Below are 72,089 nucleotides of genomic sequence, written 5' to 3'. Positions count from 1 at the left end.
AACCCCTCAGGGGGCAACCAGAGTGGGCTGGTTTGATGGGTTGTATCATCTCAACCTGATTGACACCTGAGACCCCGTGAGTGAGGATAAAAGTAGGGTCTGGGGAACGCCCCTCAGACACACCAGGAGAAATGCTAGTGAGCATCAGAACCCCCACGAGACAGGGTGGGAGACCGGAAACCGACCTAAGGGTCGGTAAATTTTAACTCACAGTGTTTTTGTAGTGAGACCGGTGGGGGTTTGTGTGTGTGTCCGCCCTTGCCTGGGTGACGAGTCCGCCACAGAAGAACGGTCTAGCTAAAGGACGGAGGGGTCATACGTGAATGGCCACAGCAACAATGCACCGACGGATCAAAATCGTAAAGGAAAGTTGGCAAGTCAATAGCTGTTACTGTTCACTCTCTCTCTCTCTTCAACAATTGAAACACCATAACCAACAACTACCGCAGTCTGCATGAACTGAACTGAACTTTATATTTCCATCTGACAATTCATTATCCCCTAGACAACAATAGAGCTTATTTCTTATTGATTATTATTATACCCGCACTTTTAGGTTTAGTATTGATGGCGTATATTATCTGTATATTTGCATTGATATTATTTTTGTGTAATTTTACTCATAAATACTGTTGAAAATAGTATCACCAGACTCCAACGGACACTTCTATCTTTGCTGGTAAGACACCCAGTTACGGGGTTCGTAACAACTTGGGGGCTTGTCCGGGATTTGATACCAAATTGGAGGGCCAGTGAATCAGGCTTAAGTCCAGACTTTGATCTGGTTGCGTGGGTAACCAGACGGGAAACCAGCAAAGATGGACGTAGATGAATTTACACAAAACCTGACTTTGAAGGCACTAGAGGAGGCCACAAAGACGGACTTGGTAAATATTGCGAAAGGACTAACTCTCACAGAGGTGAGGTTGTCAATGAAAAAGTGGGAGATGCGGGGGGCCATAACAGTATTATATTAAGAAGGATGTGTTTTCGGCTGAGGCATTGGAACATATCCCTGAAAAGGTACCAGCTATTGGGACGGCTCAGTTAGAGTTGGAAAAATTGAGGCTGGACGCCAAACAGAAGAAAAGGGAGTATGAGCTCCAGCTAAAGGAGTTAGAGGTGAAAAGGGAGAAGGAAAGAGCTGAAAAGCAGAGGGAGCATGAACGTAGGTTACAACAGCTGGAAGCAGAGGAAAAGGAGAAGGAAAGAGTTGAAAAGGAGAAGGAGAAACAGAGGCAGCATGAGCTGGATATGGAGAAGTTAAAGCAAGAGAGAAGGGTCCAAGGGGCAGACCAAGAGGAGAGGTTTAATGTTAGTAGGAAGTTTAGGTTAGTACCTCCATTCGAGGAGATGGATGTTGATAGTTATTTGTTGCATTTTGAAAAGGTGGCAGTGAAGCAGAAGTGGCCCGGAGATCAGTGGGTGGCGTTGTTACAAAGTGTGTTAAAAGGGAAGGCACAACGGGCATATGTGGCATTGTCTGTGGAGGAGTATGAGAATTATGAGGAAGTAAAACAGGCTATCCTTCGGACCTATCAGTTAATACCTGAGGCATATAGACAGAAGTTCAGAGATTTAAAGAAAGTGTGGAATCAGACGTATGCAGAGTTTGCCTATGAGAAGGGTGTGCTCTTGGATCGTTGGTATGCGGCAGAAAGGGTGGAGGAGGATTTTGATCGTTTCAGGGAGTTAATTCTGATTGAGGAATTTAAAGGTTGTGTTTCAGATGATATCCGGATGTATTTGAATGAGAAGCCGAATAAGTCTATATCAGAACTTGCCAGGTTCGCAGATAAATATGCCCTAACCCACAAGACAAAATTTTCCTTGAATAAGAGTTACCAGAAAGACCGTAGGAACAATAGAGAAAGCCCGCCGGCTAAGGTAGAAATTAAGCTGGGAGCTAGTGGTAAAGGTAAGGAGGAAGAAAGGCAGGTTGACAGGAGGGTTCCTGGCTTGACCTGTTTTAATTGTGGAAAGGTTGGTCATATTGCATCTAAGTGTTTTGCTCCGAGGAAGGAGACAGGAAAAGGGAAAGCAGCAGTCCCTACAGGGTGTATTGTGTTGATCAGTAAATCAACGAGAAACCCCAGGTAGATAGAATACGAGAGGGGCGTGAGAAATTTATTTCAGAAGGGACCGTGTCTGTGAAAGAGGGAGAAACACCAGTTCCAGTGCGGATCTGGAGAGATACTGGAGCTGAGCAGTCATTGATTCTCAGTAAGGTACAAGATTTTGGCACTGAGACTGGAGAGGTAGCTTTGAGAGGCATAGGAAAAGGTACAGTAGCTGTGCCTTTGCATAGGATCATTATAAATTGTGAGCTGGTATCTGGACCAGCTGAAATAGGGGTGCGATCAGAATTCCCGAGAGCTGGCGTGGACGTCCTTCTTGGTAATGATTTAGCAGGTGGTGAGGTTTGGTCAGCAATGAAGCTGACGAGCCAGCCTGTAAGTGTTGAAGACCCACCCCTAGATTCCAAGATCTATCCCGCATGCGCGATCACTCGCAGCATGTCGAGAAAGGCAGCTGAGAAAGAGACCAGTTTAAATCAGTCCAGTGTCGATTTGACTGAGACGTTTTTATTGACCCTGTACCAAGAGGGGTTAGGGGATGGTAAAACGGAGAATAGGGAGGTGAAAGAGAGTAAAGGAGAGGAGGTAGACCTACCCTTGGCCAGGAGGAAATTTATAGAGGCACGGAGTAAAAATGAGAAACAGATAAGGCTGTTAGAAGGTCCAGGGTTGGACATGGATGATCTGTCTGGCTTGACAGAACTGTTTGAAGAAGTTGAAAATTTTAAATGTGTTCCCGATAATGAAATAAGGGTAGTTCTAGATGAAAAGGATGCCGTTACCTTGAAGGAGTCTGCTGGGTTAGCAGATTAGGTTGTTTCAGCCCGCAGGGTTAAGTTTACTCCGGAAGGGAGTTGCCCAGAGAGTAACTGGGAGGATCAGGGGAACTTAGAATTTGAAAAGGGGACGGGTACTGAAAGCCTGGAAGAGGCAGATGTCCCGTCTGACTGTGTTCAAGATGTGGATGCAGATGGTACTGAACCTAGTAATGAAACTCAGGAAAAGTCTGAGGTATCTGATTTAGTTGAAAAGGAATGCAGTTCTAGTTCAGATGGACTTGGTTCAGTGAAGAGAGGGTTAACCTTGGTACCAGTGGGAAATGAGAATTCCCAGTAGTTTGTGTTAGAATGTGTGTTAAAAGTTAGTGAGGAGGAGGCTGGTGATGTGAATATTATTATTGAAGGAGAAGGGAAAAGTGTAGTTCCTAAATTGAATAAAGAAAATTTAAAGTCTGGATTGGTGTCAGAAGCAGTAACCAGGCTGAAGGAACAATGGCTTGTTAACAAGGTGCCTATGAATCAATTACAGTTTGTTTTGGAACTTAAAGGTAAACACCTTGCAGATGTTAAACTGAAAACTAATAGAATGAAAGGTCCTGAAGATAAAACTAATGAATTGCTTAAAAATAAAGAATTGTGTGGGAGTTCAGCAGATGGGCTAAGTTTGGAAGACATTGTTGATAAAATAACTCCTATAAGAGAAGTATGCAAAAGCCTATTCCACACTACTGAGCAAGCTAACCATGTGAGACTTAAGTGGAAAAGAGGCGAAGGTTGACAAAATGCCACTTTAAATAACAGGATCTGGTTTTAAGGGATTTCGACGAAGCATGTAAATAATAAAGACAACCCCATGGAAGATTGACTGTTGAGTTTAAAAGTAAAATAAAGACTAGTATTTGCATAAACTTTTGTAATGTACTACAGAATAATCACACACGTATTGGTTCACATTTTGTAATACATACTTAAGATCACAACTCTTTAGTTTTGTTTTTGCTGAAGAAAAGGAATAAAAATAGGTGGTTATTAAATTGGAGTCTGATGCTACAGGAATTTATTAAGGTACAAGATATTAAGATATTTAAGGAAGTGACAATGTAATCGCTAAATGTTTAGATGCTAATTTGAATGTATATCTGTATTACTCTGTGGTTAAAAACTCTTTTGTATTGTGTTAGATTCTGTAATTCTGTAAGACTCTGTATTAGTTAATTTTCCCCTTTGGTGAAAATTCTTAGAAAGATGGTGGTGTTACGAATGATGAACAACTCTGATGGGCAGAATGGTACAGAATCGCCAATGCCCACCCCCCCCCCCCCACCTTCTGGAGAATCACAAATCGCTACTATTCCAACGTTGTTATCAAGGGAGATGAGAGAGACACAGGAAAGCTGCCAAGACAGTTGTTATTGATAACAGCTCATACAAATTAATGAGAGAGAGGCACAGCTAAGGTGGAATGTCTCCAGCTAACAAAAGAGAACGGAACCATTGATTACTGCTATTGTCTTTTGGAGAAGGTTTGTGTACTTGGTACTGCTCTATTCATTGAAACCCCTCAGGGGGCAACCAGAGTGGGCTGGTTTGATGGGTTGTATCATCTCAACCTGATTGACACCTGAGACCCCGTGAGTGAGGATAAAAGTAGGGTCTGGGGAACGCCCCTCAGACACACCAGGAGAAATGCTAGTGAGCATCAGAACCCCCACGAGACAGGGTGGGAGACCGGAAACCGACCTAAGGGTCGGTAAATTTTAACTCACAGTGTTTTTGTAGTGAGACCGGTGGGGGTTTGTGTGTGTGTCCGCCCTTGCCTGGGTGACGAGTCCACCACAGAAGAACGGTCTAGCTAAAGGACGGAGGGGTCATACGTGAATGGCCACAGCAACAATGCACCGACGGATCAAAATCGTAAAGGAAAGTTGGCAAGTCAATAGCTGTTACTGTTCACTCTCTCTCTCTCTTCAACAATTGAAACACCATAACCAACAACTACCGCAGTCTGCATGAACTGAACTGAACTTTATATTTCCATCTGACAATTCATTATCCCCTAGACAACAATAGAGCTTATTTCTTATTGATTATTATTATACCCGCACTTTTAGGTTTAGTATTGATGGCGTATATTATCTGTATATTTGCATTGATATTATTTTTGTGTAATTTTACTCATAAATACTGTTGAAAATAGTATCACCAGACTCCAACGGACACTTCTATCTTTGCTGGTAAGACACCCAGTTACGGGGTTCGTAACAACTTGGGGGCTTGTCCGGGATTTGATACCAAATTGGAGGGCCAGTGAATCAGGCTTAAGTCCAGACTTTGATCTGGTTGCGTGGGTAACCAGACGGGAAACCAGCAAAGATGGACGTAGATGAATTTACACAAAACCTGACTTTGAAGGCACTAGAGGAGGCCACAAAGACGGACTTGGTAAATATTGCGAAAGGACTAACTCTCACAGAGGTGAGGTTGTCAATGAAAAAGTGGGAGATGCGGGGGGCCATAACAGTATTATATTAAGAAGGATGTGTTTTCGGCTGAGGCATTGGAACATATCCCTGAAAAGGTACCAGCTATTGGGACGGCTCAGTTAGAGTTGGAAAAATTGAGGCTGGACGCCAAACAGAAGAAAAGGGAGTATGAGCTCCAGCTAAAGGAGTTAGAGGTGAAAAGGGAGAAGGAAAGAGCTGAAAAGCAGAGGGAGCATGAACGTAGGTTACAACAGCTGGAAGCAGAGGAAAAGGAGAAGGAAAGAGTTGAAAAGGAGAAGGAGAAACAGAGGCAGCATGAGCTGGATATGGAGAAGTTAAAGCAAGAGAGAAGGGTCCAAGGGGCAGACCAAGAGGAGAGGTTTAATGTTAGTAGGAAGTTTAGGTTAGTACCTCCATTCGAGGAGATGGATGTTGATAGTTATTTGTTGCATTTTGAAAAGGTGGCAGTGAAGCAGAAGTGGCCCGGAGATCAGTGGGTGGCGTTGTTACAAAGTGTGTTAAAAGGGAAGGCACAACGGGCATATGTGGCATTGTCTGTGGAGGAGTATGAGAATTATGAGGAAGTAAAACAGGCTATCCTTCGGACCTATCAGTTAATACCTGAGGCATATAGACAGAAGTTCAGAGATTTAAAGAAAGTGTGGAATCAGACGTATGCAGAGTTTGCCTATGAGAAGGGTGTGCTCTTGGATCGTTGGTATGCGGCAGAAAGGGTGGAGGAGGATTTTGATTGTTTCAGGGAGTTAATTCTGATTGAGGAATTTAAAGGTTGTGTTTCAGATGATATCCGGATGTATTTGAATGAGAAGCCGAATAAGTCTATATCAGAACTTGCCAGGTTCGCAGATAAATATGCCCTAACCCACAAGACAAAATTTTCCTTGAATAAGAGTTACCAGAAAGACCGTAGGAACAATAGAGAAAGCCCGCCGGCTAAGGTAGAAATTAAGCTGGGAGCTAGTGGTAAAGGTAAGGAGGAAGAAAGGCAGGTTGACAGGAGGGTTCCTGGCTTGACCTGTTTTAATTGTGGAAAGGTTGGTCATATTGCATCTAAGTGTTTTGCTCCGAGGAAGGAGACAGGAAAAGGGAAAGCAGCAGTCCCTACAGGGTGTATTGTGTTGATCAGTAAATCAACGAGAAACCCCAGGTAGATAGAATACGAGAGGGGCGTGAGAAATTTATTTCAGAAGGGACCGTGTCTGTGAAAGAGGGAGAAACACCAGTTCCAGTGCGGATCTGGAGAGATACTGGAGCTGAGCAGTCATTGATTCTCAGTAAGGTACAAGATTTTGGCACTGAGACTGGAGAGGTAGCTTTGAGAGGCATAGGAAAAGGTACAGTAGCTGTGCCTTTGCATAGGATCATTATAAATTGTGAGCTGGTATCTGGACCAGCTGAAATAGGGGTGCGATCAGAATTCCCGAGAGCTGGCGTGGACGTCCTTCTTGGTAATGATTTAGCAGGTGGTGAGGTTTGGTCAGCAATGAAGCTGACGAGCCAGCCTGTAAGTGTTGAAGACCCACCCCTAGATTCCAAGATCTATCCCGCATGCGCGATCACTCGCAGCATGTCGAGAAAGGCAGCTGAGAAAGAGACCAGTTTAAATCAGTCCAGTGTCGATTTGACTGAGACGTTTTTATTGACCCTGTACCAAGAGGGGTTAGGGGATGGTAAAACGGAGAATAGGGAGGTGAAAGAGAGTAAAGGAGAGGAGGTAGACCTACCCTTGGCCAGGAGGAAATTTATAGAGGCACGGAGTAAAAATGAGAAACAGATAAGGCTGTTAGAAGGTCCAGGGTTGGACATGGATGATCTGTCTGGCTTGACAGAACTGTTTGAAGAAGTTGAAAATTTTAAATGTGTTCCCGATAATGAAATAAGGGTAGTTCTAGATGAAAAGGATGCCGTTACCTTGAAGGAGTCTGCTGGGTTAGCAGATTAGGTTGTTTCAGCCCGCAGGGTTAAGTTTACTCCGGAAGGGAGTTGCCCAGAGAGTAACTGGGAGGATCAGGGGAACTTAGAATTTGAAAAGGGGACGGGTACTGAAAGCCTGGAAGAGGCAGATGTCCCGTCTGACTGTGTTCAAGATGTGGATGCAGATGGTACTGAACCTAGTAATGAAACTCAGGAAAAGTCTGAGGTATCTGATTTAGTTGAAAAGGAATGCAGTTCTAGTTCAGATGGACTTGGTTCAGTGAAGAGAGGGTTAACCTTGGTACCAGTGGGAAATGAGAATTCCCAGTAGTTTGTGTTAGAATGTGTGTTAAAAGTTAGTGAGGAGGAGGCTGGTGATGTGAATATTATTATTGAAGGAGAAGGGAAAAGTGTAGTTCCTAAATTGAATAAAGAAAATTTAAAGTCTGGATTGGTGTCAGAAGCAGTAACCAGGCTGAAGGAACAATGGCTTGTTAACAAGGTGCCTATGAATCAATTACAGTTTGTTTTGGAACTTAAAGGTAAACACCTTGCAGATGTTAAACTGAAAACTAATAGAATGAAAGGTCCTGAAGATAAAACTAATGAATTGCTTAAAAATAAAGAATTGTGTGGGAGTTCAGCAGATGGGCTAAGTTTGGAAGACATTGTTGATAAAATAACTCCTATAAGAGAAGTATGCAAAAGCCTATTCCACACTACTGAGCAAGCTAACCATGTGAGACTTAAGTGGAAAAGAGGCGAAGGTTGACAAAATGCCACCTTAAATAACAGGATCTGGTTTTAAGGGATTTCGACGAAGCATGTAAATAATAAAGACAACCCCATGGAAGATTGACTGTTGAGTTTAAAAGTAAAATAAAGACTAGTATTTGCATAAACTTTTGTAATGTACTACAGAATAATCACACACGTATTGGTTCACATTTTGTAATACATACTTAAGATCACAACTCTTTAGTTTTGTTTTTGCTGAAGAAAAGGAATAAAAATAGGTGGTTATTAAATTGGAGTCTGATGCTACAGGAATTTATTAAGGTACAAGATATTAAGATATTTAAGGAAGTGACAATGTAATCGCTAAATGTTTAGATGCTAATTTGAATGTATATCTGTATTACTCTGTGGTTAAAAACTCTTTTGTATTGTGTTAGATTCTGTAATTCTGTAAGACTCTGTATTAGTTAATTTTCCCCTTTGGTGAAAATTCTTAGAAAGATGGTGGTGTTACGAATGATGAACAACTCTGATGGGCAGAATGGTACAGAATCGCCAATGCCCACCCCCCCCCCCCCCCCACCTTCTGGAGAATCACAAATCGCTACTATTCCAACGTTGTTATCAAGGGAGATGAGAGAGACACAGGAAAGCTGCCAAGACAGTTGTTATTGATAACAGCTCATACAAATTAAAGAGAGAGAGGCACAGCTAAGGTGGAATGTCTCCAGCTAACAAAAGAGAACGGAACCATTGATTACTGCTATTGTCTTTTGGAGAAGGTTTGTGTACTTGGTACTGCTCTATTCATTGAAACCCCTCAGGGGGCAACCAGAGTGGGCTGGTTTGATGGGTTGTATCATCTCAACCTGATTGACACCTGAGACCCCGTGAGTGAGGATAAAAGTAGGGTCTGGGGAACGCCCCTCAGACACACCAGGAGAAATGCTAGTGAGCATCAGAACCCCCACGAGACAGGGTGGGAGACCGGAAACCGAACGAAGGGTCGGTAAATTTTAACTCACAGTGTTTTTGTAGTGAGACCGGTGGGGGTTTGTGTGTGTGTCCGCCCTTGCCTGGGTGACGAGTCCGCCACAGAAGAACGGTCTAGCTAAAGGACGGAGGGGTCATACGTGAATGGCCACAGCAACAATGCACCGACGGATCAAAATCGTAAAGGAAAGTTGGCAAGTCAATAGCTGTTACTGTTCACTCTCTCTCTCTCTCTCTCTCTCTCCAACAATTGCAACACCATAACCAACAACTACCGCAGTCTGCATGAACTGAACTGAACTTTATATTTCCATCTGACAATTCATTATCCCCTAGACAACAATAGAGCTTATTTCTTATTGATTATTATTATACCCGCACTTTTAGGTTTAGTATTGATGGCGTATATTATCTGTATATTTGCATTGATATTATTTTTGTGTATTTTTACTCATAAATACTGTTGAAAATAGTATCACCAGACTCCAACGGACACTTCTATCTTTGCTGGTAAGTCACCCAGTTACGGGGTTCATAACAAAACAAAAACATTGCTACAGAAATTAGAGTAGGGGGTATGTTAGCAAAGTTTGCAAATGCTACAAAAATTGATTGATTGACAATGAAAAAGCAAATGTTAGAATGAAGAAGGATATGAGTAGTTGGGTTAGCTGTACCGAAAAGTAGCAAGTTGAACTTAACCCACAGAAATGTAAACTGATACATTTGGGGAGGGATAATTATACAAGGGAATACAAAATATGAGAATGAACAAAGTTATCTAGGAGCATATATTCACGGATTCTTAAACATAGCCGAACAGTTTGAAGGTGTAGAATATCGGAGTAGGGAATTTATGCTGGAACTTTGCATGACATTTCAACCTAAGTAACACATATAATTCTCATCAGCACATGACACAAAGTTGTGATTAGACTGGGAAGGCTGCCGAGGAGATTTAGAAAGATGTTGCCAAATCTGGAGAATTGTAACTGTGAAAGCATTGGATGAGTTGGTGTGATATTTTTTTTTGGAATCAGGGATGCTAAGAGGACATTAAACTGAAAATAGGCCATAGAACAGTTCAACATCGTCCAGGTCCTCTGGTCCACAACGCGCGTAAAATTGCAAGGAGTAAACTTGGAATAAGTGATAGACTCGTTCTAGAAGGTGGAAAGTTAAAGATCACAGGAGATGGCTGTAAAGCAGATAGTAGATGGACTCGAAGGGAATGGTGTCAGGGACAGGAATTTACTGCTTGAAAATGTGATATCTCAATTTTTAAAAAACTTCTTCACAAAATAGAAATAACAAAAAATACCTAAACAATGCCCTCTTCTTTGGCAAGAATTCCACTACACACACTGATGACCCTTCCTCCCATCTCCAACCCTCCTCCCACTCTGGTTATTTTCCTGTTCTGGACCTTTTGATCTTGAATTTCAGACAAGACATCAGCCCTCCTCTCTCCTCCTCCAACATTACCCCCTCTGAACATACTGTCCTCTGCTCTCTCTGCATCAATCCCAACCGTACCACAGACAAAGGGGGTGCTGATGTAGCGTGCTGGACTGATGTCTACTTTGCTGAGGACAAGCAGCAGCTCTCAGACACTTCCTCATACCTACCCTCAAAGAGACCCCCACACCAGCCCACTCGAAAACTCTCGCAGACACCATCACTGACCCCATCCACTCTGGAGAACTCCCATCCACTGCCATCAAACCCATAATTCCCTTACCCTGCACTGCTTGCTTCTACCTCCTACCCAAGATCCACAAACCTGACTGTCCGGGTAGGCCCTTTGTCTCTGCCTGCTCCTCCCCCACTGAACTCGTGTCTGCATACCTTGACTCCACTCTGTTCCCCTTGGTTGAGTTCCTTCCCCCTACATCCTTGACACTTCTCATGCTCTCGATCTCTCCTTACTAACTTTTAATTCCCTGGCCCTGACCACTTCACGTTCTCATCATGGATGTCCTCTTCCTGTATACTTCTATCCCCCATCAAGAAGGCCTTAAAGCTGTCTGCTCATTTCTCAATAAAAGAACCGAGTAGTTCCCCTCCACCTCTACACTCCTCCATCTGACAGAACCAGTCCTCACCCTCAACAAGTTTTCCTTCGGCTCTTCCACTTTGTCCAGACTCAAGGAGTAGTCATTGGTGAGACCCGCTGTAAATTGGAAAACCACTTCATCGAGAACCCCTGCTCCATCTGCCAAAGGCAGAACTGCCCGATGGCCAAACATTTTAATTCTAATTCCCATTCCTGTTTTGACATGAAAGTCCATGGCCTCTTCTTGAGCCGCCTTCATGGTAGAGAAGTGACACCTTATTTTCTATCTGGGTGCCTTCCAACCTGACGGTATGAATATCAATTTCTCTTTCCAGTTAAAAAAATGCCCTCCACATCCCCTCTTCTTCTATTCTCCAGTCTGGCCTCTTGCATCTTCTCACCTGCTTATCACGTCCCCTGGGTCCCCTCATTCCTTTCTCCTATGTTCGATTCTCCTCTCCTATCAGATTCATTTCTCTTCAGCCCTTTATCTTTCCAACCTACCTAGTGTCACCTATCACCTTCCAGCTACTCTCCTTCCTCTCACCTCGCCTTCTTAAAGCAGTTTTTTTACAAGATGGCTTACAAGGATGCATAATTTTCTTTGTTTTTCAATATTTTTATTAATTTCTACATAGTAGAATACAGAGTTCAAGAAAATACATATTATAAAACAAAAGAAATATATAGTAATACAAAATACATTATAATAGAATCACAGGGCATAGGTACAAAATTAGGGAGGGAAGTTTAGGGGAGACATCAGGGGTAAGTTTTTTACACAGAGGGTTGTGAGTGCCTGGAATGACTGGCCAGGGATGGTGGTGGAGGCTAAAGCATTAGGGGTATTTAAGATCCTTTTGGATAGACACATGCATGAAAGAAAAATGGAGGGTTATGGGGTAGTGTTGGTTTAGTACTTTTTTAAGGATTATATGGGTCAGCACAGCATGGAGGGCTGAAGAGCCTGTACTGTGCCGTAGTGTTCTAGTGTTCTATGGCTCTACATTGACAAACTCCTTATCCTAATTCATGTAGATTAGATTAATTCATATGTTGAGATATGAATAATTTTATATAAAAGATCTAACCCCACTAGCAAAGCCAAAGCTGTTTGGTGAAGAAAAGGCTATAAGAGAAATAAAGGCCAAAATATGCAAATCATGTGTCTGCAAAAGAATATAATTTCATCCAACAATACCAAATAAGGCAGTCAAAGGATTAGGTTTAAAATTTACTTTAAAAAGCACTGAAAAAGTTTGAAGTACTTCATTCCAATATTTTTCAAGACTCAGACAATGCCAAAACATATGGACGAGTGAAGCTTCTCCATTATTGCATCTATCACGTTATGGAGATATATCCGAATAAAAACGAGACAGCTTATGGAGATTCAAATAAAAGTACATGAGTTGAGAGTTAGGGGTCAGAAGTTTAGGGGTAACACGAGGAGGAATTTCTTTACTCAGAGTGGTAGCTGTGTGGAACGAGCTTCCAGTAGAAGTAGTAGAGGCGGGTTCGATATTGTCATTTAAAGTAAAATTGGATAGATATATGGACAGGAAAGGATGGAGGGTTATGGAACTAGGTGAGAGTAAGCGTTTGGCACGGACTAGAAGGGCTGAGATGGCCTGTTTCCCCAATATTATATTATACATGATTTTGACAATGTGTATCCTTTTCTTTATACGTTTATTGTATTATGTATTTGATATAACCTCTCCCCTGATTTGTATCTATTCATATAATTATTTTAAATCAATAAAAAAAGATTGAAAATGAAATAAGATGGCCTGTTTCCATGCTGTAATTGTTATATGGTTATATAACATCCCGTAACCACTGAGCGTGATTAGGCAGAGTAGCATCCTTCCATTTAAGCAAGAGTACCCTCCTAACCATAAGAGAGATAAAAGCCAGAATGTGCAAGTCAGATGTCTTCAAAAATGATTATCTTTCCCTCCAGCAATACCAAATAAGGCAGTCAAAGGATTAGGCTTAAAATTTACTTTAAAAAGTACAGAAAAAGTTTGGAATACTTCTTTCCAATATTTTTCAAGACTTGGATATGTCTAAAACATACAAATGAATGAACGAAGCTTCTCCATTGTTACACCTATCACAGTAGGTATATCCATATAAAAACCAGATAGCTTATCCTTGGCCAGATAAGCCCTATGGACCACTTAAATTGTAGGAGGGAATGACGGGCACTTAACAATGAAATATTAACCAGTTGAAGGATGCATAATTTTATGGTAATTGGAGGTGGGTATGAGGGGAATTGTCCAAAGTAAGTTTCTTTACACAGAGTTGTGGGTACATGGGTGAGGGGTTGTGTGGAGGCAGATACATTAGGGGCTTTTAAGAAACTCTTAGAATAGGCACATGAATTGATCTAGGAAGAGGTTAAAAGGTCAGTACAACAACACGGGCCAAACGGTCTGTACTGGGTTGTAATGGTCTACATTCTAATAAATCAGGGTATTCCAACATTTTTATGCTCTGGACCCTTACCATTAACTGAGGGGTCTGTGGGTCTCAGATTGGCACCCCCTGTATTAAACAGATTAGGTTAAAGCTGCTCCTTTGAACAAAGGTATCCCATTGACAATCTGCCACTAGTCTGGAGCTGTTATCCCTAATTTAATTCAATGGTCCCACTAATAAATATAAGCCATGTTCAGAACAGCAACTGATGTGGAAGATGATAATATCTCCCTTATATAAATTACCTTCTAGGTTCAATGTGGAATTGACAGGAATCATCTGATTTGATCTGGAACCTCTCACTCAACATCAGCAAAAGAAGCAGCTGATGATTAACAACAAGAGGAAGAAGCTAAGGGTTCATGAGCAAGTCCTCGTTAGATTAGAGGTGGAGGGAGTCAGTAACTTCACATTATTTAGAGTTATTATATCTGAGGATCTATCCTGGGACCAGTGTGTAAGTGCCATCACAAAGAAGGTACAACAGCGCCTTTACTTTCTTAGAAGTTTGCATCGATTTGGCATGTCACCTAAAATGTCGGGAAACTTCTATAGATGCACAGTGCAGAATATCCTCACTGGTTGCATCACAGATTGTTGTGGAAGCACAAATGCTCTGGTACTGAAAAGACTACAGAAAGTGGTCGATATAACTCAGCTCATCACAGGCGAAGCTTTCCCCACCATTCAACTCATTTACTGTACATGGAGTGCTGCCACAGAAAAGCATTATCCATTATTAAAGACCCCCACCATCCAGGTTGTGGTTTCTTCTACTACCATTGGGTAGGATAATCAGAAGCCTTATGTCCCACACCACCAGGTTCAGGAACAATTATTACCCTATAACTATCAGGCCCCTGTACCAAAGTGGACAACTTCACCCACTTTAACTCTGAACTGACTTCAAGATCTAGACTCTACTTCAAAGACTCTTTACAACTTATGTTCTCATCATTACCTTTTATTTGTACAGTGTGCCTCCTTTTGCACATTCTATTCTAATTTTTTTTAATTTTCCCGTAAAACCCTGCAAGGAAACGAATTTCAAGTGAATGCATAGTAACGCACATATGCTTTGGAAATAATTTTTACTTTGAAGTTTGAGCTTTGATTACTTCAAACAGAAGCATTTAAAAACCCATTCTGTGGTAGAACATCGAGGTAAACAAAGGAGCGGGAGAAAGCCCATCAGCCTTTCAAGCTTTCTGGAATTGCTATTGGTATTGATTTATTGGTCGCATGTATCAAGATAGAGTAATAAGTTTGTCTTTCATACAGTCCATATAGATCAGATCATTACACAGTGCATTGAGAAAGAACAGGGGAGAACAGTAACAATGCAGAATAGAGTGTAACAGCTATAGAGAAAGTGCAGTGCAAGTAGACAGTACGGTGCATCATTCTAGTGAGGTAGATTGTGTGGTCAAGAGTCCATCTTATCCTGCTAGGAAACCATTCAATGGTCCATTCAACAGCAAGGTAAATGTTGTTCCTGAGGTTGCTGGTATGTGCCTTTGGGCTTTGGGCTGATGGAGAGGGCAGAAAAGAGAATATAGAGAATATCCAGGGTGGCTGGAGTTTTATGATTGTGGTGGTCACTTTACTGAGGAGGTGATGCTTACAGTGAGAGTTCATGGAGAGGGTGGGGCGCTGGTTTCTTTGAAGTGCTGTTTTGTTCTACAGTCAGGTGAGGAGCAGCTGTTATGAATCCAGATTGGAATCTTTCTCTGGTGAATTGATTACAACTGGTGAGGATCAGCGTAGACATGCCGAATTTTTTAAAGAGGTTAATAGGATAATTTGTTTGTAACCTCAACTCGGAACTGCCATCAACCTGAAGCAACTTTCACTCACTCATTCATCAAGCATCTATCCTTAAAAATATTCAAGGATGCTACTTCCATGAAACTTTGAGGAAGAGATTTAGAAAGTCTTAAGGCACAAGAATCAATAGAGTTGTAGGTAGGTAAAGGAATGCCCACGGATACATCAGGATATAGAAGAGGTGGAAATTCGGGTAGGTGACGTTTTATCCAGACGTGTGAAGTAATGCATTATGGAAGGTCAAATCCTGATAGGATATTCACTCAGTGGCCACTTTAATAGCTACCTCCTGTAGCAAATAAAGTAGTCACTGAGCGTGTTTGCTGTCTTCCACCGCTCCTCTACAAACTACTGTTGTAACCTGTGGTCATTTGAGTTACTGCCGCCTTCCTGTCAACTTGAGCAATCAGGCCATTCTCCTCTAACCTCTCATTAACAAGGTATTTTTGCCCACAGAACTGCCACTCACTGAATGTTTTCTTTTTGATTTGTCACACCATTCTCTGTAAACTCTAGAGACTGTTGTGCGTGAAAATCCCAGGAGATCAGCAGTTTCTGAGATACTCAAACCACTCCATCTGGCACCAACACTCATTCCACAGTCAAAGTCACTTAGATCGAAGTTCTTCCCTATTCTGATGTTTGGTCTGAATGACAACTGAATCTCTTATGCATTGAGTTGCTGCCACATGATCGGCTGATTATAAATTTGCATTAATGAACAGGTGTACAGATGTACCTAATAAAGTAGCTACTGACTGTTTAGGGTAAATGACAAACAAAAGAAAAGCTACAGATTCTGGAAATCCAAGCAGCACACACAAAATGCTGAAGAAACTCGGCAGGCCAGGCAGCGTCTATGGAAAACGGTACAGTTGATGTTTCAGGCTCGGACCCTTCAGCAGGACTAGGGTAAATAACAGGGATCTTAGGAATGTTGTAGCTAATTAACATCATATGTTCCCTGAAAGAGGCAACACAGGTAGACAATGAATAAGGCACTTGGTATGTTTGCCTTCATAGGCCAAGGCACTGAGTTGAAATGTCATGTTGAAGCTGTTCTCCTGTAGCCAACCCCCTCAACAACACATATCAGGTATACCACTTTGGATACAGTTGGGGGGGCGGGGGTTAATTTTAAGAGTCAAGTCACTCCTATCAGGACTCTGACACTGAGTTTGGCTCTGGGACTTAGAAGGGAAAGGAGAAGAAAAGGCAATCTGTGGTGATAGGGGGTTTGGTGGTTAGGGGATCAGAAAGATTACTGTGGACATGAATGAGATTCCCGGATGGTATGTTGCCTCCTGGATGCCAGGGCCTGGGACATCTCGGATCAAGTTGTCAGCATTCTTGAGTGGGATGGTGAACAGCTGGAAGTTGTGCTCCATGTGGGTACCAATGACATTAGTAGGATGAGTGACAAGGTTCTGCATAAGGAGCTCAGGGATTTAGGTGTGAAGTTCAAGGGAAGAACCTCCAGGGTTGAGATCTCAGGATTGCTACCCATGCCACATGCTTGAGAGGCCAGAACTAGGAAAATTGTAGAGTTTAACACCTGGCTGAGGTGTTAGTGTAGGAGAGAGACCATAAGATTTTTGGATCATTGGGCTCTCTTCCTAGGAAGGTGGGACCTGGGACCTGTATAGAAGGGATGGTTTGCATCTGAACTGGAAGGAGCCTCATATGCTCATGGGAAGTTTTGCTTGTGTTTGCTTGGGGTTGGGGGGGGGGGGGGGGTAGGTTAAACTAGAGCTGCAACGAGATGGGAACCAGAGTGCCAGAACATTTTATAGCAGGTGATTTTAAGTAATCCCATACTGTAAAAGAACTAGATGGAATAGGGTCTATCAAATGTGTTCAAGAAATTTTCCTAATCAGTATGCAGAATCTCGATGAAAGAGAGTGTGATACTGGATCTACAATTCGGGAATAAGACAGGGCAGGGGACAACAGATGTTTGTGTCAGGGAACACTTTGCTTCTATTGATTATAATGCCATTAGTTTCAAAGTAAATACGGAAAAAGATAGGTCTGGTGTGTGGATTGAAATTCTAAATTGGAGAAGGGCCGGTTTTGATAGTATCAGAAATGATCTGGCAAGTGTAGATTGAGGCAGGCTGTTTTCTGGCTGAGGTGCCCTTGGCAAATGGGAGGACTTCAAAAGTGAAATGTTGAGAGTACAAAGCCTGTCGGTGCCTATCAGAATAAAAGGCAAGGATAACAGGTTAACAGGATAACTTGGGTTTCAAGAGATATTGAAGCCCTGCCTGGTTATAAAAAATGAGGAGCAGCATCGAAAGTATAAGCAGGTAGCAACCAATGATATACGTGAGGTGTATAAGAAATTCAAGAGCGTACTTAAGAAAATAATCAGGAGGGCTAAAAGAAGGCATAAGGTTGCCCTAGCAGAGAAGGTGAAGGAGAATCCCAAGCGGGATTCTACAGATATGTTACAAGAAAAAGGATTGAAGTTCAAAGTTGGTTCTCTGGAAGATCAGAAGAACAAGGTGCTGCGTGTGAGACTGGTCAAAAAGGTTCAGTCGCTCAGCATTCAAGATGAGGTATTAAATTGTATTAGACATTAGCTTTGTGGGAGATGCCAGAGCGATGGGTGCCTCTCTGACTGGAAGCCTGTGATTAGTAGAGAGATGTTTCGTCCATTGTTTTTTGTCATAGAAACATAGAAAATAGGTGCAGGAGTAGGCCATTCGGCCCTTCAAGCCTGCACCAGCATTCAGTATGATCATGGCTGATCACCTAACTCAGAACTCTGTACCTGCTTTCTCTCCATACCCCTGATCCCTTCAGCCACACGGGCCATATCTAACTTCCTCTTAAATATAGCCAATGAACTGGCCTCAAGTGTTTCCTGTGGCAGAGAATTCCACAGATTCACCACTCTCTGCATCTCGGTCCTAAAAGGCTTCCCCTTTATCCTTAAACTGTGACCCCTCGTTCTGGACTTCCTCAACATCGGAAACAATTTTCCTGCATCTAGCCTGTCCAATCCCTTTAGAATTTTATATGTTTCAATAAGATCCCCCCCAATCTTCTAAATTCCAGTGAATTTACATCATGTACATCGTCTGTTTGATAATGTGGCTAATTGGATTAACAAATGTGCAGATGACACCAAGATTGGGGGTGTGGTGGACAGTGAGGCAGACTATCAGAGCTTGCAGTATAATCTGGACCATTTGGAAAAATTAGCTGAAAAATGGTCGATGGAATTTTTCAGATGGGTGATGTGTTTCACTTCTGTAGGGCCCACAGGGAAGGTCTTATACGGTGAACGGTAGATCACTGAGAGTGCTGTAGAACAATGAGATCTGGGAATACAGGTCCATAATTCATTGAAAGTGGCGTCAAAGGTAGATGGTTCATGAAAAAAGTTTTAGGCACATTGGCCTTCATAAATCAAAGTATTGGTACAGGAGATGGAATGTTACATTAACATTATATAAGATGTTGGTAAGGCCTAATTTGGAATACTGTGTGCTATTTTGGTGATCTGTCTACAGGAATAATGTAAATAAGGTTCAAAGAGTACAGAGAAAATTTATAAAGTTGTTGCCGGGACTGGAGGAACTGAGTTATAAGGAAAGATTCAATAGGTTATGATTTTATTTCTTGGAACATAGATGATTGGGGGGAGATTTGACAAGAGGTATTCAAAATTATGAGGGGCATTAGGTTCACAGCCTGGTGTTTGTGAACCAGACCCCCCACTGCCTTGTGGGCAGCCTGGGGAAAGACAAAGGCTATGGGCATAAACACAGACAGGATATCTGGAGTGGAGCCCCTAAGGCAGCATAATCGAACATCCTTCCAGCAGCTCCAGCAGCCAAGCTGGTGCCAAACGTATTGCTTCATAAGCTTTTCTTTGGACTACACTAGTTAGGCCAAGAGGGGGACATTGATGACTGGGCATCTCAGGATCTCCATAACTTCCACCCAGGCTTGTGATGATGATAGTGATTACCCATTGTCCTTCGAGACAGATGGATGCCAACTATTGATAGGGTAAATGCAAGCAGGATTTTACCGCTGAGGTTGGGTGGGACCACAAGTAGAGATTATGGGTTCAGGTGAAAGGTGAAACAGTTTAAAGGGAACATGAAACTTCTTCACTCAGGGTCATGAGAGCCAGTGCAAGTGGTGCATGCAAACTCAATATCAGCAATTAAGAGAAGTTTGGATAGAAACATGGATGGGAGGGTTATAGTCCAGGTGTAGGTCAATGGGAGTAGGCAGCAACTAGTTTGGCGTGGACTATGAGCTGAAGGGATTGTTTTTGTGCTGATTGTCGGTCTCTAAATCATTGGTTAGACTGCATTTTGAATATTGTGTGTGGGGTTCTAGGAAGGGTGTACAGCAATAGAGAGAGAAGAAGAGATGCATCAGGAAGTTGCTTGAATAAGAAGGCTGTAGTTATAAAAAGAGATCGGCTAGGCTGGAGTTATTCTCTCTGTTACTTAGGAGACTAAGGAATGAATTTATAGAGGTTTACAAAATTGTGAGGGCCATAGATGGGATAGATAGTCACAGTCTGTTTTCCAGAACAGGGAAGTCTAGAACTAGAGGTTTAAGGTGAGAAATGAGAAACTTAAAGGAGATCTGAGGGGTACGTTTTTCTACACAGAGTGATGAATATCTGAGGAGGTGGCAGAGGCAGTTTCAATTGCAAGTTTAAAAAGACACTTGGGCAAACTTAGATAGAAAAGTAGAGATGCAGGCCTGATGTGAACAATATGATTAGTACAGATAGGCTAGGACAGCAAGGACAAGGAAGGCTGTAACAGTACATGGAGTGGGGTGCTTAAATGGATATGAGCTGAACACAGGGATTGGGGTTAGGTGACTGAGCACCATAGTGACATAGACTCATTGGGCCAAAGAGCCTTTGTACATGTTGACTGACTCTGATGTACAAGTGGGAAGAATATTCATCTCATCTCTATCTTATAAAGTTGATGACCTTTCCTTTACAAACAGTGGCCCTTGATCTATATTCCCCCATGAGGAAGTATCCTCACCACATTGACCTTATCAATACCTCTCAGTGTCTTAAATGTTCAAACCAAGTCACCTCTTGCTCCTTTAAACTCCAGTGGTTACAAGCCAGCCCACTCATGTCAACTCCACTGTAGACTGCCCCGTGTGGAGGTGAACAGTAAAATGACGGAAGAGATGATGAGTATTTAGGGAGAATAAACAGTGAGATTAGTGTAATTGGGAAGTTGATGGTCAGCATGGACTCAATCAGGCAAAGGATCTGTTTGTGTACCATATTGCTCTATAGCCCATTGCATGTGTGTGCCAGAACTGGAAAGGTGCTTCTGTATCTCCAGCCTTTTTAATCTACAGAACCCTAAGACATCTTCAAGTTGAGGATCTCAGTCCATAGACGTCGACTCTACTTTTTTCCATAGATGCTGCTTAGCCTGCTGAGTTCCTCCAGCGTTTTGTGCGTTGCTCAGATTTCCAAAATCTGCAGATTTTCTCTTGTTTGTAATTCAAGTTGAAAGTGATTTATTTGTAGTTCTTTCAGTTTGGAACAATGTTCAAAGTTTCATTTATTATCAAAGTATACAACTTATAATATATATATATTTTCTTGTACTCTGTATTCTTATACGTAAGTTAATAAAAATATTGAAAAGTATACAACTCTGAAATTCTTCAGTTCTCTGGGTAGCCATGAAACCAATAAAGACATGAAGACAGCATAACCCCTAAATCTCACCATCTCAGCTCCCTGTAAAAAAAAACACAGAAAAACAGAACAGGCACATTGACTCCCCAAGTCCCTCCTGCTGCACAAAAAATAATAAACAAAATGGATCGTGCACATCAACCCCCAAATCCCTCCTCCTGCACAAAACATCGAGCAAAACGGATCAGGCACATTGACTCTCAAATCCTTCCTCGCCACTCAAAACATCAGCGATTGGGTGGAAAAAACACAGAATATAAAAACTATAAGACAGAAAAAAAGTCTATAGTCTGAAGTCCAAATCTAAAATGCAGAATAAACCTGACAGCACTCTCCAGGACCAAACATGACTACAGTTGATTTACCTTTGTTCAGTAATGCATCAGTCATCAGCCATCTTAGCTCTCTGCCACACTCTCACCTCTCTATCTTCAGCTTCTTACATGACTCTAATATGTCTCATCAGAGGTTTGAGGACTAAATGTTCATCATTACAATAGGCACATCAGCCAAACACAGAGTTCAAAAATTGCAGACCTCACATCAGTTTGGCAGTTGGCTCTGATTAGTTCAATAATAACAACTGAACTGTACTGTTTTAAGTGAATTCTTGGGCAACATTATCACCCTTCAAAACTTCCTCAATACTGGAATTGCTCACAGATTTCATTGGTCTTCCATGGCTCCTCTCCTCTTCTAGACTGTTAGCCCTTTTTATCTTTTAATCTCTGGACTCCTCTTGCCCTTTTGTTGTCCCCTCTCCACCCTAATGTTTCTGTCTCTTATCACATGTTAACTCTACATTCCTCTTCTTTTTCTGGCTCAGATTTGCAGAATTTGTTTTTGTATTCAGTCCTGATGTAACATTTTTTTTTAATTCCTCTCCAGAAATGCTCCTGACCCAATTTACCTCTGGCATTCTGTGTCTGTTGCTCTAGTTTTGTCGCATTCTCTTATGGACACTGTCCTAAAACCCACTTCCCACCCTAATGTGGACTGGCTCATGGACTTCCAACTTCTTCCAGATGTCGATAATCAGGTCTTTGATTTTGTTGATGTTGAGTGAGAAACTTGAAAAAGAAAAGCAAACTACAGCACAAAACACAATTCACTCCTATTTATTCAAGAGTTGGACCCCATTTTATTTTGAATGATGTGCAATATTTTACATTTCTCAAACATCACATTACATTTGCCATTTCTGCACCTAATTACATACTGATCTGTACCCAAATGCAGATTCCTCTACAACAGTCTCCATAGATCAGAAAAATGCACACAGACACATCAAACAAAACCTAAATATTATGTAAGATATAACATTAATGGATTAAAATAGCATAACAGATCAAAATATAACATTATGAGATTATAAGATAACCAATATTGCAGCAGACCATGAAATTATTGTTAGATCTCGGTTTTATTGCATTGGCAGTGCTCTCCCTTTTGCTCCCTACATTGCTCTGCATCAACTGGAAAGGGTTGCTGTTGTTTCACACACAAATTGATTAGCATGTGTGCCACGTTCCAGAGTTAAGTGCAGTCATCTATTTTTTCAGAGAATGAGATGACATTTTTAAATGGCAACGGCTTAAGAATGAAAGTCAAAGTACCTGAGAGCCTCTCCTTTGCATTGCTTATAAACAAGATGCTCCCCCTACACCCACTTTCCCCCCTGAAACAGCAGGGGGATCTGGGGTGAAGAATCCTTCTGAGGGGCATTGAAAAATTGGATCAACTGAGTGGAATTTGAACTGCACTTCTATGCTGCAGCACTGATTCATTTAACCCAATTCTCTCTGTTCCCAGACGAGGCAAAGATTTGGGAAGAGAAAGAAAAAAAGAACATGCAAATTAGATGGAGCTTCTCTTAACTTCAGCAGTTCCTGTCCTGAAGCTAATTAAACATTTTTTGAACCACAGCACTGAGAATGAAGTAACTAACTTACACACAAGGTCCCACGTACAACAATGGTACCCTTTGTCAGTGATTTTCCTTTTGGATTAAGTGTTAGCAAGGCCACCACCAGATTTGAAATAGAATGGGAACAGAAGCAAACACTTCAGAGATTAGGACCTGATGTGATATTCAAATCTTCCTGATCTGTAACTTAAGTCCAATGCCCAGTCTGAAGTCCACATGTCTAACTTCTTCACCTTACAAAATTCCCACTTCATCATATTTGTCTTAAGTGTCTTTAGTTATTTAAGGCAATTTCAGATTTACACTGGCACTTCTATGATGAAGTACTTCTCCAATCGGATTGATGTAGCTTTAACTTTAAGCTATAAAGCCTTTGATCTGGACTTAACCACTGGAGTAATCATTTCCCTTTGTTCACCCTTTCAACTTCTAGAATCATCTTAAATACTGCAACTAGCTGCCTGTAACCTTGTTATTTATTTGAGACCACTTTACTACTAGTCTTCGTGGTTCAAATGTATTAGATGGAATCACAATGAATCTGCTCTGCACCCTTTCCAAGGACCGGAACTGAGCATAAATCTCCAACTGGAAACGTCCAGAACATTACATAACTAAGATAACTTGCTGCCCTTGCATATTAACTCCTTTGTGATAAAAACCACTATTATTTTTTGTGCCAGTTCACTGGCTTTGAATAATTTCCAAACTTGGGCCTAATGCATCTCCTGCTCTCAGCTTCTCATCATCCCCACAATGCTCCAAACTATTTTCCTGGAGTTAAACATTGAAGCTAATATTTACTCTTAATCCATCAAAGTCCCTTTACAATTTTATTCTCCCATCTGCCCTATTTGCTGTGCCATCTAATTTGGTGTTGTCAGTAAATTCAGATATTCGGCTCTTCCAAATCACTGAGAAATATTAAGATAGACTGGGTTCTGGAGCTCTCAACAGATGCTAAGAACAAGCTGCTGGAGGGCCTCAGCAAGTCAGTGCAGGACCAAGACCAGTTGCATCCTGTAGTTAAGGTAGAACAAACTGTGGAGATATGACAAACCCCTTAGTGATAACCCCAATTTGACAGTATTATTAGAGGGATAGATCTGGGATTCAGTACCCTTCCAAAAGTCACTGGAAAACTGGATTCACTGAGGTGGAACATAAACCTCTGAACTTTTATGCTCCAGCACAGAAATACACAACCCATCCATTTTTCGCTGTTTACAACTGATGCAAAGATTTAGCTGTTTTGGGGAGGAGCTGATGCCTCAGCTCAAAACATCGACTGTCCATTTCTTTCCACAGATTCTGCCTGACCTGTTGAGATCCCCCAGCTGATTGGACTTATGTTTCTCTCTCTCTCCAGACTCCAACATCTGCCATCTCTTGGTCTTCAACGGATGCTACCTGGCTCACCAATATTTTCAGCCTCTGGGAGGTGCCACTCATCGCATTGCAGTAACTTCAGCACATGTTCACTTAATCCTACCTCAGTACAACGCATTGGCTTGAGAAGGCAGATGGCACTTAACATTGATCTAAAAAACGGTACCTCAGCAATATAGTATATCCCAAAAGCATTGCACTGGATTGTTAGTAAAGGAAGGCATTCAATTTGCAGAAAATCAATCTGAGGTTAGAAGTGCATTAATTTTAAAATTAAACTATTACATAAGTGTAAACATTTATATGACCAAAAGCATTACTAGAATGTGGTTATCTTGTATATATCCAGTTAAAATGATTTTAACATCCCCCTTATTAAACCAGACTATAACACCCTACTTTAAGAAAAGATACGTTAATCACACAATCTTCATCCAATCTGTGTAAGATCTCAGATATTAGTCTTCTCATCTTCTCTTCCTTGGTAGCGGTCTCGATACATTTCTATGAGTCGCCCAGCCTCACGCTCACCAGAAAGTAAAGCACCATGTGTAGTTGAGTAGAACTTTCTGTGAGTTGCCTCCCCAGCAAATAAAATCTGCATAGGCTACCAGAAGGGAAAACACTTATTCAGTAGCAGTTAACTCTGTAAGATTAGAGCTTTCTGTTAGGAACTGAAAAGGAAGTATTCACCCACCCCCACCCCCCAGAAGTTTTCATGTTTTATTGCTTCCCAACATTGAATCACAGTGAATTGGATTTGGTTTTTTTTGACATTGATCAACAGAGAGAATCTTGCGTGTCAAAGTGAAAACAGATCTCTACAAAGTGATCTAAATTAATTACAAATATAAAACACAAAATAATTGATTGCGTAATTATTCACCCCCCTTCAATATGACACACCAAATCATCACTGAAGCAGCCAATTGATTTTAGAAGTCACAGAATTAGTTAAGCGGGGATCACCATTTACCTGGGAGACCTCAGTCAGTCGGGATCGGGAGCAGCATCTCCAACACCATCACACTGAGCACGGGGGCTCCCCAGGGCTGTGTGCTCAGTCCACTGCTGTTCACTCTGCTGACCCACGACTGTGCTGCAACACACAGCTCGAACCACATCATTAAGTTCACCAATGACACCACCGTGGTGGGTCTCATCAGCAAGAACGATGAGTCAGCTTACAGAGAGGAGGTGCAGCAACTAATGAACTGGTGCAGAGACAACAACCTGTCTCTGAATGTGAACAAAACAAAAGAGATGGTTGTTGACTTCAGGAGGGCAAGGAGTCACCACTCCCCGCTGAAAATCGACGGCGCCTTGGTAGAGATTGTAAAGAGCACCAAATTTCCTGGTGTTCACCTGGTGGAGAATCACCTGGTCCCTCAACACCAGCTCCATAGCCAAGAAAGCCCAGCAGCGTCTCAACTTTCTGCGAAGGCTGAGGAAAGTCCATCTCCCACCCCCCATCCTCATCACATTCTACAGGGGTTGTATTGAGAGCATCCTGAACAGCTTCATCACTGCCTGGTTCGGAAATTGCACCATCTTGGATTGCAAGACCCTGCAGCGGATAGTGAGGTCAGCTGAGAAGATCATTGGGGTCTTTCTTCCCGCCATCACGGACATTTACACTACACGCTGCATCCGCAAAGGAAACAGCATTATGAAGGACCCCACGCACCCCTCATACAAACTCTTCTCCCTACTGCCATCTGGGAAAAGGCACTGAAGCATTCGGGCTCTCACACCCAGACTATGTAACAGTTTCTTCCCCCAAGCTATCAGACTCCTCAATACCCAGAGCCTAGACTGACACCAACTTACTGCCCTCTACTGTGCCTATTGACTTGTTTATTATTTATTGTAATGCCTGCACTGTTTTGTGTACTTTATGCAGTCCTGGGTAGGTCTGTAGTCTAGTGTAGTTTTTTTCTGTGTTGTTTTCATGTCGTTCAGTGTAGTTTTTGTACTGTTTCATGTAGCACCATGGTCCTGAAAAATGTTGTCTCGTTTTTCCTATGTACTGTACCAGCAGTTATGGTTGAAATGACAATAAAAAGTGACTTGACTTGACCATGTGCCATCCAATGTTTCAATTGATTGTACTAAAGCAGCACCACTGCTGGTGAGTCAATATCCTGGCAACAAGCTACACCATGAAAAGAAAAGAACACGCAAAGCAACTCTGCGAAAAGGTTATTGAAAAACACAGGTCACGAAATGGATACAAGATCATTTCCAAGTCACTGAATATCCCCTGGGGTACATTTACGTTGATCATCGAAAAATGAGAAGAATATGACACAGCTGTAAATCTGCCTAGAGCAGGCCATCCTCAAGAACTGAGTGACCGTGCAAGAAGGGGACTAGTGGGGGAGATGACCAAGAGATTTGTGACAACTCTGAAGGAGTTAGAAGCATCGGTGGATGAGACGGGAGAAACTGCACATACAACTGTTGCCCAATGCTTCACCAGTCGCAGCTTTATGGGAGAGTGGCAAAGTGAAAGCCACTGCTGAAAAAAACTCACATGAAATCTCAGCTAGAGTTTGCCAGAAGGCACCTGGGAGACTCTGAAGTCAGCTCAAAGAATGCTCAATGGTATGATGAAAAGAGAGTTGATATCTTTGACCATCAGACTAAACCCTACCTTTGACATAAGCCAAACACCGCACATCATCAAAAACACGCCATCTCTACCGTGAAGCACGGTGGTGGCTGCATCTTGCTGTGGGGATGCTTCACTGCAGCAGGCCCTGAAAGGCTTGTGATGGGAGAGGGTAAAGTGAATACAGCAAAATACAGGGAAATCTTGAAGGAAAACCTGATGCAGTTTGCAAGAGAACTGTGATTTTGGAAAATATTTGTTTTCCAGCAAGTCAATGAACCCAAGCATGAGGCCAAAGCTACACATGAGCAGCTTAAAAACAACAAAGTTAATGTCCTGGAGTGGCTAAGTCAGAGTCCAGAACACATCCAATTGAGAATTTATGGAAGAATCTGACAGAGCTTCAGCAGTTTTGCAAAGAAGAACAGGGAAAAACTGCAGTGTCCACACAGATTCAAGGCTGTAATTGCTGCCAAAGGTGCATGTACTAAATACTGACTTGAAGGGGGTGAGTAATTATGTAATCAATTACTTTGGGTTTAATAATTGTAATAAATTTAGGCCAATTTGTAAAATTTTGTTTTCATTTTGACATGAATGAGCCTTTTCTGTTGATCAGTGTCAAAAAGTCCAAAGTAAATCCACTATGATTCAATGTTGTAGAACAATAAAGCATGAAAACTTCCAAGGGGATATATATATACACACACACACACACACACACATATACATACATACATATACACAGGGCAAAATGTGTCAAAACCATTTGAAATATTCTATAAATGTTAGGGCAAATATCTCCTTTTTGAGACCAAAAGACTCTGGAGAAAAAGTAGGCCATTTGGCCCATCAAGTCTGCTCTGCCATTCGATCATGGCTGATATATTATCCCTCTCAACCCCATTCTCCTGCCTGCTCCTTGTAATCTCTGACACCCTTACTAATCAAGAACCTATTAACCTCCACTTTAAATATACCCAAAGACTTGGCCTCCATAGCCAACTGTGGCAATCAATTCACTACTTCTGGCTAAAGAAATACCTCCTCATCTCTGTTTTAAAGGAACAACATCAAATTCTGAGGGTGTAGCCTCTGGTCTTAGAATCCTCCCACTACTGGAAACATCTTGTCTTCTCTAACATGGCCTTTTAATATTCCATAGATTTCAATGAGATCCTCCCTCATTCTTCTAAACTGCAGCTAGTACAGGCTCAGATCCTTCAAATGCTCCTCATATATTAAACCTTTCATTCCCCGGATCATTCTTATAAATGTCCTCTGGACTCTCTCCAATGCTAGCATATCATTTCTTAGATAAGGTGCCCAAAACTGCTCACAATGCTCCAAATGTGTTCTGACCAATACCTTTACAAGCCTCAGCATTACATCCTTGGAGATAACCAGGGGTCAACAGTCCCATCTGCCCATTTGTAAAGACTAATGTGCAACTTACAGGTGCTTTTGTGCTCTTTGGATAAGGGAGTGGCTTTGCAAGTTTCTCCACATCTGCTCCTGTTGATCCAACTCGAGTGTAGGAGTATGAGCCACGGATGTAAGGGTTACTGCCCCATCTGGACCTCAGGATACGCCGGGGCTTTGGAATGTGCGGATTTCCTGCAAAAGAGATTTCAAAATGTGTTCAGTCCTTGTGTGCCAAGGTACAGGGTTTTCCAAAATATAAGCAGAAGAATTGGTAAAATTAGGTAATTTTAACAAATTCCACCAGAACCACTGACAGTAATACAAGTGTCACGAATCAAACTTCTTATCCACACAAATTAAAAAGTATAGGGGCTAACCATTTTACGTACAATCCCCATTCCCATTCCAACATGTCAGTCCATATTCTCCTCCCTGCCAAAGTGAGACCACTCTTAGGTTGGAGGAGCAACACCTCATATGGCTGCAAGGGGATCAGGCCTGGGAATTGAGTGTACCAGGGTATACGTGCTATCGTAGAGAGAAATATGGGAAGAGGGGGTGGGGTGGCCCTGTTGGTGAGGAATGAGATTCAGTCCTTAGCAAGAGGTGACTTGGGAACAGGGGAAATAGGATACATGGTGTTTAAGATAATTAAAGGATTTGATAGGATTGAGGCAGGAAATATGTTCCAGATGTTGGGAGAGTCCAGTACCAGAGGGCATGGATTGAGAATAAGAGGTCAGTTATTTAAAACAGAGTTGAGGAAGAGCTTCTTCTCCCAGAGAGTTGTGGAGGTGTGGAATGCACTGCCTCGGAAGACGGTGGAGGCCAATTCTCTGGATGCTTTCAAGGAGCTAGATAGATATCTGATGGATAGGGAAATCAAGGGATATGGGGACAAGGCAGGGACTGGGTATTGATAGTGAATGATCAGCCATGATCTCAGAATGGCGGTGCAGACTCGAGGGGCCGAATGGTCTACTTCTGCACCTATTGTCTATTGTCTATTCCACTTTGTTAGCCTCCAACCTGATGGCATGAACATCGAATTCCCTAACTTAGTAATTTCTCCCCATCCCCCTTCCCCCTCAATGGCTCCACATATCACGTTCTTGCTTTTTCTCCTTCCCCTCCCCCACTTTCTTATTCTGGCTTCTTCCCCCTTTCTTTTCGGTCCTCATGAAGAGTCTCTACCTGAAACATAGGCTCTTTATTCCTAGATGCTGCCTGACTTCCTGAGTTCCTCCAGCAATTTGTTGTGTGTTATTCTGAATTTCCAGCAGAATCTGGAATCTCTAGAGTCACTGAAAAGGTATCACAGCCCAAGGATTGTAACAACTTGTACCATTTGCCATCCACCAGACTGAGGTATGTGATAAATGTTTGATTGAACAATGTGTTTAAGTTGTAATTTTACTACAATCATTAAACTTTATAGGATGTCAAGATGCCAGCTGTAAATGAATTGTGAGCCAAAAGATTAGCATTTGTTGACAAAATGGAATACTGTTAAATATAGAAACCTTAAGAAGCAAATTTGGATCATGCAGTGGGACATATTATGCACAATGTGAATTATTTGTTACATATTTGGAATATCTATCTGCCGTGGCCAACTTTACAGCTTAGCCAACAGAGGGCATTTGTTGATGTTACAACTAGAATTTCTCCACAGCTTATAAAGTGCCCAATGTTCAGCCAAAGGTACTGAGTACATGATCCAGCAGGTTTTCTCCTGAGATACCCACTTTTCCAGGCTTCAGCCAACTTGCTTTACTTAATATAGAAGAGATAACAACTTATGAAATAGGTGGTAAAATCTCAAACACGAGAAAATCTGCTGATGTGGGAAATCCAGGCAACAAATAGCAAAGGAGCTCATCAGACCAGGCAGCATCTATGGAAAAGAGATCTATGAAAATATGAAACAACGTCAACGTTTTGGGCCAAGACTCGTCTCTAGGACTCTTCAAGGACCTGTCAAGACCCCTTCAGATCTTGCATGTTTTAATCAAGATGCTTTTCACTTTCCTAGCTTCCAGCAGATACAAGCCTACTCTGTCCAATGTTTACTCAGAAAAAAAACTGCCCCCAACATGTATGAGTCTTGTTAACTTTCTCTAAGTTGTTTCCAACACATTAACATACTCCCTTATATAAGGAGACAAGTACTGTGCCAGTTTCGCAAACACTAGTGGACAAGACATTACAGTAGAGCAAACACAATTGGCTCACACAATACAGAACAGCAAACGCTATTTGTATCAAACAACACAATAGAGCAAACATAATTAGATCATGTATTACAGAAGAGCAAACACTATTGGACTGGATAGCATCTGGGCTAAAGAACAGAAAACATGAGTTTCTGAACCAGCCACGTCTCTAGCCAAGTTGCTCCAGTCTGGTTACAATACCGGCATCCGTTCAGCTACGTGGAATATTGTCAGGTGAGTCCTGATCACAAGACAGGACAAATCTAATCTGACTAACTGCAGCCACTCCTAATCGTCAGCAGTTGTCGACACTGTGATCGAGCAGCACTTCGTCAGCAATAAACTGCTCAGTAATGTTCAGCTTGGTCTTTGCCCGGATCACTCGATCCCCATTCATCTCAGCTGAATTCTGGAGGTGAGGTGAGACATCAAGGCAGCATTTGACTCCATCGAGAAACAAGGAGCCACAGCCAAACTGAAGGGGAAGGCAGTCCATTGGTTAAGCTCCCAACTTGAATGAAGGACCATGATTTTGATTGTTCAAGAACTATCACTCTTCATCCAAGGCAACACTGCACGAGCTCTTTGAGACAGTGTCCTAGGCTCTGTCACCCTCCTCCCAACTTTGGTGCAAATGTTTGTTAAGTGTTACATTATTTTCAGATCTATCTGGTACAGCTCAGCAAATGAAGCAGCCCTGGTCTGTGAGCAGTGAGACCTAGACAACGTTCATGCATGGAGACACCAAAGGCCACCAACTCTGGTATCCAGAATAACAAACAACCTGCTGGAAGAACTCAGTGGGTCGAGCAGCCGCAGATGTGACCTCGCCTTATTGGCTGGGACCCTGCCCAGCCTCTAGCTGGAAAAACACAGCATTGGTTGATTGAGGAAGATGCTGGGCTGCTCCCGGAGGTTTGCTTGGCATAACGTGCAGCAGCAGAGGCAGAATCGACGAGCAGAAGGAGAAGGAAGAAGCAGACAGAGCCTGAAAGTGACATTAAGGTGGAAGACTTAGGTAAATGGCAGGGCAGGTTGGAGAGGAACCCAGTGTCCTACCCCATCTCTAGTCCTTAGGTACTTACTGTCAGTTTGCTTTTCGTGGGAGTTTTCTGTGCACGCACTGCCAACCTCATCATCCACATATAAACAGCAATTTAACATTAAGATAAAAGGCCCTGCAGGTTGGAGGGTTAAGATCACAACTACCGGGATTCACATCCCATATTCCATCATATGCCTTTCTTCCTCCCCCCTCCCAATTACCTGGTCCTCTGCATTGCTGAGAGCATCTCAGCCCCTGCCTGGCTGGTCCTCCAAAGAAATTAACAAGTCAAGGCCCAAAGCTCAAAACCATTGAATCAGAGAAGCTTGCTGCACAGGAGGAAGCAAATCACCCCTTTGTGCCTATATTAGACAAGAAGGAGCCATCGGCCCAATCACCTGGCAGGATGCATGCCCGCTGTGACAGCGTCCCGTGGGGGGAGATGAGGAAATGTCCTGGAGCAGGGGAGCAAAGAGCATTAGAGAGTGGTGGCAACTTTAGGTGGGTCAACCTGATAGGACCGGAGAACCACTGCTTTTCCTTCGAGCTACTAGGGATATCACAGGGGAAGGGGTCAGAAATGTGAGAAAGACACACTGTCTGAGGACTAAGAGGAGATGCCGCACCTACCCACAATGTCTGGGAGATGTGGAGTGAGAGGTAAATGTGTGTAGAAAGTCTTGGATCTTGGATTACAACCAGGAAGATGGTGCAGAAATTAGAACAGCCAATGTGTTCAACTCCCAGATAGAATTCACAGGATCTTCTGAACTTTATCGAGCCCTTGCTCTCTCGTCCTAGTGCATGTCTCCACTTTCAATCCATTGAGGTATTCTGTAACATCATATGACTGAGCTAAATTGAGCCAAGATTTATTTCTGCCCTAGAAGTTAAAAGCTCGTCACAAGGTCACTCTAAACCAAACATTTCATACTTTTAAAACCAAACATTAGCGATAAAAAAAACTTCCTCCAGTTTTCTCTCGGGAGGGCAAGGATCAAGTATTAACACACACAGCAAACGCTTTGCAAAGGAAACACATGGATGGGAAGTTAATCCCAGCAGTTTTGACCCACTTTTTTTTGACAGTCTGTTGGGCACAGCCAGCATTTTACCATTTTGAACCCTCAACTGTTGACGTGTTTGGGGAATATCTTTCCCTCTGCTGAGTCCGACAGGCTGAGCAACAGCAAGCTCCATCCTGTGGAGACAGCCAAGATCAGTCCATCAATTCTTCTGGACCTCTGGCGACAAATCATATTCATAGCGCAGTGACTGACATATTCCACGTATATGTTTGCCCTCTATCCATAATGCAATGAGAGATCCAGAAACAGAAGCTCCAAACTTGTGTTTTCAGCCAGGCACTGTGACTCAGATGACAGGAGTCTTGCTTTCAAGCTGAAAACTCCAGGTCAAGCCACATATTGTTAAGGTGAGCGCAAAATTCAAGGCTGACACTTCAGTGCATTGGACCAAAGCACTCTATTTGCTCTCACCAATGAGCTGTTTCAGCACTGGAGGCGTCCGTTTTTTCAGGTGCGCGTTCAGCTGAGATACTTTGTCACAGATGAACTTACAAAAATTCTGTGGCAATATTCTGAAGTCTTTGTATTCTGGCTAATTTATATCTGTTAGACAATGTTACTTAAAAAAAATGAATTGTCATTATCACTGCCACTTGCAGGATCTAGCAGTGCACAAACTGACAGTTGCACATCCATTACAAATAACTGTGTGCCTCAGGTTGACATGAAGGACTTCTACAAATGGGAGCCTTCTTATCGAACTCCTTGGCATATATTTTCCTCTGTGTTAGACCTACTTTTAAATGCTCATTTGTTGAATCAATTCGGTGAATGCTTTGGAAATGTTCTGGGCCATGACAATGATTGGCAAGAAATTATTATCATTTTCATTATTGAAAAAGATCTTCACTGTCACAATACTCCATGGCATGTAGAATGTCTATTTCCCCAGAGCTGCTGGTCTAGAGAGGAAATCATTTGCCAAGCCTGCTACAACACACTGATAAACCACAAACCTGAACTGCTATCATACCTACGAACAGGAAAAATGCTCAGATACTGGAAATCTGAAATAAAAATAGAAATTGCTGGAGCTACTCAGCAGGTCAGGCAGCATCTGTGGAGAGAGACACAGAATTAACATTTCAGCTCAACCTTCTTGGAAGAAAGTGCTTCTACTCTTCGAACGTCTTCCACCTTAACTTTTGCTACAGAAAGACGTCTTTGCCTAATTTCATCTGTCTCCAAAGAAATGCATTTTTTTGTGTTTGCCAGCATCATAACTCAGTCAGCATTTGCTGCCTATCCCTAATTGCAGGGGTGGGGGGGGTGGTTACTGGGCATATCAAAGTCAACCCATAGCGACGGCTCTGGAATCACGTACAGAAGCGACCATGGAAGGATAACCAATACCAAATTAAGTTTACAATGACCCAGGACTTTCATAGCAACTGTATTAGTGTGGCGACCCACTTCCCAGCGCACTCGAACCAGCTCACAAATCGGCGCACGTCGGCATAGAGGCCAGTGCCAAAAAGGGTGCCAAGCCTGCTTCACCAGCAGGGGGAAAAGCCCCCGCGCAGGACGGGACTGTGAATATCCCTACAGCATTCCCGCCCGGGAAGAGCGGGATCAGGAAGGCTTTAAGGCGAGGCCACGAAATACGAATAAATCTTTTTTGCAACTGCAGCTCACCGACTCCGTGTCGTTATTTCAGCACTGCGTGTAGCACACCGCTGCAATTGGTGACCCCGACAGCCCATCAACCGGACAGGAGATGAACAATGGCGCATCTGTTCATGCAGTTTCGTTAAGCTTCTGGACGCTACGAGCTCACCTATGGTTCCAGCAAGCAGCAGCCAAATTCCACATTTGGCAGATAACCTCGGATGCCACACGTTACTGCTATGTGGTGAGCTCCCTCGACCCAGGAGACAGCGGCCCAGGTTGAGGAGTTCATACAGTCACCCCCAGAAGACAGCAAGTACACGGAATTCAAAGCCCTGCTCATAAGGACTTTCGGACTCTCACAGCTCGAGCGAGCTGCCCGCTTACTGCACCTGGATGGTTTGAAGAACAGGCCACCGTCGGCTTTGATGAACGAGATGCTGTCCCTGGCTGGAGGACACAAGCCCTGCCTCATGTTTGAGCAGGCATTCCTGGAGCAGCTGCCCAAGGACATACGCCTGCTGCTGTCCAACGCGGATTTCAGCGACCCCCGGAAGGTGGCAGCCCGGGCAGACTTGCTGTGAAACGCCAAGAAGGAGAGTGGGGCGTCCGTCGCACAGATCACCCAGCCACGCTCCCAGCAGTAAACCAGACCAGGCCCGGCCGCAGAGCCCGCTAACCCCAGAGACAGGGGTGAGGAGGCCAACGAACAATGGTGCTTCTACCACCAGCGGTGGGGCGCAGAAGCCCGCCACTGTCGCCCGCCCTGCAAGTTCCGGGAAATGCCAGGGCCAGTCGCTGCTGATGGCTACGGTGGCTGGCCTTTGGGATAGCCTCCTGTATGTGTGGGACAAGCAGTCGGGACGCCGCTTTTTGGTCGACACCGGAGCAGAGATCAGCGTCTTACCTCCGACGAGTTACGACACCCGCAACAGGGCACCAGGTCCCACCCTGAGGGCTGCAAACGGCAGCACAGTAAGGACCTACGTCACCCGTACGGTGCGGCTACAGTTCGGTTCCAGCCAGTTCACGAGGGACTTCACACTGGCTGCCGTAGGCCAACCGTTCCTGGGCGCAGATTTTTTGTGAGCTCACAGCCTACTGGTCGACCTACCAAGGAAGAGACTGGTCCACGCCGAGACCTTTCAAATGTTCTCCCTGGGTGAAGCCCAGTTGTCAGCCCCACACCTAGACTCCATCACGCTGTCCGACAACGACTTCACCAGAGTCCTGGCAGATTTCCCATCGGTTCTGGCACAGCAGTTCACGGCCGCCATGCCCAGACACGGCATACAGCACCACATCCTGACACAGGGACCACCCCTCCACGCCCGTGCTCGAAGGCTTCCCCTGGACAAGCTCCGGCTGGCGAAGGAGGAGTTCAAGAGGATGGAGGAATTGGGGATCATACGGCGGTCCGACAGCCCATGGGCCTCCCCCCTGCACATGGTGCCCAAAACAACAGGGGGCTGGAGACCATGCGGCGACTACCGCAGGCTGAACAAGGCTACAACACCGGACCGCTACCCTGCGCCGCACACAGGATTTTGCAGTAAACCTGCACGGCGCACAGATCTTCTCCAAGGTGGACTTCGTCCGAGGATACCATCAAATCCCGATGCATCCAGACGACATCCCCAAAATGGCACTCATCACCCCTTTCGGCCTTTTCGTGTTCCTCCACATGCCGTTCGGCCTGAAGAATGCCGCACAGACGTTTCAGCGGTTAATGGACGCGGTGGGACGCGACCTGGACTTCGCTTTCATCTATTTGGACAACATCCTCATAGCCAGCAGCAGTCGTCAGGAGCATCTGTCCCACCTCCGTCAACTCTACGCCCGACTGAGTGAATACGGCCTGACAATCAACCCGGCCAAATGCCAGTTCAGGCTCGACACCATCAACTTCCTGGGCTACAGGATTACTAAAGACTGGGCAACCCCTCTGCCCGCTAAGGTAGACGCAGTCCGCCATTTCCCCCGACCCAACACAATCAAAGGCCTTCAGGAATTCGTGGGTATGGTGAATTTCTACCACCGCTTCCTCCCTTCAGCTGCCCGAATCATGCGCCCCGTTTCCCCTGATGTCGGGTAAGGGCAAGGACATTACCTGGGACGAGGAGTCCGCCGCTGCTTTCATTAAAACGAAAGAAGTCTTGGCAAATGCCGCGATACTGGTGCACCCCAGAACGGACGTCCCTACTGCCCTCACAGTGGACGCATCTAACACGGCAGTCGGTGGGGTGCTGGAACAACTCATCGAGGGTCGCTGGCAACCCCTGGCGTTTTTCAGCAAACACCTGCGACCACCCGAGCTCAAATACAGTGCTTTCAACCGGGAACTGTTGGCGCTATACCTGGCAATCCGGCATTTCAGGTACTTCTTGGAAGGTAGGCCCTTCACCGCGTTCACGGACCACAAACCACTTACCTTTGCGTTCACGAAGGTGTCCGATACCTGGTCGTCCCGCCAGCAGCGACATCTGTCCTACATCTCTGAATACACGACGGATGTCTGGCATGTCTCGGGAAAGGACAATGTCGTGGCGGACGCCCCTTCCCGCCCTAACATCCAAGCCCTGTCCCAGGGGGTAGACTGTGAAGCGCTGGCGGAGGCGCAGCAGGCAGACGAGGAGATCCCAAGTTACAGAACCGCAGTCTCCGGTTTGCAGCTCCAGGACCTCCCCGTAGGCCCAGGTGAGAGGACCCTGCTCTGTGACATCTCCACTGGCCAACCCCGCCCCATCGTCCCGGCAGCCTGGCGGCGGCGTGTTTTCAACTCCATTCATAACTTAGCGCACCCCTCCATCAGGACAACCGTCCGGGTGGTAGCCAACAGGTTCGTTTGGCACGGACTCCGCAAGCAGGTCAGTGAATGGGCCAGAACGTACATGCACTACCAAACTGCCAAGGTGCAACGGCACACCAATGCTCTGCCGCAGCCGTTTCACCCCACCCACCGACGTTTCGACCACATTCATGTGGATATCATGGGCCCCCTGCCAGTGTCACGAGGAGCGCGGCACCCCCTCACTATCGTGGACCGGTTCACAAGATGGCCAGGGGCGGTCCCGCTCACCGACACCACCTCCCAATCTTGCGCCCGGGCACTGATCACCACCTGGATATCTCGCTTTGGTGTACCGGCCCACATTACCTCCAACAGAGGCGCCCAGTTCACCTCCAGCCTGTGGTCAGCTATGGCCAGCCTGTTGGGAACACAGCTACACCACACAACTGCCTACTACCCACAGTCGAATGGACTAGTGGAGCGATTCCACCGTCACCTGAAGTCGGCTCTCATGGGCCGCCTGAGAGGACCTAACTGAGTGGACGAGTTTCCCTGGATCCTGCTCGGAATCTGCACGGCGCCCAAAGAGGATCTGCACACCTCGTCGGCCGAGTTTGTGTACGGCGCACCCCTGGTCGTCCCAGGGGAGTTCATACCAGCTCCAAGGGGGCAAGAGGAAGAACCCGCAGCAGTCCTAGACAGACTACGCGAGAGGCTCGGTAACCTGGCCCCCATACCCACTTCACAGCACGGGCAGAACCCGACCTGCGTACCCAAAGACCTGCAAAACTGTAAGTTTGTTTTTGTATGACGGGGCGGATATTGGGCACCGCTACAGCGGCCCTACGAGGGGCCGTTTACGGTGATCAGAAACAACGGGTCCACATTCGTGCTGGACATTGGGGGGAAAGAGGAGGTTTTCACGGTGGACCGAATCAAACCGGCCCAATGAGGACGTGGCGCAACCGGTCAAGATTCCGGCACCATGGCGCAGAGGCAGACCTCCCAAGCAGAGTCCAACCCAGACTGAGGACATTGGGGGGTGTATCGCTGGTTCTGGGGGTGGGGGGGAGTTATATGGTGACTCACTTTCCAGCGCACTCGAACCGGCTCACAAAGTGGCACGCGCCGGCATTGAGGCCGGTCCCAAAAAGGGTGCCAGGCCTTCTTCACCAGCAAGGGGAAAAGCCTGCGCACGGGACGGGACTGTGAATATGTGCCCCCTACAGCATTCCCGCCCGGGGAGGGCGGGGAGGGAGGTTTTAAAGTGAGGCCGCGAAGTTCAAATAAATCTTTTTTGCAACTGCAGCTCATTGACTCCGTGTCGCTATTTCAGCGCTGCATGTAGCACACCGCTACATTAGTTTATTTAATAATATACTCAGGTGCCACATCGGGATTTGTCCCAAGTCTCCCAATCAAACATCCAAGCCTCTTAACACTAGTGCTATAAGCATAATATGAATATATTGCAAAGAATGAGGGTAAAGGGTTCCTCTGCCAGAATACCAGCACACAACATGTACAGTGCAACTGGAACATGGAAAACAAAATACAGGCCAGTACAGCACATAAACACAGACATACGAACAGTACAACACAGTACAGGCGCTTCGGCCCACAATGTTGTGCCAACTTATACAAACCTACTGCACAATCAACTGCACCTTCCTATTAAACAGCCTATATCCCTCCATCTTTCTTAAATCCATATGCCTATCTAAGAGTCTCTTAAATACCCCTGTTGTATCTGCCTCTACCACCAACCCTGGCAGTGCACTCCAAGCACTCACCACTCTCTATGTGAAAATCCTACCTCGGACATCTCCCCTCAACTTTCCTCCACTCACCTTAAAAGGATGTTCTTTGATAAAGGCCATTGTCACACTGAGAAAGAGGCACTGTCCACTCTACCTATGCCTCTTATAATCTTATACACCTCTATCGTCACCTCTCAATCTCCTTTGCTTCAAAGAAAAATGCCCGAGCTTGCACAGCCTTTCCTCATAAGAGATGTTCTCGAAAGGAGGCAGAATCCTGGTATATCCCCTCTGCTTCCACATCCTTCCAATAATGAGGTGACCGAAACGAGACACAATATTGTAAGCATGGTCTAACCAGCGTTTCGTCGAGCTGAAGCACTACTTTGCAGCTCCTGAACACAGTCCCGTGACTAATGATGGTCAGCACACCATGCATTTTCTTAACAACCCTATCAACTTGCACAGCAACTTTAAGGGATCCAAGTTCCCTCTGTTCCTCCACACTGATAAGAATCCTGCCATTGACCTTCACGTTCAATCTTCCAAATGTATCACTTCATACTTCTCTGGACTGAACTATGTACGGTCCATCTATCACTTCTCCGCTCAGCTCTACATCCTGTCTGGTCCCATTATAACCCACAATAACCTTCCACGCTATCCACACCTAAAACAACCTTTCAGCCATCTGCAGATTTACTGACCCACCCTTCCATTTCCTCATCTAAGTCATTTATAATAATCACAAAGAACAGGGGTCCTAGAACAGATCTCTGCGGAACAGCACTGGTCACTGACCTCCGGGCAGAATATGCTCCACCTACAACCACCTTCTGCCTTCTGTGGGCAAGCCAATTCTGAATCCACACAGTCAGGCCTCCACGGATCCCATGCCACATTAGCTTCCGGATGAGCCTACCATGGAGAAAGTGATCAAAAGTCTTACTAAATTCCATATAAATAACATCCACCACGGCCCACAATGGTCTGCCTACACATCCATTACCCGCCATTCCTTGGGCATTTATGTGCCTATCTAAGAGCCTCTTAATCACCGTCATATTTTCCTCCAGCAGAATCCCTGGCAGAGCATTCCAAGCAACTACCACACTATGTGAAAATAACTTGCCCCAACTCTGCTTTGAACCCCCCCCCCCCCCCCCGCCTTCACCAAAAATGCATGCCCTCTAAGTACTAGACATTTCGACCCTGGGCAATAGACACTAGCTGTCTACTCTAACTACGCCTCTCAGGTCAGGTCTTCAGCCTCTATCACACCAGAGAAAACAACCCAAGTTTCCAATCTCTCCCGTTAGTACATGCCCTGTACCAGACAGCGTCCTGGTAAACCTCTTTCTGCATCCTCTTTGAAGCCTCCACATCCTTCTTATAAGGAAGTAACCAGGATTGAACACAATACCGCAGATGTGACCTAACTAGAGTTTTATAAAGCTGCAACATTACGCTCTGACTCTTAAACGCAGTACCTTGACTAATAAAGGTGAGTAAGCCATAGACTGTCTTTACCACACTGCCGACCTGTGCAGCCACTTTCTTATCGCTGTGGACTTGGACTCCTAGATCCCTCAGCATTGAACACCTAGGCCCCTCTACAATTGCCAGGAATCCTGTCATTAAATGTGTCCAGTCCTCTGCAAGGATACTGAGTGATAACTCACAGATAGAGCTAGCGTCCATAGGTTAGAAGGGAACGTTAACCACCTGTAAACTTTCGCAGTAGCTCTGTGCATGTTTCTGCCACCGTCTCGTCATCGCATCGCTCCATGATGATGGCTTCTTCCCCACAGATCCAGCCACTTAACACATGCCCATATCGCTCGGGAGGGTACAGCACGTCGAAGCTGCAGATCTTCTTGTACCACAGGTCCTGCGGGTACACCGGGCTCTCGTTCTCTGCGTCGTCCTCCCACACAAACTGGATGCTGTTGCACTCGGGGCTCCAGAAGGGCTCTTCGAACTCCAAGAAGATCTTGTCCGTGGTGCTGATCCCCAGCATCTGAATTGCCGAGACCTTCTCCTCTGGGAGGTGAGGGTGGAACATGGTCTCGTGGTATTTCTTCAGCACGCCGAGTGACATGGTGACGATCACATGGTCAGCCAGGATGAACTCTCCATCCTCACACTCCACCCACACCTGGTAGCCCTCCTCCTCCTCTTCCTCCTGGCCATCAAGGTTGTGGTTGAGGAAGGTGCTGTTGATACAGTGGATCTCCTTCTTGAACGAGCCATTCCAGTAAATGCGCTTCACTGGCTTGGTCAGCTGGATGACCGACTTGGGGATATCCTGTGCCAGAATCTCCACTATGTTAATGAAGCCACTTGGAATGACATGGTGGGCGCCGGGAATTTCCGTCCACTCACCAAACTCACTCAGGGACACTTCGTCCATGCTGTGACAACTGCTCTCACAGCTTTCAACCTGCCAAGCAGAAGGAGAAAAGATTAAACAGGGCAGCATCCCTGACACTTCCAGAGCAGTCAGCACAGTGCCAGGCCGCAACAATTCAAATCATCGTCAGTGATAGCACATCCGCATCACATGAACTCCCGTTATTGACCTGACCTTCCTCCATTAGTTCAAACTCCTCAAGTGCCTGTTCTGTGTCAATACTTAGCATTTCCCAATAGCTTTACAGCAAGACATGGGAGGCTATGAACAGTAGGGAGGTTAATAGATTTCTGTGGAGACCAGAAGACTATAAAACATGGGAGTAGACTAGGCCATTCCATCACGACTGATTATTATCATTCTCCACCCCATTCTCCTGCCTCCTCCCCATAACCTTTGACACCCTCACTAATCAAGAACCTATCAAACTCCATTTTAAATAAGCCCAATCCTCCACAGCTGTCTATGGCACATTCTAGGCTTCAACCACCTTGTGTCAAAAAGAAACACTTGCTCCCCATATCCTTTAATTATCCCCTATCATTTGATACCTTCTACTCAAGGAAGTAACTGACTACTTACCCCCATCTGTAAGTGCCTCTATGACTCCCAGTCAGGTCATAAGAACATAAGAAATAGGAGTAGGCCATCTGGCCCATCGAACCTGTTCCCATTCAATAAGATCATGGCAGATCTGGCCATAAACTCAGCTCCATCTACCTCTAATTCCCCTACTATGTAATATATTTAAGGTCCTCTTTTAACCTCCAGAGGAAACAATCTCAGCTTATCTAACCACTCCCTGCAGCTAATACTCTCTAAAGTAGCATCCTGGTGCACCTTTTTCAAAGCCTCCACACCCTTCCTGAAATGGATTGACAGGAACTGCACACAATTCTCCCAATGCAGCCTGGCCAAAGATTTATATAGCTGCACTTTGACTTCCCAACTCATGCACTCAATGCCAACTGATGAAGACAAGCATAATAAATCTTTACCACTCTGTTGCAATAAAAGTTTATTGCCTAATCTAGGAAATGAATTGGTGGTCAATGCACTCTACTTTGTTTAATTATGCATAATATGTAGATTCAATTCTTACTTCCCTAAGTTATTGTGTGTTATGTGTCAACTGTGCTTTCCACCCCGGTTTGCAGAAACTTTGTCTCATTTGGCAGCATATAGTTAAATGACACTAAACTTGACCTGGCATGATGCTTTGGGCTGAGACTCTTCATCAGAGACTGAAAAGGAAGGGGGATGAAGCCAGAATACGAAGGTGGGGTGGGGGGGGGGGGGGGAGGAGGAAAACAAGTTGGCAGATGATAGGTGAGACCAGGTGAGAAGGAAGGTGGGTGGCTGGGAGGGAGGAAGGATGATGTGAGAAGCTGGGAGGTGACAGGCCCAGAAGGACTGAAGAAGAAGAAAAGGACAGTGGACCTTGGAAGAAGGGAGGAGGAGGGAATTGACGGGCAGTTGAGAAGAAGATGAGGTGTATGAGAGGAACCAGAATGGAGAACGGAAAAAGAGGGAAAGAAGGAGGGAAGGTAAATTACCAAATGATGGAGAAATTGATGTTCATGCCATCAGTTTGGTGGCTACACAGGTGGAATATGACATGTTGCTCCTCCAACCCAAGTCTGACCTCATCATGGTGGAAGTTACAAAGTATGGTGTGCTGCATACAGTGACTCGTAGGGAGGTAGGTAAGAAAAAGGGGAACCCCATCCTTGTTATAAGAGTGGGAAGAGAGGGTAAGATTGCCTAATCTGCTAATCTGTTGACCTTTGCCTTTAGTGCAGTTACTAACCAAGTGGGCAACATATTAGCCTAATTCAAAAGCCATCACTTTAAAAGCGGTGAATTGTAAAGCTTGAGCTATCGCAAATTATCATATCTTGGGGCTGCATCCATTTGACAGACGAGGTTAGTATGTGATTTAATAGATGTGTTTATAATAGTGCACAAGGAAACAGCCATGTCCAGTAATTGACGGGTCCAATAAAATTAGTCACCAAAGCAACAATGAATGGGAACCTAAGAGGCAAGAACAACAAGAAGTTCTTCAGCTTCTCTGCAAATCATAAGATCAAGTAATCTTCTTCCTCCACTCCATCTCCATATCCTTCAGGTTCCACGGTAACCAAAGGTGTTTGGACCTTTGCCTTGAGTATAAGTGTTTAGCCAATGGCTGAACATCACAATTCTCTGGGTTCACAACCCTTATACGTAAAAGATTTCGAAGGTAGAGCAGAAGATTAATTCCTTTAAATATAGCATATTACTACAAAAGTTGATGCAAAACCCTCAATGGTTACTTTATTAGGTGCATCTGCTTGTTAATGTAAATATCTAATCAGCCAATCATACGGCAGCAGCTCAATGCATAAAAAACATGCAAACATGGTCAAGAGGTTCACTTGTTTTTCAGACAAAACATCAGAATGGGGAAGAAATGTGGTCCAAGTGAATGACCATGGAATGATTGTTGGTACCAGATGGAGTGGTTTGAGTATCTCAGTATCTGCCGACCTCCTGGCATTTTCATATAGTAGTCTCTAGAATTCACAGAGAATGGTGCGAAAAGAAAACATCCAGTGAGCAGCAGCTCTGCGGCCAAAAACGCCTCGTTACTGAGCGAGGTCAGAGGAGAATGGCCAGACTGGTTCAAGCTGTCAGGAAGGCATCAGAAACCTTAAAAGCCACTCATTGCAACAGTGGTGTGCAGACGAGCACCTCGGAACGCTATAACACATTGAACCTTGAAGTGGATGGGCTACAGCGGCAAGAGACCACAAATATATACTTAGTGGCCACATTATTAGGTACAGGAGGTACCTAATAATAGGTATTTCATTAGGTAATAAAGTGTCCACTGAACATAAGTCAATACTGAAGTGCAGAATGATCAAGCAAAGCAAGAATTGAATGGGCACTTTTGGGTCAGCATTATAGCCTACTGCATGGGTTTATCAATCCTTGAACCCTCTTTAAACAGGCTGCTGGTTTGAATGGGTGACTGCTGGGTCCTTTTTCATAGCCCAGTGTTAAAAGGAAGTTAATTCCGGGTTTATTTCTAACTGAACTAAAAATTAATATAATGTTTGTGTAGAATATTCCCCAGAGATTTGAAATAGAGATTGCACACTAATGGTCTGTAATGCGTGACTTGAGTTTATGACATGGGATAGGATGAAATGTATTTCCTTTTGTGCTGTTTATCTTAATGCTGGAATCGACTTAAAAATAATTTTCACATCTTTTTCTGCGGATTCTATATGTAGTGTTGACATCATTCAGGAAAAAAGTCAATTTTTTTTTACAGCTATCCTTCAAAGTGCAACTAAAGTAATTTTTCAATAAAGACTCTTTTCAATCCTTATGCACGAGCCAATATTAACTTCCTTTTGAGGTGAAGTGGACTGAATGCTTTTTTAGCCTGCCTTTTCCTCGAATGTAAATAACGTTCAACTTGACATGTCCAAAACGATGAAGGATAGGAAAGTCGCAAGTGTTTTCACCAATGGGAGGCTCAGCAACTACAGATTACACATAACTGACAAACAGCTGTAAAGTGCCATGATTTGGGAAGCAGCTCTGGAAAACAGTGCTGGAAATAGATTGGTTGCTGACTTTCAAGGCTGAATTGAATATGAACATGGGATTTAGGAGCAGCATGACCCCTTGTGCCTGCTCCACTAATCAATAACATCACAATTCCTAATCAAAGTTCACAATAAATGTATTATCAAAGTACGTATATGTCCTGAGATTCATTTTCTTGCAGGTATTCACAATAGAATAAAGAAATACTATTCTGCCCTGGCTCAAGAGTTCCCCTCTTTTCTTAAGTTAGACAGATAGATAACTCCAGTCCCAGCGTGGCTGTAGTCGAAGGTTTTATTATTCACCAACGCGTCACAGTCCACAAGGAGCCGGTGTAAAAAGTCAGTACTCCTCGGTGTTCTAATATTGATTGAAATTCCTTCGGACTCTAACAAGTGCTTCTACCGAACAAATGAATGTACAAGCGAATATATAATGGCCGACCTGACGACAAAGGCTAATTGCTTAACAACATGATGATGAGTAATCAGCAATAGCTGTGAATTTACAATGAAGCAGTGAGTAATTAGAAATAAATCAGGAAAGGCATAACAAATACAATAGTGTAGTGCCTCATTTCCTAGCGTATCCGAACCGACTCACAATTAGATAGCCTACGGGGGTTTGCGAGCACAGAGCTTTGGAGCCTCTTCGCCATGGGGGGCCGGTTGACAGAGGCTTAAAAGTGAGGCTGAAGTTTTCGAATAAAGTTTTTCCTTCGACTGCAGTACCGACTCCGTGTCGTAATTTTAGCGCTGCTTGTAGCACACCGCTACAATTGGTGACCCCGACGGTCCAAACGATTTTTGGACCAGAAATGACCGACGCCGCCTCTGTTCATGCGGTTTCGTTGAAACTGCCGGGTTTCTGGACACAGCGCCCGGACCTATGGTTCCAACAAGCCGAAGCCCAATTCCACGTTCGCCGGATCACCTCAGAAGACACCCGCTACTACTACGTGGTGGGCTCCCTCGACCAGGACACAGCTGCCCAGGTCGCGGAGTTCGTACAGTCGCCCCCGGCAGACGGCAAGTACACGGAATTCAAAGCCCTGCTCCTCAGGACTTTCGGACTCTCACGGCGCGAGCGAGCTGCCCGTTTACTGCACCTGGATGGCTTGGGCGACAGACCTCCATCGGCTTTAATGAATGAGATGTTGTCTCTGGCCGAGGGACACACAGGCCTCATGTTTGAGCAGGCATTCCTGGAGCAGCTGCCCGAGGACATACGCCTGCTGCTGTCCGACGCGGATTTCAGTGACCCCCGGAAGGTGGCAGCCCGGGCGGACTTGCTGTGGAACGCCAAAAAGGTGAGCGGGGCGTCCATCGCACAGATCTCCCAGCCACGCTCCCGGCAGCAAACCAGTCCAGGCCCGGCCGCAGAGCCCACTAACCCCCGGCCCAATGAACACTGGTGCTTCTACCACCAGCGGTGGGGCGCAGAAGCCCGCCGTTGTCGCCCGCCCTGCAAGTTCCCGGGAAACGCCAGGGCCAGCCGCCGCTGATGGCTACGGCGGCTGGCCATCGGGATAGCCTCCTGTATGTGTGGGATAGAAGGTCGGGACGCCGGTTTTTGGTCGATACTGGGGCTGAGATCAGCGTTTTACCTCCGACGAGTTACGACACCCGCAGCAGGGCACCGGGTCCCCCCCTGAGGGCCGTGAATGGCAGCACAGTAAGGACCTATGGCACCCGTCAGGTGCAGCTACAGTTCGGCTCCAGCCAGTTCACGTGGGACTTCACACTGGCCGCCGTAGCCCAACCGCTTCTGGGTGCGGATTTTTTGCGAGCTCACAGCCTGCTGGTTGACCTGCCCAGGAAGAGACTGGTACACGCCGAGACCTTTCAGACGTTCTCCCTGGGCGCGGCCCAGTTGCCAGCCCCTCACCTCGGCTCCATCACGCTGTCCGACAACGATTTCACCAGGGTCCTGGCGGAGTTCCCATCGGTTCTGGCACCGCAGTTCACAGCAGCCATGCCCAGGCGTACAGCACCACATCCCGACACAGGGAACACCCCTCCATGCCCGTGCTCGGCGGCTTCCCCCGGACAAGCTCCGACTGGCGAAGGAGGAGTTCCAGAGAATGGAGGAATTGGGGATCATCCGGCGGTCCGACAGCCCCTGGGCTTCCCCCCTGCACATGGTGCCCAAAGCGACGGGGGGCTGGAGACCGTGCGGCGACTACCGCAGGCTGAACGAGGCTACCACACCGGACCGCTACCCTGTGCCGCACATTCAGGACTTTGCGGCAAACCTGCACGGCGCCCGGATCTTCTCCAAGGTCGACCTTGTCCGAGGGTACCATCAAATCCCGATGCATCCTGACGACGTCCCCAAAACGGCTCTCATCACCCCGTTTGGCCTCTTCGAGTTCCTCCGCATGCCGTTCGGCCTGAAGAATGCCGCACAGACGTTCCAGCGGTTAATGGACGCGGTGGGACGGGACCTGGACTTCGCGTTCATCTATTTGGATGACATCCTCATAGCCAGCGGCAGTCGTCAGGAGCATCTGTCCCACCTCCGTCAACTCTGCGCCCGACTGAGTGAGTACGGTCTTACAATCAACCCTGCCAAATGCCAGTTCGGACTTGATACCATTGACTTCCTGGGCCACAGGATTACTAAAGACGGGGCAACCCCTCTGCCCGCTAAGGTAGATGCGGTCCGCCACTTCCCCCGACCCACCACGATCAAAGGCCTTCAGGAATTCGTAGGTATGGTCAATTTCTACCGCCGCTTCCTCCCTTCAGCTGCCCGGATCATGCGCCCCCTGTTCGCCCTGATGTCGGGTCCGAGCAAGGACATTACCTGGGACGAGGAGTCCGCCGCCGCTTTCGTTCAAACGAAGGAAGCTTTGGCTGACGCCGCAATGCTAGTACATCCCAGAATGGACACCCCTACCGCCCTCACAGTGGACGCATCAAACACGGCAGTCGGTGGGGTGCTGGAGCAGCTCGTCGCAGGTCGCTGGCAACCCCTGGCGTTTTTCAGCAAACACCTGCGGCCACCCGAGCTCAAGTACAGTGCTTTTGACCGGGAACTGTTGGCGCTCTACCTGGCAATCCGGCATTTCAGGTACTTCCTAGAAGGTCGGCCCTTCACCGCGTTCACGGACCACAAACCGCTTACCTTTGCGTTTACGAAAGCATCCGACCCCTGGTCATCCCGCCAGCAACGCCACCTGTCCTACATCTCTGAATACACAACGGATGTCCGGCACGTCTCGGGTAAGGACAATGTCGTGGCGGATGCGCTCTCTCGCCCTACCGTTCATGCCCTTTCCCAAGGGGTAGACTTTGAGGCACTGGCAGAGGCACAGCAGGTAGATGAGGAGATTCCGAGTTACAGGACTGCAGTCTCTGGTTTGCAGCTCCAGGACTTCCCTGTGGGCCCAGGTGAGAGGACCCTACTCTGTGACGTCGCCACCGGCCGGCCCCGTCCGGTCGTCCCCGCAGCCTGGCGGCGACGTGTTTTCGACTCCATTCATAACTTGGCGCATCCCTCCATCCGGACAACTGTCCGGCTGGTTTCCAGCAGGTTCGTTTGGCACGGTCTCCGCAAACAGGTCAGTGAATGGGCCAGAACGTGCATGCACTGCCAGACGGCCAAGGTTCAGCGGCACACCAAAGCCCCACCGCAGCAGTTCCATCCCGCCCACCGGCGTTTCGACCACATTCATGTGGATATCGTGGGCCCCCTGCCAGTGTCGCGCGGAGCGCGTTACCTCCTGACTATCGTGGACCGGTTCACAAGATGGCCAGAGGCGGTCCCGCTCACCGACACCACCTCCGAATCTTGCGCCCGAGCCCTGCTCGCCACCTGGATATCCCGCTTTGGTGTACCAGCCCACATTACCTCCGACAGAGGCGCCCAGTTCACCTCCAGCCTGTGGTCAGCTATGGCCAGCCTTTTGGGGACTCAGCTGCACCACACCACTGCCTACCACCCACAGTCGAACGGGCTAGTGGAGCGTTTCCACCGTCACCTGAAGTCGGCCCTCATGGCCCGCCTGCGAGGAGCCAACTGGGCGGACGAGCTTCCCTGGGTCCTTCTCGGCATCCGCACAGCGCCCAAGGACGACCTGCACGCCTCGTCGGCCGAGTTGGTATACGGCGCGCCCCTGGCCGTCCCCGGGGAGTTCCTACCAGCCCCGAGGGGGCGAGAGGAAGAACCCGCTGCAGTCCTGGGCAGACTTCGCGAGAAGCTCGGTAACCTGGCCCCCATACCCACTTCACAGCATGGGCGGCACCCGACCTGCGTACCCAAAGACCTACGGAACTGTAAGTTTGTGTTTGTGCGAAGGGGCGGGCATCGGCCACCGCTGCAGCGGCCATACGAGGGGCCGTTTACGGTGCTCCGGAACAACGGGTCCACGTTCGTGCTGGACGTTGGGGGGAAGGAGGAGGTTTTCACGGTGGACCGCCTCAAGCCGGCCCATGTGGACCTGGCGCAACCGGCCGAGTTTCCGGCGCCTCGGCGCAGAGGCCGACCTCCCAAGCAGGTTCTGGCCCAGGCTGTGGACATTGGGGGGTGTATCGCCGGTTCTGGGGGGGGGTTATGTAGCGCCTCATTTCCTAGCGTATCCGAACCGACTCACAATTAGATAGCCTACGGGGGTTTGCGAGCACAGAGCTTTGGAGCCTCTTCGCCATGGGGGGCCGGTTGACAGAGGCTTAAAAGTGAGGCTGAAGTTTTCGAATAAAGTTTTTCCTTCGACTGCAGTACCGACTCCGTGTCGTAATTTTAGCGCTGCTTGTAGCACACCGCTACAATAGAATCAATTAAAAACTACACACAAAGACCAACAACAATCTCTGTGAAAAAGGAGACAAAGTGTGCAAATACAAAAAAATAGATTGATAGACAAACTGACAAACAGACAAATAGAAAGACTGATTGATGGATATATCGATACTAAGAACATGCAGAGTCCTTGAAAGGGACTCTGTAGGTTGTGGAATCAGTTCAGTGTTGAGGTGAGTGATGTTATCCTTGCTGATTCAGGAGCCCAATGGTTGAAGGGTATTAAACTGTTTCTGAACTTGGTGGTGTGGGACATAAGAATCCTATATATCCTCTCATTATGTTTCCACATTCCCACCTAACCCATATAACCTTTCACCTAAGTCGCTGCTGAGAAAGGGAAAAAATAACTTGCAAAGCCGACGGGAGAAGTGAGTTAATATCTCAGCTCTCCTTAAGCACCAAGACAAGAAGGGCCAAATAGTCTCCTCTATTGTATGAATCTGTTTTCTACTTCAAGCACCCCATCATACCTTCAAGAACTGCTGGAGTATCGCCAGCTTCAGCTTCTTGCTGATTCCCGAGTCATCGCGGTGTGCTTTGAGGCGCTTGAGCACCCCATTTCTTGTGAAAACGCCAACGCTGTTTTGGCTTTCTGCACCAACGGGCCTCCCCCGTTGGAAGAACTCCTGTGTCAGGTTGTAGACCTATCAGAGGAAACCAAGAAGCATTAAGAACCACACACACAACTTTCTCAATGGCTTGGTCCAAGTAAAAATCCTTAAGTAACTAGTCAAGTTTGCATTCGTTGCTCTACCGCTACACTATGGTGCAAACGTGTAGCGGTTACGGTATCTCTTCAGAGCACCAGTGATCTGAGTTCAGTCCCTGCACCTAAGTGTAAGGAGTTTGTATGTTCTCTCCATGATGTAGGAAGAAAGAGTGAGGAGGTCCTGAAGAGTGAGTATAGAGAACTTGGTAGGAAGTTAAAAAGCAGGACCTCGAGGGTGGTAATCTCAGGATTGCTACCTGTGCCACGTGCCAGAGAAGGTAAGAATATACCCTGGAGGATGAACACGTGGCTGGGGAACTGGTGTGGGGGCAGGGTTTCAGATTTCAGGATCATTGGGACCTCTTCTGGGGCAGGTGGGTCCTGTACAAGAGAGATGGGTTACACCTGAACCACAGGGGGACCAATATCTTTGCAGGGAGATTTATTAGTGCTGTTGGGGAGGGCTTAAACTAGATTTGCAGGGGGATGGGAACCAGAGTGCCAGAGCAGATAGTGGAGCGGGGGTGAAAATAAATGATGTTAAAAGTTCATGCAAAGTCACAAATAGAAGGGTTGTGCGCAGTGGTAATAATCTTCTGAGGAGTGTCTATTTCAATGCGAGGAGTATTGTGGGGAAGGCAGACAAGCTGAGGGCGTGGATTGACACTTGGAATTATGACACTATAGCCATTAGTGTAAATCAGCTACAGGAGGGGCAGGACTGGCAGCTCAATGTTCCAGGGTTCCGATGTTTCAGACGTGATAGAGGCAGAGGGATAAAGGGTGGGGGGGGGTTCCATTGCTACTCAGGGAAAATGTTACAGCAGTGCTCAGGCAGGACAGATTAGAGGGCTTGTCTACCGAGGTCATATGGGTGGAGCTGAGAACCAGGAAAGGTATGACCACATTAATGGGGTTGTATTATAGACCACCCAATAGTCAGCGAGAAGTGGAGGAGCAAATCTGCAGAGAGATAGCAGACAACTGCAGGAAACATAAAGTTGTGATTGTAGGGGATTTTAATTTTGCACATATTGATTGGGACTCCCATATTGTTAAAGGTCTAGACGGGTTAGAGTTTGTAAAATGTGTTCAGGAAAGTTTTCTAAATCAATATATAGATGTACCAACTAGGGAGGGTGCAATATTAGACCTCCTATTAGGAAATGAGTTAGGGCAGGTGACGGAAGTGTGTTAAGGGGAACACTTTGGTTCCAGTGATCATAACACCATTAGTTTCAACTTGATCACGGATAAAGGTAGATCTGGTCCTCAGGTTGAGGTTCTAAACTGGAAAAAGGCCAAATTTGAAGAATTGAGGAAGGATCTAAAAAGTGTAGATTGGGACAGGTTGTTCTCTGGCAAGGATGTGATTGAAAAGTGGGAGGCCTTCAAAAGAAAAATTTTGAGAGTACAGTGTTTGTATGTTCCTGTGAGGATTAAAGGCAAAGTGAATAGGAATAAGGAACCTTGGCTCTCAAGGGATATTGGAACTCTGATAAAGAAGAAGAGAGAGATGGATGACATGTACAGGAAACAGGGAGCAAATAAGGTGCTTGAGGAGTATAAAAAGTGCAAAAAAATACTTAAGAACGTAATCAGGAGGGCTAAAAGAAGACATGAGGTTGCTTTGGCAGTCAAGGTGAAGGATAATCCAAAGAACTTCTACAAGTATATGAAGAGCAAAAGGATAGTAAGGGATAAAATTGGTCCTTTTGAAGATCAGAGTGGTCAGCTACGTATGGAATCAAAAGAAATGGGGGGGACATCTTAAAAGGGTATTTTGCATCTGTATTTACTAAGGAAACTAGCATGGAGTCAATAGAAATAAGGCAAACTGGTAGTGAGGTCATGGAACCTATACAGATTGAAGAGGAGGAGGTGCTTGCTATCTTGAGGCAATTCAGAGTAGATAAATCCCCAGGACCTGACAGGGTATTCCCTTGGACCTTGAAGGAGACTAGAATTGAAATTGCAGGGGCCCTGGCAGATATACTTAAAATGTCGGTATCTATGGGTGAGGTGCCGGAGGATTGGCAGATAGCTCATGTTGTTCGATTGTTTAAAAAAGGCTCTAAAGGTAATCTGGGAAATTAATAGGCCGGTAAGTTTGACATGTGTAGTAGGTAAATTATTTGAAATAGTACTAAGAGATAGGATCTACAAGTATTTGGATAGACAGGGACTTATTAGGGAGAGTCAACATGGCTTTGTGCATGGTAGGTCATGTTTAACAAATCTATTAAAGTTTTTTGAGGAGGTTACCAGGAAAGTGCATGAAGGGAGGCAGTGGTTGTTGTCTACATGGACTTTCGGAAGGTCTTTGACAAGGTCCCGCATGGGAGGTTAGTTAGGAAGATTCAGTCACTAGGTATACATGGTGAGGTAGTAAACTGGATTAGACTGGCTCAATGGGAGAAGTCAGAGAGTGGTAGTGGAGGATTGCTTCTCTGAGTGGAGGTCTGTGACTAGTGGTGTGCCACAGGGATCAGTGTTGGATCCATTGTTATTTGTCATCTATATCAATGATCTGGAGATAATGTGGTAAATTGGATCAGCAAATTTGCTGATGATACAAAGATTGGAGGTGTAGTGAACAGTGAGAAAGGTTTTCAAAGCTTGCAGAGGGATTTGGATCAGCTGGAAAAATGGGCAGAAAAATGGCAGATAGAGTTTAATACAGACAAATGTGAGGTATTGCACTTTGGAAGGACAAACCAAAGTAGAACATACAAGATAAAGGGTAGGGCACTGAGAAGTGCAGAAGAACAGAGGGATGTGGAAATACAGATACAAAATTCCCTAAAAGTGGCGTCACAGGTAGATTGGGCCGTAAAGAGAGCTTTTGGTACATTGGCCTTTATAAATCAAAGTATTGAGTATAAGTGTTGGAATGTTATGGTGAGGTTGTATAAGGCATTGGTGAGGCCGAATTTGGAGTATTGTGTGCAGTTTTGTTCACTGAATTACAGGAAGGATATTAATAAGGTTGAAAGAGTGCAGAGAAGGTTTACAAGGATGTTGCCGGGACTTGAGAAACTGAGTTACAGAGAAAGGTTGAATAGGTTAGGACTTTATTTCCTGGAGCGTAGAAGAATGAGGGGAGATTTGATAGAGGTATATAAAATTATGATGGGTATAGATAGAGTGAATGCAAGCAGGCTTTTTCCACTGAGGATAGCGGAGAAAAAAACCAGAGGACATGGGTTAAGGGTGAAGGAGGAAAAGTTTAAAGGGAACATTGGCGGGGGGGGGGGCCTGTTCACACAGAGAGTGGTGGGAGTGTGGAATGAGCTGGCAGATGAAGTTGTAAATGCGCGCTCACTTTTAACATTTAAGAAAAACTGGGACAGGTATATGAGTGAGAGCTGCATGGAGGGATATGGTCCAGGTGCAGGTCAGTGGGACGAGGCAGAAAAATGATTCGGCACAGCCAAGAAGGGCCAAAAGGCCTGTTTCTGTGCTGTAATGTTCTATGGTTGTTTGGTTCAATGACTGAATGGGTTTCCTCCAGGTGCTTCAATTTCCTCGCTCATTCCAAAGTCATGGGGTTACGGTTAGTAAATTGTCGGTATGCTATGCTGGCACTGGAAGCTTGTTGACACATGTGGGCTACCTCTAGAACATCCTCCAACTGCATTGGTCGTTGATGCGAATGGTACATTTTACTCTATGTTTTGATGTACGTATGCCAAATAAAGCTAGTGCTTATCTTTATCTTAATCACCTACGACTTAGCGTGCCAGGCTCATGGAGAGTTGAAGGGTCAGCCACGGTTGTGTGGGTCAGGTGACACACTAAGGCCAGGTCAGATTTCTTTCCCTAGCAGACATTACTGAATCATATACATGAACCACTAGCTGGCCTCCAGGACAATGAGTCCCACGTACAGAAGAAGGCCATCAAAGCCAGGGCATTGTGGCTTGCATTGAGCAGTGCAAGGCAGGGAGTCAGCAGAAAGACTTGGGATTAGGAGAATGGACAGAGGCGTGGCTGATAGAATACAGTATAAGGAAGTGTATAGTCAAGCACTTTGGTAGGAGATGCCCTTTGGTAAAAATGTGAACTATTTTTTAAATGGGGAGCAAATTATTAAATCAGAGGTGCTAAGGGGCTTGTGAGTTTTCAAGCAGGCTTCCCTAAGTAATTAACTTTCAGTCGGAGGGAAGGAAGGCAATTGCAATGTGACCATTCATTTTCAGAGGACAATTAAATAGAAGGAAGGATGTAATGCTGAGGCTTTATAAGGCTTTGGTCAGACCGTACTTGGATGCTTTCATTCTCTCCACGTCCACCCTATCTAGGCCTTTCAATATTCAATGACATCCCCCTCATTCTTCTGAAGTGAAGTGTGGAGATGTGGTCTCACCTCGTTGTATACATCGCTGAATTCTTCAATGATATCCTTGGGTATTCTCTGACCACTGCTGGTGTAGTAGTGTGCAACCCCATTCTTGGAGTAGAGGCTGATACGGCCAGTACTGCGTTCCCCATCTGTAGTTTCTTCAAGAAGTCCGTGTTCTTCTGCTAGCTGATAAACCGGGTTCCCATGAGCACCGTGAATCCAAGTTGCTCCAAGATCAAATGTAGCACAGCCTGAAACCAGAATGCTTCACATCTTCAAATTTCAAAGTTTGTTATTAAAGTATGTACACAAAATCCATCAGAGATATTTATTTTAATTTAATTTTATTTTATTTAGAGGGAGAGTGCAGAACAAGCCTTTCTGGCCCATAGAGACACACGGCCCAACAATCGACCGATTTAACCCTCGCCTAATCTCAGGGCATTGTACAATGACCAACTGACCTCCTCATCAGCACGCCTTTGAACTGTGAGAGGAAACCGGAGCACCCAAGAGGACAACCACTCACATACTGGAGGGACGGACGAACTTGCTCACAGAGGACCACAGAAGTGAACTCCGAACTCCAGCCGTAAGAGTGTCGCACTAGCACCAGTTCAGGAGCGCTGCAATCGCAGGGCCCTTGGCATTGTCAAAGATCCCTCTCACCAGTTCCACAATCTCTTTGACCCACCATCAGGCAGGAGATACCTCAGCATTAGGATAGGCTGGGAAACAACTTCCTCCAGGCCCTGAAACTCAGGACTCATCACACATGAAGAACCAATCGTGTTCTGCTATTTCTCTTTTCAGCTTGTGTTATGAATGCACCTTCTGCTAAATGTCTGTCTTCTGGCATATATTTTAATGCATGTTAATTTACCTGTGGTAATATTACTTTACGTGTTGTGTGCAAGTTTATATACTGTGCACCTTGTGTCATTCCGTGGTATACATGGAGATGGTTGATTGCCAATCACCTTGAACTTGAACTGCATGCATTTACTACCTTGAGATTCATTTTCTTGTAGGCATTTATAGGAAAGTTCGTTACACGGAGAGTGGTGAGTGGGTGGAACGTCCTGCTGGGGTGCTGGTACATTAGGGGCATATGGAAACCACTCCTCCCCCCTCACCATTTTCATCATTGCTTCCTCTGATGAAGCAGGTAGAATGGACAGCCAGAGATTTTTCCCCAGGACAGCAATGGCTAATACTAGGAACTATAATTTCAAGGTGATTGGTGGAAAGTATACGGGGAGGATATCAGAGGTAAGTTCTTTAAACAGACAGCGGTGGGTGCATGGAGTGGTGGTGGAGGCAAATACATACAGGGCATTTAAGATACTCTTAAGCAGATGGATGAAACAAAAATGGAGGGTTATGCAGAAGAGCAGGGTTAGATTGATCCTCGAGTAGGTTAAAAGGTTAGCACAACATTGTGGACTGAAGGGTCTACACTGCACTGTAGTGCCAATTGTTCTACGGAAAAAAAAGAATACAATACAAATTATGAAAAACTATACATAGTTCATTATTTTTTTACATGCCGTAAGAATGAGGCCTAGAGGATTATGGGTTAAAGAAATGCAAATGAGACTAGCTTGGTTCGGCCTCTTGATTGACATGAACGATTTGGGCCCAAGTGCCTGTTCCCATGCTGTATGCCTTTAAGACTCGATATTCTGAGATACAATGAAAAGCTTTTGCTTTGCTCTGCAGCCAGGCAGATCATGCCATACATAATTTATATCGAATTAGTAAAAAAAATGCAGAACTTAGTGTTGCAGTTACAGAGAAAGTGCAGAGCAGGTAGTCAAATAAAGTGCAAAGATCACAATGAGGTAGATTTGTGAAATCAAGAGATTTAAGCGTTAAATTTTAGTGTATGAGTACCATTAATACTATATTCTGCCATCATATTTGACCAACCAAAATGGACCACCTCACACCTATCTGGGTTGAATGCCATCTGCCACTTCTCAGGCCAGTTTTGCATCCTGTCGATATCCTGCTGTAACCTCTGACAGCCCTCCACACTATCCACATCACCTCCAACTTTTTGTGTCATCAGCAAACTTACTAACCCATCCCTCCACTTTCTCATTCAGGTCATTTATAAAAATCACAAAGAGTAGGGGTCCCAGAACAGATCCCTGAGGCACACCACAGGTCACCAACCTCCATGCAGAATATGACCTGTCTGCAACCACTCTTTGCCCTCTGTAGGCAAGACAGTTCTGGATCCAGAAAACAAAGTCCCTTTGGATTGCATGCCTCCGTACTTTCTCAATAAGCCTTGAATGGGGTACCTTATCAAATGCCTTGCTGAAATCCCTATATACTATTTCTACTGCTCTACCTTCATTAATGTGTTTAGTCACATCCTCAAAAAATTCAATCAGGCTCATAAGGCATGACCTGCCCTTGACAAAGCCATGCTGACTATTCCTAATCATTTATGCTTCTCCAAATGTTCATAAATCCTGCCCCTCGGGATCTTTTCCATCAACTTACCAACCACTGAAGGAAGACTCACCGGTCTATGATTTCCTTGGCTATCTCTACTCCCTTTCTTGAATAAGGGAACAACATCCGCAACCCTCCAATCCTTTGGAACCTCTCCTATCCCCACTGATGATGCAAAGATCTTTGCCAGAAGCTCAGCAATCTCCTCCCTCACCTCCCACACCAGCCTGGGGTACATCTCATCCGGTCCCAGCGACTTATCCAACTTGATGCTTTCCAAAAGCTCCAGCACGTCCTCTTTCATTAATGACATTTGCATTTATGGCCAACAGTCCAAGGATGTGCTGAGGGCAGCCCGCAAGCGTTGCCAAGCTTCCGGCACCAACACAGCACGCCCGCAACTTACTAACTCTAACCTGTACATCTTTCTTACACAGCACTTGTAGGAAACCAATGCAGTCATGGGGAGAACATACAAACTTCTTACAGATGGTGGTGAGAAATTGAACCCAGACCGCTGGTACTGTAAAGCATTACGACAGCCACTATGCTACTGTAGCACCCAACCCTGAACCACTGCCCTTGAGCCTAGTAGCACTTGCTCTCCTCGTGATGACGTAAGTTTCATCCAAGCTCTCCCACATTCCAAAGACGTATCAATTGGCCCTATAGGTGTAATTGAACGGAATGAGCTCATTGGTACCATGCTGTATCTCTAAATTAAATATATATTTGGGACATAGCAACATTGAGCCACAACATACTCACACCACATTTGCTGATCTGGTAATCTCAGAAAGCTCTCAAATCACACTCCTTTGGAATGTAATCCCAACAAATGTAAGATAATGCATTTTGAGAACCTAGAGTACCATTTCCTTCTTTAAATCCCTTCCCTTACTCTCCTTCTTTAGGGCATTGACTACAGCCTACCTCTTTGACACGCTTTTAAACGCCTGTCCCAATATATGGCTCAGTGTCCGACTGGGTTTGGTAATGCTCTTGTGAAGCACCTTTGGCATTTACTAATGAAAGGCACCAGGCTGTTGTGAACGGTAGCTCGCTGTGGACCTTCCAGGTCCTGAGATCCGGTTTTCCGGGACATCCAGCTGAAAGAAGAAACAGACTCACCGAGTTTAACACTTTGGACTCTGCCTCCGATTCGCTCTGATGCTTCTAGAATAGTGATATCAGTGAACCCATTCACCAGAAGTCGTTTGACAGCAGACAGGCCAGCGAGACCAGCACCAATTACTACTATTCGAGGTTGTCGCTTTCCCTGTGAGCCACGATTGAGAGGATCATCTGCACTGTCTGAAGATATTTCACAACTTTGCATACCGTCCAAGCTCTTCTTCTAAGGAAACTGAGGAGGAGAACAAGAGAGGTCAGGATTAAACGCATGGCAAGAAGAGGCAGTGTGGATGATCCTCTACTGCCATAGAGAGGACTAAAATTGAAAACCCAGTATACTGTGGAGCCCAATCACAGAAAAGAGAAAATCTGCAGATGCTGGAAATCCGAACAATACACAAAATGCTGGAAGAACTGGTGAAGAGTCTAGGGCCGGGGGCATCGACTGTTTGCTCTTTTTCATAGATGCTGCCTGGTCACCTGAGTTCCTCCAGCAATTTGTGTGTTGCATATACCGCGAGGCTTTCTAAGGCGTTGGCCAGACCACAGCTGGAATATTGTGAACATTCCTGGCCCCCATATTACAGAATGAGAATCAAATGTAGATTTATTATCGATCTATATTTATTATTTATTACTGTTGTGAAATCTGTTGTTTTGCTGCAGCAGTAAGAAGCAGTACAAAATAAAACTGATATTGAAGAAAAAGTGTGTCGCCCCCCCCTCAGTGACCCGACCCCACTCTGACCCTCCCCTTCACCGAATCTCCCCCTCACTGACCCTCCCCACCGCACAGACCCACCCCTCTGACCTTCTTCCCTCACCAACCCTCTCCCCACTAACTTACCCTCCCCACTCATTGACCCTTTCCCCTTCTGACCCCCCCTCACCGACCCACTCCCTCTGGCCCTCCTCCATCACTCTCCCTCTTCCTACAATAATTTCCTATACCCGGTGCTCTGCCGTTCGGTGTTAAAAGTTCAGCCTTGTGCTGGTTGTGAGGGGACCGGTTCCAACGTGCTCCGAGAACCGGGGCATTAGCCGAAGCGTCTCCTGACTACCGTGGATCCCGCACTCATTGCACTGTGCTCTCGCTGGTTCTAAAACGCAACGTTGTTTGAGATCCGTCCTAGAAAACACACCAATAATTTAACACCGGATCTCTGAGAATGCATTGTGGCTCATAAACTCTCAGAACAATGGCCCGAAAATTCCCCCACGCTGAAGGAAGCGCCGAGGAATGAGTTTCAATCTGGTCAGAGTGACAAATCTTGGCTCGACCCCATCCCATACATCCACATCCTCGTTGTCATTTCGCAACCAGTGTCCTCCCCAACCCCCGCACCTTTGTTCAAACAACACACCTTATTTATAACATTTTTTTCTCTCAAAGTGACAGGCCGGCAGATACATGGAGCGGGGGTTGAAATTCGGCAGTCCCCAACGATTATTGGCGAGACGGCATAGTTGAGAGAGGGAGAGCGTCTCCTTTACTCAAAAACCGATTACACACGATGCAGCCCGGGACAGCGCAAATATCCATCTGGCGTTGGAAAGTTGGTACTTATAGAGCCGCCTCTCAATATGTAAACAACACGGCCGGGTCTGACACAGACTGTATCACATTTCACTGTGAACCCTGCACACCTCGAGCGATTAAGAGTCACGACCCACGCATTCGCATTCCTCAGTCTCACTCATAACCACAGGCAACTTTTTTTTTAAACAACTGGAACCCAAAGATCCACTTGGATAGCCAACGCCGGCGAAGATTCTCTGGGCCGAATAGCCGGCTCGAGCCCCGTGAAGAGATGGCAAACTTTCGCCCAGATGCTGACACCGGAGTTTATGTCCCTCTTTGCAACAAAACTTTGGAAAACACCACCCCAACGCCGCTTAACACCCCCCTCCCCCACGTCCCGCACTTCCTCCAACAGGTGCACAATAACCCACCACAAGAAAACGTCATCTTTCTAAACAGCTCGAACACTTCCAAAATACGAAGACAATATAAACATCGCTACCGGTCTGAGAAGCTCATTGTGTCTGTGGGGGGAGGGAAGGGGTAGGTGGGAGTGTAAGATCGCCAATACAGGGGGATCTTGTTTTCATGTAAGTTCGCTTTTCTAGCAGGATATCGAACAAATCCAGTGCGGGATGCTGCTTTCTACAAGCCCTGATATGTGGACAAGACAAATAAACTTCAAACTGGGCCAAAGGTCGTCCGTGAAAATCCCGTCAACATACGTGTATGACGGTCCATTATAAACAAAAAGCAAACATCCTAGTTCCTCCCTTAAAGCCCCAGTATGAGACACCGAGACAGTCCCTGGGAATTTAACGGTCTATTGCCACGTACGGAAGGGGGACAAAGAAACATTCCGTGGTAATGTGCAACAAAAGCACTTGGCTTATTCGGAAAGAACACAGCACATCGCTAGACACAATACATAAGTAACATTACGCCCAAATAAGAGGCTGCAATGACACACTGAAACCGATTTTCTAAAAGTCTGCCCACAGCCCGAGAAAATTAAATACATCAACAGCCAGATCTGCTTCCGTGAAAGAGATCTTTTTAAAAATTGCCGATCCACCATTGCAAGCGGTCAGACAGAAAGGGGAAAATGAGCGCTGCTACCTCGCTCGTTCGTCCTCGGCAAACACTGAGCCTGCGGCCGTGGTCTCCGCTCCCCGGGCGCTCCGCTCCCTCGCTCCCTCCGTCTGTTTGTTGCGATCTGGAGGAACCCAGAAGGAACCAGTCAATCCGCCAGTCTCGGCGCACGCGCAGCTCGTCGCCATTGTATCACTTTTCACCGGGGGAGGGGAATTTTCTGCGCCGGCAGGGAACATCTCGGCCGTTTTTGTTTCGTCCACCTTGTCGTGGATCTGGGGGCCCAGACTGGAGCCTAGCTTGCAGGTGCCAGGAGGTGTGTGACACTAGTCACTCGCCCGTGGGGACACGCATCAAACTTCAGCAGACAGCACTAGATACAATCGACCTTCATCCGCCTGCCTCTTTGTCTCGCTAACACTGGTCTCTTGCCCCAGTTTTAAAACGCGATCTACATCGGCAGTCGTACCTGCAACTGCCATGCTTCTAATTTCCAGATTCCATCCCTTCGCTAATCACCTTTGAGAGCACTTTTGGTCGTTTTGCTGAAGAAAATAATCTATGAAGGGTCTTGGACCTGAACTGCTAGCTCTTCACACAAAATGGTAGAGGAACTCAGCAAGTCAGGCAGCATCTATGGAGGGGAATAAACAAAGGGCCGCGACTCTTCACGATTGATGATGCATTTACAGCATCTGAACAGTGTTGTGTTTATGTAAACTGTGTATCTCTGCACAGATACAGCCTGAACTAATGAGTCTTTTAAAAATATATACAGTACAATACTTACTCATATATACAGTAAATACAATTGGTACACATCTCTATGTTCACAGTACAATGACTAGATACATTATCTTGCAATGTATCAACATCACTTATGTTTATTAACCAATCCACCCATGAAACTTTTGGGATAACTTCCTATTTCAATATATTAAATGCTGCAAAAAAAACAATCGGTGTATCTGATTCCCCCCCCCCCCCCTGAACTATCGAATCCCCTAACACTACTGAGGAGAGCAGTAGGTTAGGGGGACAGTTAAGAGGTTCTGTGGGAGAGATCAAGAATCCCGGATGGTCTGTTGCCTCCCTGGTGCCAGGGTCCGCAATGTCTCAGATTGAGTTCTCAGTATTCTCAAGAGGGAGAGTGAGCAGCCAGGTGTCGTGGTCCATGTAGAGAGCAATGACATGGATAGGAAGAAGGACGAGGTCCTGCAAAGAGAGTTTAGGGAGTTAGGTGCAGAGTTGAAGGACAGGACCTCCAGCGTTGCAATCTCAGGATTGCTTCCCATGCCACATGCTGGTGAGGCTGGAAATAGGAAGATAATACAGCTAAATACATGGCTAAGGAGTTGGTGCAGGAGGGAGGGCTTCATGTTTCTGGACAATTGGGCCTTGTTTCAGGGAAGTTGGGACCTGTTCCGACATGACAGGTTGTACCTGAACTGGAGGGGGTCTAACATCCTTGCAGGAAGGTTTGCTAGTGCTGCTCCAGGGGGTTTAAACTAGATTTGCAGGGGGGAGGGGGGAAACCAGAGTGTTAGAGCAGATAGTGAGGTGGAGAAGGATAAAGGTCATGCAAGAGCTGCAAGTATAGTGCATTGAGTAAAGCCAGGTCTAACGTATAAAGAGGTTTTGAGGAAAGAGAAGCAGAATAAAGGATATAAAGGTAGTAAGGTAGAAGGGCTAAAGTGTGTGTACTTCAATGCAAGAAGCATCAGGAACAAAGGTGATGAACTGAGAGCTCGGATACACACATGAAATTATGATGTAGTGGCCATTACAGAGACTTGGCTAGCACCAGGGCAGGAATGGATTCTCAATATTCCAGGATTTCAGTGCTTTAAAAGGGACAGAGAGGGGGGAAAGGGGAGGAGGGGTAGCATTACTGGTCAGGGATACTATTACAGCTACAGAAAGGGTGGGTAATGTAGCAGGATCCTCTTTTGAGTCAGTATGGGTGGAAGTCAGGAACAGGAAGGGAGCAGTTACCCTGTTGGGTGTACTCTATAGGCCCTGTGGTAGCAGCAGAGATACCGAGGAGCAGATTGGGAGGCAGATTTTGAAAAGGTGCAAAAATAACAGGGATGTTATCATGGGTGACTTTAACTTCCCTAATATTGATTGGCACCTGATTAGTTCCAATATTTTAGACGGGGCAGAGATTGTTAAGTGTGTCCAGGATGGATTCCTGTCACAGTATGTTGACAGGCCGACTAGGGGGAATGCCATACTAGATCTAGTATTAGGTAACGAACCAGGTCAGGTCACAGATCTCTCAGTGGGTGAACATCTGGGGGACAGTGACCACCGCTCCCTGGCATTTAGCATTATCATGGAAAAGGATAGAATCAGAGAGGACAGGAAAATTTTTAATTGGGGCAAATTATGAGGCTATAAGGCTAGAACTTGCGGGTGTGAATTGAGATGATGTTTTTGCAGCGAAATGTACTATGGACATGTGGTCGATGTTTAGGGATCCTTTGCAGGATGTTAGGGATAAATTTGGCCCCGATGAAGAAGATAAAGAATGGTAGGGTGAAGGAACCATGGGTGACAATTGAGGTGGAAAATCTAGTCAGGTGGAAGAAGGCAGCATACATGAGGTTTAAGAAGCAAGGATCAGACGGGGCTATTGAGGAATAGCAATAGGGTAGCAAGAAAGGTGCTTAAGAAGGGGCTGAGGAGAGCAAGAAGGGGGCATGAGAATGCCTTGGCGAGTAGGGTAAAGGAAAACCCCAAGGCATTCTTCAAATATGTGAAGAACCAAAGGATGACAGGAGTGAAGGTAGTACTGATTAAAGATAAAGGTGGGAAGATGTGCCCGAAGGCTGTGGAAGTGAGCGAGGTCCTCAATGAATACTTCTCTTTGGTATTCACCAATGAGAGGGAACTTGATGATGGTGAGGACAATATGAGTGAGGTTGATATTCTGGAGCATGTTGATATTAAAGGAGAGGAAGTGTTGGAGTTGTTAAAATACATCAGGACGGATAAGTTCCCGGGGCCTGACGGAATATTCCCCAGGCTGCTCCATGAGGCAAGGGAAGATATTGCTGAGCTCTGGCTAGGATCTTTATGTTCTCATTGTCCACGGGAATGGTACCGGAGGATTGTAGGGAGGCGAATGTTGTCCCCTTGTTCAAAAAAGATAGTAGGGATAGTCTGGGTAATTATAGACCAGTGAGCCTTACATCTGTGGTGGGAAAGCTGTTGGAAAAGATTCTTAGAGATAGGATCCATGGGCATTTAGAGAATCACGGTCTGACCAGGGATAGTCAGCATGGCTTTGTGAAGGGCAGATCGTGTCTAACAAGCCTGATAGAGTTCTTTGAGGAGGTGAGCAGGCATATAGATGAGGGTAGTGCAGTGGATGTGATCTACATGGATTTTAGTAAGGCTTTTGACAAGGTTCCACACGGTAGGCTTATTCAGAAAGTCAGAGGGCATGGGATCCAGGGAAGTTTGGCCAAGTGGATTCAGAATTGGCTTGCCTGTAGAAAGCAGAGGGTCGTGGTGGAGGGAGTACATTCAGATTGGAGGGTTATGACTATTGGTGTTCTACAAGGATCAGTTCTGGAACCCCTACTTTTCGTGATTTTTATTAATGACCTGGATGTGGGGGTAGAAGGGTGGGTTGGCAAGTTTGCAGATGACACAAAGGTTGGTGGTGTTGTCGATAGTGTAGAGAATTGTTGAAGATTGCAGAGAGACTTTGATAGGATGCAGAAGTGGGCTGAGAAGTGGCAGAAGGAGTTCAACCCGGAGAAGTGTGAGGTGGTACACTTTGGAAGGACAAACTCCAAGGCAGAGTACAAAGTAAATGGCAGGATGCTTGGTAGTGTGGAGGAGCAGAGGGATCTGGGGGTACATGTCCACAGATCCCTGAAAGTTGCCTTACAGATAGATAGGGTAGTTAAGAAAGCTTATGGGGTGTAGCTTTCATAAGTTTAAGAGTCGTGAGGTAATGATGCAGCTCTGTAAAACTTTGGTTAGGCCACACTTGGAGTACTGTGTCCATTTCTGATCACCTCACTATAGGAAGGATGTGAAAGCATTGGAAAGGGTACAGGGGAGATTTACCAGGATGCTGCCTGGTTTGGAGAGTATGCATTATGATCAGAGATTAAGGGAGCTAGGGCTTTACTCTCTAGAGAGAAGGAGGATGAGAGGAGACATGATAGAGGTGTACAAGATATTAAGAGGAATAGAGAGAGTGGACAGCCAGTGCCCCTTCCCCAGGGCACCACTGCTCAATACAAGAAGACATGGCTTTAAGGTAAGGGGAGGGAAGTTCAAGGGAGATATTAGAGGAAGGTTTTTCATTCAGAGAGTGATTGGTGTGTGGAATGCACTGCCTGAGTCAGTGGTGGAGGCAGATACACTAGTGAAATTTAAGAGACTACTAGACAGGTATATGGAGGAATTTAAGGTTGGGGGGGGGGTGTATGGGAGGAAGGGTTTAAGGGTCGGCACAACATTGTGGGCCAAAGGGCCTGTACTGTGCTGTACTATTCTGTGTTCCATGTTCTATGTAGATCTTTCTGTATTAATATTATGTCATCAATTCAGTATTTCTAATGTTTTCAATATTGCAGCATTAGGTTCTCCCAAAGTACTCTTGAAAAACAAGTTCTTTTCAAAGAAAATGCAGAGGCCAAATGGTGCAGAGTAAATAGAAATGTGATCATCACGAGAGTTGGACTTGCAAAGTTATTGAGAGATGAGTATGTGAGCAAAAGATCATAAGACACAGAAGCAGAATTCGGCCATCCGGCCCATCAAGTATTGTCTAGGCTCCTGTGCTCAAAAGGGGCACTATGGTAGTGTAGCGGCTAGTGTGATGCTATTACAGCTCAGGCCAGCGGAGTACAGAGTTCAATTCCAGCGCTGTCTGTAAAGAGTTTGTACGTTCTCCCTGTGACACAGCGGTTTCCTCCAGGTGCTCTGGTTTCTTCCCACAGTTCAAAGACATAGCAATTATTAGGTTAATTGGCCAATGTAAATGGTTCTGTGATTAGGCTAGATGAGTCACTAGGTGTCCTGACTCGTAGGGCCAGAAAGGGTTGTTCCGCAGTGCATCTCTAAACAAAATAAAAGCAAAATAAAGCCACATTATCTTTTACATCCACCAATTAAAATCCACTGATAGTCGATTGGATGAGAAGACAAAGGCTTAATTCGTTCAGAAGGCATATTGGTTTAATGTCTCATTCAGAACAATTTCAATTCATGCAACACATCTTCAATAAAGTGTCAGCTTATGTTCCTGTGTTTTGTTTATTTGAAACATGGTTTGACCAATTGTGCTGCAGATAAAATGATCTCCCACGCACAGTGGTGATTGCAACATTGTTCATAGTTCAGCATTTTCTAAATATTGTACAGAAATGTTCTATGCATGGCAAGTTCACTAGAGTTGTTCAGAAGCAAACTGATAGAGGAGATTTGCCAAGCAAGATCTACTGGAGAAGGCAGCCGTTAGGGTCATCAGCAAACTTTATCACTATAAGTAACTAGGAGATGTAGAGTCATAGTGCACTACAGCACAGAAACAGGTACTTCATCTCATCTAGTCCATTCTAAACTGCTATTTTGTCTCATCCCACCAAGCCACACCTGGACCATAGCCCTCCACTCCTCTCCCATCCATGTGTTTATACAAATTTTTCGTGTGTTGAAATCAAACCCGTATTAATCACTTTCTCAAGCAGCTCGTTCAACACTCATACCACCTTCTGAGTTCCCCCTCATGTTCCCATTAAATATTTCACCTTTCACCCTTATGATATTGCTGCTCTTTGATCCTTGTCATTCTTGTGCTCCTTCCTTCCCTAATGTTAGAATAGCAATATGGGCACTCGCCTTCCCAGTATTAAGGATATCTTCAGAAGGCTATGCCTCACAAAGGCAACATCCATAATTAAGGATACCTCGATAACCTAGAGCATGCTCTGGTCTTATTCTTACCATCAGAGAGGAGGTGCAGAAGCTTGAAGACACACACACACACACACACACACACACACACACCCTTAGGGACAGCTTCTTCCCCTCCGCCACCAGATATCGGAGCAGCCATTTGACCTTGAGCACTGTCACAATGTCCGCTGGCAACATCAGAACCCAAGTGTGGAGGGACTCTTTCCTCCAACAGAACCTCCGTGGCTTGGCCGAGGGACAATGCACGGTGTCACATTCTCAAAACCAGGACCCCACGATTAGTGCATCTGGGTGTCTGCTTAAGTAATACAAGTGACATGGGATCCCAGACCCTATCAAAATAAACTTAACACGTTTAAATAGTAATCACCAGGAGACTGCATCGCAAAGAGCGAGTCATTCAAGAAAAAACATGAGGAACTCTAAATGATTACCGACACTCGTTAAGCAACAGTTAACCAATTCGGGTGCTCTAAAAAACTCAGAGCCCAACACTCTCCAGCTTACCTCATAAGCCTGAAGAGCTCATTGCAAACACTACCTCATTATTTTTGCTCTCTTTTTTACTATTTATTTAATGTATTTTCAAAATAAGTATTTCTCATCATAAGTTTTATGTACTGCTGCTGCAGAAGAACAAACTTCATGACATGAAGTACATCAGTGCTATTAAACCCGACTCTGTTTCAATATTTGAAATGTTCCCAGTACTTATCATCAGACCAACTATGTAGAATCAAATCTGTCTCTGGACTCTTCATACACAATGGATGTCATTGGATGGTGTCTGTTGTTCTAGGGATAAGAATGAAAGACATTTTGAACACAATAATGTCTTAGAAACACAGCTGAAATGAAAGCATTGATATTCTTAATTTTTTAGCTGATGCCAGCCCATAATGGCTCACTCATCTCTGTGTTATTTGTTCCCAGCCCTACTCTTGACTTGCAAGGTGCAAGAACTTAATTGCAAACTTGGTACCCTCACAGGTAAAAGTAAGACACATTGGATGGACGCAAGAGATCCAATTGATGACCTTAGGAAGGGAAATGGTTCAGCATACCCCCCCCCCCCACCGAACTATGAATATCAAAAATCCACAAGAAATTCTTCTTGTGCTCCATGATTATTTGACCCATTTAAAACCAGTCTAGGGCCACAGGCTAAAGGTCGGAGCCCTGGAGGCAGTCTGTCCTCATGTTGGAGACTCGTGGGTGTGTGGGGTGGGATAGGAGTTTGCTTTGCTGTTGTTGCTTGTTCTATGTTGGTCAAGTATTGTCCTGCTGAACATTGTGGGCATGTAATGTCGGTGCCAGTATGTGTGGCGATACTCATGTGGCAGCCTCCAGCATATCCTCAGACTGGGTTGGTTGTTAAGTGCAAATGACACATTTCACCACGTTTTGATGTACAGATGATCAGCAAATAGATCTAAATCTAAACCCAAACTGCTGAATTGGTTCTAAAGTGATGACATTGCATTAAAATGTATGCATTCACAGCAAATGACAACTTAGCAGGACACTTTAAAATTAAAAACACGGAAATCTAAAAACTCCCCTGCTGAAAATCTGAAACATTCCTCTCTTTCCTTAAATGCTGCTTGGCCTGCTGCCTTTTTCCAAGAAGGGCAAGTTCTGTTAGCAATTTGGCAGATAATCAAGACCCATCGTTTTGTTGGCAATTTGGTGACAGATCTGAGCTAGGTGTGTGGTCATCAGGGGGAATAATGGTGGTTAGTGATGAGAACAGGAAGTTTTTTTTGTGAGAATTTTACAGGGATGTGGAAGATTGTAATTGAATTAGACAGGATAAAAGGAGGGAAGCTGCTCCTATTAATAGATCAACACAAAATACCAGGGGAATTCACAAATCAGGAGTCCTGATGAAGGGTCTCAGCCTGAAATGTTGACTGGATACAATATTGTTCTCCATAGACTTGCTGAGTTCCTTTAGCATTTTGTGTGTGCTTCTCTGATTACCAGCATAAGCAGCATCTGTTGTGATTGTGTCTATTAATAGACAGTTCAGAAACAGGAAAAGGATAGAAAGGAATCCGAATCAGATTTATTGTCACTGATTTATCTTGTTATGTTTTGTAATGCCAAAACATTTAACTAATTAAAAGAAAAACACACAGCTGGGATAACTTATGTATGTCAGTTTCATTTTTACTTTAAGCAAGGTGATGTGTTCCCTATTTAGCTAGAAACTCCAACTCAATATCAAATGCATCATAACTTATATACAGTGTACACATATATGGACATTCACAGCCAAGTAAATTTTAAATTGTCCTATTCTGCCTAAAGATTTCATCACTGCAGAGGATTTCTTACATTTGCTAGGAAAACACCTTTCCTGACAAGGAGAGGTCAATCTGCTTGGTGGGAGAGACATGTGGCTATTGGAGCCTCTTCCATTGGCGGTTGTAGGATTTGACTCTGGGACTGCAAGAGGGGGTGCTGTCTGGAAGAGGGGATACCTTTCTTCCAGACGTGTTGGCATCCAGAATGGTAAATGGCAAGCTTCACTGGACGATGTGGATCGTAATCACCCTACCTGGGGGAAGCAACTGTGACCACGCCTCTGGCACAGAGACCAGCCCTGCGGATCAGAAGGGTAGGGAAAGGAAGAGGATGGCAGCAGTGACAGTGGACAATATAGTCAGGGGGTTAGACAGATAATTCAGTGGATGCAGGAAAGAAACACAGATGGAAGTCTGCCTCCCAGGTTCCAGGGTCCAGGATGTTTCTGATCACGTTCATGGTATCCTGAAGAGGGAAGGAGAACAGCCAGAGGTTGTGGTACATATTGGTACCAACGACATAGACAGGAAAAGGGAAAAAGCCCTGAAAACAGAATACAGGAAGTTAGGAAGAAAGTTGAGAAGCAGGACCTCGAAGGTAGTAATCTCAGGATTACTGTCTGTACCGCGTGACAGTGAGTATAGGAATAGAGTGAGTTGGAGGCTAAATGGATGGCTGAGGGATTGGAGCAGGGAGCAAGGATTCCGATTTCTGGATCATTGGGACCTCTTTTGGGGCAGATGTGATCTGTACAAAAAGGATGATTTGCATTTGAATTCCAGGAGGACCAATATCCTGGCAGGGAGGTTTGCTAAGGCTATTAGGGGGAGTTTAAACTAGAATTGCTGGCGGGTGGGAACTGAACTGAAGAGACAGAGGAAGAGGCAGTTGGCTCACAAATAGAGAAAGCTTGGAGATTTGGAGTGCGAGAGGGAGGATAGGCAGGTGATAGAGAAGGGACGCGCTTAGACCGATGGTTTGAGATGTGTCTATTTTAATGCGAGGAGTATTATGAACAAAGCGGATGAGTTTAGAGCGTGGATCAGTACTTGGAGCTATGATGTTGTGGCCATTACAGGGACTTGGATGGATCAGGGGCAGGAATGGTTACTTCGAGTACCAGGCTTTAGATGTTTCAGAAAGGACAGGGAAGTAGACAAAAGAGGTGGGGGCATGGCACTGTTGATCAGAGATAGTGTCATGGCCGTAGAAAAGGAGCAAGACATGGAGGGATTGTCTATGGAGTCTCTGTGGGTGGAAGTTAGGAACAGAAAGGGGTCAATAACTCTACTGGGTGTTTTTTATAGACCTCCCAATAGTAACAGGGACATCAAGGAGCGGAGAGGGAGACAGATTCTGGAAAGGTGTAATAATATCAGAGTTGTTGTGGTGGGAAATTTTAATTCCCCAAATATTGATTGGCATCTCCATAGAGCAAGGGGCTTAGATTGGGTGGAGTTTGTTAGGTGTGTTCAGGAAGGTTTCTTGACACAATATGTAGCCAAGCCTACAAGAGGAGAGGCTGTACTTGATCTAGTATTGCGAAATGAACCTGGTCAGTTGTCAGATCTCTCAATGGAAGAGCACTTTGTAGATACTGATCACAATTCTATTTCCTTTACCATAGCATTGGAGAGGGATAGGAACAAATAAGTTTGGAAAGAGTTTAATTGGAGTAAGGAGAAATATAAGGCTATCAGGCAGGAACTTGGAGGCTTAAACTGGGAACAGATGTTCTCAGGGAAATGGACTGAAGAAATGTGGCAAATGTTCAGGGGATATTTGAATGGAGTTCTGCATAGGTATGTTCCAATGAGACATGGAAAGGATAGTAGGGTACAGGAATCGTGATGTACAAAGGCTGTTGTAAATCTAGTCAAGAAGAAAAAAAAAGCTGATGAAAGGTTCAAAAAACTGGGTAATGATAGAGATCTAGAAGATTATAAGGCTAGCAGGAAGGAGTTTAAAAATGAAATTAGGAGAGCCAGAAGGGGCCATGAGAAGGCCTTGGTGGACAGGATTAAGGAAAACCTCAAGGCATTCTACAAGTATGTGAAGGGCAAGAGGATAAGACATGAAAGAATAGGACCAATCAAGTGTGACAGTGGAAAAGTGTAGGGAACTGGAGGAGATAGCAGAGGTACTTTGCTTCAGTATTCACTACGGAAAAGGATCTTGGCGATTGTAGGGATGCCTTACAGTGGACTGAAAAGCTTGAGCATGTAGATATTAAGAAAGAGGATGTGCAGGAGCTTTTGGAAAGCATCAAATTGGATAAGTCACTGGGACCAGACAAGATGAACCCCAAGCTACTGTGGGAGGTGAGGGAGGAAATTGCTGAGCCTCTGGCGATGATCTTTGCATCATCAATTAGGACAGGAGAGGTTCCGGAAGATTGGAGGGTTGCGGATGTTGTTCCCTTATTCAAGAAAGGGAGTAGAGATAGCCCAGGAAATTATAGGCCAAAGAGTCTTACTTCAGTGGTTGGTAAGTTGATGGAGAAGATCCTGAGAGGCAGGATTTATGAACATTTGGAGAGGCTTAATATGATTAGGAATAGTCAGCATGGCTTAGGTCGTGCCTTATGAGCCTGATTGATTTTTTTGAGGATGTGATCAAAGACATTGATGGAGGTAGAGCAGTAGATGTAGTTTATATGGATTTCAGCAAGGCATTTGATAAGGTACCCCATGAAAGGCTTATTGAGAAAGTAAGGAGGCATAGGATCCAAGGGGATATTGCTTTGTGGATCCAAAATTGGCTTGCACACAGAAGATAT

The 72,089-nt window shown here is 45.3% G+C and overlaps 1 protein-coding gene across 2 annotated transcripts; it reads right to left on the bottom strand.

The window, feature by feature from the left end:
• Positions 1 to 22,212: 22,212 nt before the first annotated feature.
• Positions 22,213 to 61,221, bottom strand: smox (spermine oxidase). 2 transcript variants are annotated; one of them, XM_059965689.1, is made up of 7 exons: positions 61,082 to 61,221; positions 58,438 to 58,672; positions 54,862 to 55,088; positions 50,254 to 50,427; positions 40,684 to 41,401; positions 28,482 to 28,642; positions 22,213 to 25,018 (listed from the first exon to the last, which is right to left on the bottom strand). In XM_059965689.1, exons 2-7 carry the CDS (start codon positions 58,643 to 58,645, stop codon positions 24,863 to 24,865), a joined length of 1,644 nt encoding a protein of 547 aa, XP_059821672.1. In that variant the 5' UTR covers positions 58,646 to 58,672; positions 61,082 to 61,221; the 3' UTR covers positions 22,213 to 24,862. The 2 variants fall into 2 exon arrangements, 1 of the variants encoding a protein (XP_059821672.1); XR_009511385.1 differs by lacking the exon at positions 22,213 to 25,018 and adding an exon at positions 39,760 to 39,876 and having other exon boundaries at positions 28,505 to 28,642.
• Positions 61,222 to 72,089: the final 10,868 nt, after the last annotated feature.

This window comes from Hypanus sabinus, chromosome 3, assembly GCF_030144855.1.
Source record: "Hypanus sabinus isolate sHypSab1 chromosome 3, sHypSab1.hap1, whole genome shotgun sequence".
Taxonomy (NCBI): domain Eukaryota; kingdom Metazoa; phylum Chordata; class Chondrichthyes; order Myliobatiformes; family Dasyatidae; genus Hypanus; species Hypanus sabinus.
Note: the sequence above shows the minus strand (reverse complement) of the source record. Positions and strands in the feature narration are given on the sequence as shown.

Excerpts from the sequence above, each read along its gene's own strand:
- smox (XM_059965689.1), bottom strand. The coding sequence starts at position 58,645 with ATGCAAAGTTGTGAAATATCTTCAGACAGTGCAGATGATCCTCTCAAT. Across the intron at positions 41,402-50,253 it reads TACTCCAGCAGTTCTTGAAG|GTTGAAAGCTGTGAGAGCAG; the intron begins GTATGATGGGGT and ends TCTGCTTGGCAG. Across the intron at positions 28,643-40,683 it reads GCTACTGCGAAAGTTTACAG|GAAATCCGCACATTCCAAAG; the intron begins GTGGTTAACGTT and ends TCTCTTTTGCAG.